This window comes from Phaseolus vulgaris, chromosome 4, assembly GCF_000499845.2.
Source record: "Phaseolus vulgaris cultivar G19833 chromosome 4, P. vulgaris v2.0, whole genome shotgun sequence".
Classification (NCBI taxonomy): domain Eukaryota; kingdom Viridiplantae; phylum Streptophyta; class Magnoliopsida; order Fabales; family Fabaceae; genus Phaseolus; species Phaseolus vulgaris.
The window spans coordinates 45,862,071-45,921,665 of record NC_023756.2 but is presented as its reverse complement, the minus strand read 5'-3'; the positions used below and the strand labels follow the sequence as shown (position 1 = coordinate 45,921,665).

At 27.1% G+C, this 59,595-nt stretch overlaps 6 protein-coding genes and 1 long non-coding RNA gene across 8 annotated transcripts; all 7 read left to right on the top strand.

Moving 5' to 3' along the window:
* The first annotated feature begins 924 nt into the window (after positions 1-924).
* LOC137837996 (PR5-like receptor kinase) lies at positions 925-7,533 on the top strand. 2 transcript variants are annotated; one of them, XM_068647193.1, is made up of 6 exons: positions 925-1,117; positions 1,735-1,836; positions 3,863-4,024; positions 4,969-5,106; positions 5,335-5,370; positions 6,369-7,533. In XM_068647193.1, exons 1-6 carry the CDS (start codon positions 1,018-1,020, stop codon positions 6,392-6,394), a joined length of 564 nt encoding a protein of 187 aa, XP_068503294.1. In that variant the 5' UTR covers positions 925-1,017; the 3' UTR covers positions 6,395-7,533. The 2 variants fall into 2 exon arrangements, with proteins under 2 accessions (XP_068503294.1, XP_068503293.1); XM_068647192.1 differs by having other exon boundaries at positions 928-1,117; positions 6,305-7,533.
* LOC137838904 (LEAF RUST 10 DISEASE-RESISTANCE LOCUS RECEPTOR-LIKE PROTEIN KINASE-like 2.5) lies at positions 6,982-7,407 on the top strand. Its single transcript, XM_068648113.1, has one exon. The coding sequence runs from the start codon at positions 6,982-6,984 to the stop codon at positions 7,405-7,407; it is 426 nt and encodes a 141-aa protein (XP_068504214.1).
* Positions 7,534-9,157: 1,624 nt separating the features above from the next.
* On the top strand, positions 9,158-15,897 carry LOC137837995 (LEAF RUST 10 DISEASE-RESISTANCE LOCUS RECEPTOR-LIKE PROTEIN KINASE-like 2.5). Its single transcript, XM_068647191.1, has 11 exons — positions 9,158-9,403; positions 9,816-9,914; positions 10,181-10,387; positions 11,033-11,080; positions 13,387-13,440; positions 13,594-13,647; positions 13,799-13,852; positions 13,998-14,051; positions 14,197-14,250; positions 14,395-14,448; positions 14,718-15,897. Exons 1-11 carry the CDS (start codon positions 9,274-9,276, stop codon positions 15,809-15,811), a joined length of 1,902 nt encoding a protein of 633 aa, XP_068503292.1. The 5' UTR covers positions 9,158-9,273; the 3' UTR covers positions 15,812-15,897.
* Positions 15,898-22,513: 6,616 nt separating this feature from the next.
* LOC137837994 (uncharacterized) lies at positions 22,514-23,969 on the top strand. Its single transcript, XR_011085541.1, has 2 exons — positions 22,514-22,645; positions 23,852-23,969. It is a non-coding gene; the product is annotated as an uncharacterized lncRNA (long non-coding RNA).
* A 3,326-nt stretch (positions 23,970-27,295) lies between these two features.
* On the top strand, positions 27,296-28,459 carry LOC137837993 (LEAF RUST 10 DISEASE-RESISTANCE LOCUS RECEPTOR-LIKE PROTEIN KINASE-like 2.5). Its single transcript, XM_068647190.1, has one exon. It carries the CDS (start codon positions 27,548-27,550, stop codon positions 28,457-28,459), a length of 912 nt encoding a protein of 303 aa, XP_068503291.1. The 5' UTR covers positions 27,296-27,547.
* A 13,995-nt stretch (positions 28,460-42,454) lies between these two features.
* Positions 42,455-46,634, top strand: LOC137837992 (LEAF RUST 10 DISEASE-RESISTANCE LOCUS RECEPTOR-LIKE PROTEIN KINASE-like 2.5). The gene is made up of 2 exons (XM_068647189.1): positions 42,455-42,492; positions 45,544-46,634. The coding sequence occupies exon 2, from the start codon at positions 45,723-45,725 to the stop codon at positions 46,632-46,634; it is 912 nt and encodes a 303-aa protein (XP_068503290.1). The 5' UTR covers positions 42,455-42,492; positions 45,544-45,722.
* A 4,855-nt stretch (positions 46,635-51,489) lies between these two features.
* On the top strand, positions 51,490-58,492 carry LOC137837991 (LEAF RUST 10 DISEASE-RESISTANCE LOCUS RECEPTOR-LIKE PROTEIN KINASE-like 2.5). Its single transcript, XM_068647188.1, has 6 exons — positions 51,490-51,784; positions 51,895-51,942; positions 52,619-52,732; positions 53,969-54,241; positions 56,096-56,137; positions 57,340-58,492. Exons 1-6 carry the CDS (start codon positions 51,682-51,684, stop codon positions 58,428-58,430), a joined length of 1,671 nt encoding a protein of 556 aa, XP_068503289.1. The 5' UTR covers positions 51,490-51,681; the 3' UTR covers positions 58,431-58,492.
* The last annotated feature ends 1,103 nt before the right edge of the window (positions 58,493-59,595 follow it).

The following is a 59,595-nucleotide window of genomic DNA, read 5'->3' as shown; positions in this document are numbered from 1 at the left end:
TAAAGTAAAAGATTTGCTAAGAAGCTTTGATATTTAATTAAAATATGTCGTTTCAAATAAGAGAAAATTATACATCATACAAGAGTGGTAAAGAGAAAAAGAAAACACACTTTCATCGACATAGCATTAGAAGATAATTAGTATATTAAAGAAGTTGTTTTACAATATGCAAGAAAGACATTATTGGAGTAATTATAAATTAAAATTTGATAATAGAAAAGTAAGAAGAGTATGATATCAGATTTTTTTTTATAAACTTATTATATTATCATATTTTAAACTGATATTGTGATTTATTTATGGCTAAATTTGTACCTTTTTTAAAAATTAGGTTAAATATGTTTTTATAATTTTTTTTTAAAATATATTATTTTTTCCTTGAAACACTATCTAGATTGTTTTTTCCTTTATAAAATTATCTAAATCACAGGACAAAAAATAAAATAAAATTAATGTAATTAAAAGTGAGGAAATTTCTTCCTTTACTATTTATTTTACAAGTCTTCCATGAATATTTTACAAGTCTTCCTTCACTATAATTGCATTGCTTTAGTGGTCAAAAAAAGAACGTGTGGGGACTATCATTGTCTCCCATAAACCTCTAACAACCACGTCAAAAAAGCATATATCACTTTCCACACTGCTTCACAATACTCATATTAACTATTTTATTAACTAAAATATTAATTACACGCACATAAATTTTTTTATATACAATGTAATTTATAATCAAAAAACACATTGTTCTCTACACAATGTTATAGGTTTAATGTTCTAAATGGCATAATAAAATATGTCATTTCCCTTAATTACAAAGACTCTTGCTAGGGTGATTCCTTTCTTACTGTTTATAAACTGAAAAGAAAGCAAAGATGAGAACAAATAAATAAAGTTAATCTTTTATGACCTGTTATCTTATTTAAATTGTGATTTTATTTCACTTTTCCCACATCCTACTCCTTTAAGTTTAAGAAGTAGCTACCTCAAGTTTTACCATTTCCATGTGCATTGAAACTCATGGTTTTCCACATCCATCTACTCCTCCTCTTCTCTTTAACTGCAACACTTATTCTTCCAGCTCGTAGCAGTAACAGCAACACTTGGTCTGTGTTTCAGGGTACGTTTTCCTTTCTAATTAATTATACACATGCATGCAATCACATGTATCAGATGTTCTACACTTCTTAAAGCTTATTTGGTTGCTAAGAAATAGAAGATGAAGAGAAAATGATGTGTGTGTAGTTTTCATTCTATTGATTTCTGTATCATGATTAGTTGTTATTCATATTCTGGAATGGATCTTATGCATAAGCGAAGAACACAGTGAACATAATCTAAAAGCTATATATATATATATATATATATATATATATATATATATATATATATATATATATATATATAAAATAAAAGATAAATTAATGATCACAAGTATATATATGTCGAGTTTGAATTTTTTATTAAGATTTATAAAATGAATATTATTTATTTTTCTTGAAATAAATATTAAGAACACCAGCCATAATTAATTTTAAATTTGAAAGAATAAAGTAAGAAAAAGATTTTACATAAATAAAAAACAAAATTTTACTCATTTAATAAGGAATAAAATAATTTGTTTTAAATTTTAAATGAAATGAGATATTTTTAAAAACTTGGAATTAAAATTTCACTCATTTTTTACGAATTAAAGTGTCTTTTTAAAAATGATTATTGAAAAGTTTATTGCTGCAGGTGTAAAGCACTTATGGACAAAAAATAAAGCACTGGATAAAGGCAATCATGGGGGCCACCTTAAACTGAATAATCTCTTCATGGGGTGCGAGGATATAAAAAGTATGTAATTTGTTTTTTTATTTTAATTTTAATTATGCACATTTTTATGTTTGTTGTTTTGTATTTGTAAAAATTGGTCCCTGTAAGACTGAAGAGTGCTGATAGTTTTACTACATGAGCTTTTAGCTGTTCAAATTATATAGTTTATTTTATAAAAAATATAAATTATTATCAAAATAAGGTTAACCTAAATAGTAATTAAAGGATAGGGTAAAAAAAGGTTTGTTAAATGATGAGATATAATTCTAAACATAGTTTTGGATGAATACTAAATTATTTTTGTCATGACTGTAAAACATATAGAATCAAGTTTCTTCTAACATTTTATAATAATAAGAGACCTTTGGTACATAATTTTTTTAAAAATATAAAAAATATTACATAAAAAAACTAGACACAAATTTTTATTAAATAACATGTTCATTGTTGAGCTATAATTTAGTTTATTCAATTCCAATTTTTCTTGTAAACGTATAGTATATCATACGCAATAGAATGAATATTGTTTATTAGATAATTGTAAATTTATGTATAGTGTATTTTCATAAATTTACTCTCTTTTTTATGTCTCAACAATTTTTGTTAAAAAATATATTTATTAATTATAATTATGTCGATATTATTCTTGTAATAAATATTATGTCAGTATGATAAACATATCATGTCATATTATTGTTGAATTTTTAAAGTGAATATTTTGAAAATTTTAATAGTGGTATTTAAGTTAATAATTCATTTTGATGACCAATTTAGATATAAGTACAATTTATATGAATGACTCTTGTATTGAAAGTCTTTTTGAGAAGATTTTAAGTAAGTGTCGAGAAGTTATACTAATATAGAAGAGATCAACAATTGAAAATTCAAATGCTAAATTAAATCTTATTTTAAGTAGAAATGAGAAAGTTGTATAACACTATAAGAAAATCATGAAATAGAAAGTAATTTTAGAGACAAAAAATAATTAGTTGCTATAATAACTAAATTAGGGATTATTTTAGAAATTAAAATTCTTTTGTTTCTAAATTAGTTTTTATTGCTGTTAAATACTTTCTAAATTGGTATCTAATTAGCTACCAAAGTTAAAAACTAAATAATTGGTAGTTAAAACCTTGGTAACTAATTAGATACCAATTTAAAAAATATTTAACAATATAAAAACTAATTTAGAAACCAAAGAATTTTTTAGTCGTATTTAATTTAGTCACTGTAACAACTAATTATTTTTTATGTCTAAAATTGGTTTCTATTTCATGATTTTCTTGTAGTGAACCTAGAATATTCATAAACTTATTGTATTAAAATCTTAGGTAATTTGGTTGTGATGCTAATCTATTATGTAAGTTTAGATCATGTCTAATTTATTGGATTATTTGGGTCAATCTCTTAATGACCTAACATAGCATCATTCTCTTACTCTATCATTCATCATCGAAAATATTAATTTCTCATATTAAACTTATTCTTTATGTTGGAGGATAAATTGAAAATATCATATTTATTTTAACTTTTAAAAATATATAGTAAGAAGTACATGCAAAATAAAACTACATTCCACTACAAAATATTAAATTATATTAAAAGAATATTTCTTTTACCAGTTGCTATTGGTATGAATCATTATTATTATTATTGCTGATACTATAAGAAAACAAGCTATTAGCTTCCAAATATTTGCGTGGACCAGCAACAAACGCTAATATCGTCGGCTAAAATGGCGCAAAACTCACGCAAAATAGCAGACGCAAAACGAACGCACTTGTGGATTTAATTTTTTTTTTTTAAAAAAATCAGTTTGCATCGGCCGCGATCCACGCATATGCGTCGGCCGCGGCCATGCATGTTTCACGTTCTCCACATTAATAATAATAATAAGTATAATACAAATCATATTATGACAAAAGAATTTATTTAGTGTAGTGGTTAAAGCTTCTTTATCACCAGGAGGACCTGTTGCATAAGCGTATGCTTTTGTCCACTCTAGATCCTTGTTTTCTTGTAGTGTGACAATTTTTCTCATAAACAGAGTGCAGTAGTATGACACAGTCACCGGGAAGTGATGAATTTGCTAAGGACACACCTGAGAATGATGTTCATCGTGTGTTATCTGCCAACTTTAGGAATGAAACAAGTGGCATAGGTTTTCAATATCCTCCTCCTGACTCACCTTACGAATCAATCAGAAATGGTATGGCTTCTTCCTTCTTTTCATTCTAATAAATTTTAACTTTTAATTTTCTCTTTCTCTCTATTTTTTTTATCAACAAGATAAGAATAAATAATAAAAATATTTAAAAAATATTCTAATTCTTATACAAAATCTTTCAAAACATTCAACTCCTAACATTACAAACAACACCCAACAAAGCTGCATATTACAGCTGCTACACTTAAATTCTCTCTATATATATATTTATTTATTTATGTGTGTTCATTTTATTAGCATATATACTAAACTAGAATAAAATATAATGAAATAAAAAATTAATATATTTATTAGTTTTCGTTTATTTGATACTTACTTTTTATGTATATTAAATACTTTACCTTTTTTTTTTTACTTTTATGGAAGATAGTTTAGTGGATAGAACTAGAACGGCATATACCAATGTAATCTGGTCATTACAAGAAAATTATTAAATAAAAACTAATTTTAAAAAAAATAAATTATTTTAGAGACTTAAAAAAATATTGGTATCTAAATTATTTTTTATAATTGATAAATGATTTCTAAATTGGTTTAAGGTTTAGGTTAGATACCAAGATTTTAGATACTAATTTTATTATCTAAATAATTGATAGCTAAAACTAAGGTAACTAATTAGATACCAATTTAAAAACTATTTATCAATAATAGAAACTAATTTAAAAATTAATAATTTTTCTAGTTTCTAAAATAATATCTAATTTAGTTAATATAAAAATTAATAATTTTTTTTTTAAATTGGTTTCTAATTAATGATTGTGTATTAGGTTTCTATTTTTTTTTTTTATGTTTACAAAATTTCCCCCTCCACTTCTAAAAAAACACTTTATAATAAAATTCAATCAAGTGTTTATTTTTTTTTCTTCTAATACGTCACCATTTAATATGTTTATATATATCTTCATTGATTATCATCATACTATCAGAAACAAACTCCTCACTAGGAGCAAATTCATCGGCAAGTCCAGCACCAGCACCAGCACCAGCACCAGCACCAGTTCCATTGCCTGCTCCTTCATTATCGATATCGCCATTATCAATACCAACAGAAAGAACCACATTAGGTGACTTTTATTATGATTCATGTGTCTTTTATTCTTTCCTCTTATATCTCATACTGATTAATATGTTGCCTATACTTAAATGCTGTAATATTTATCAATCTATTTTATATCATCAATCTTGCTATGATCAATTTTTAATAATTAGGATTAAACTTTAATTAACTCAATCTCACAAAATAAATATGGTGAAGTTATATTTACACTTATGTTATAATTTGATTATTGCAGGAAAACACCTATTTTGGAAAAGCAAAGTCATTATAGGTAATATATCAATTGTCCTTTATATGTACTGTTTCACTATTGTAAGCTATATATACTACAAATCTATATAATCCATTTCAATGAATGGATAATTACATACATAATCTAAGGTTGCGTGTTCTAGTTTTTCATGAATAGATATTTCTATATAACTTCAAAATTCTTTCAAATAGGGAAAGTTATCCTTTGCAATAATATAAACACTTTAGTGTATGAAGAAAGAACAAATAATGCAAAATTCATGCAAGATTTATTAGCCTTTCTCAACCATTTAATATTGAAAAAGAGTTAAGATAAACTACATAGGTCAAGTAGCAACAATAACCAACACAAGTAGAACCTACGAAAACACAACAGTGCAAATTTAGTTGTAGCAGAGAAATTGAGCCACTCTACCTATATTAACTACCTAGTTATTTTCAAACATATAACAGAGCATAAAATCCAATCACAATAGGAAAAGTTAATAGGAGAAGCTTTGTTTTTCATCCAAGTTCAGGTTTTAAGTTAGGCTATGTGTAATATTTCATCCATAAACTTTCTCTTGTTTAAAAAATTCTTTGTGTCTACCTTCCCAAATACTATCCACGTACAATTTCAAAATAGATTTTATTTTTTATTAATACCAAATAGATGAAATTGCTCAAAATAGAACACCAAATAAACTGCTATTTATATAAGTTTAGAGACCAACATCATGCATGTATGTTAAAATTGAATAAATTGAATGAAGATGCACAAATGATTTTATGTGCAAAAGTTAATTGTTTTTTAGTATTAGTGGCATTAAAAATGAGTTTTATCTTACAGAAGCCTCATTTATTTAGGGTTAGATTCATGGAGGAATATGAAACTAATAAAATTAATTTTCCAAAATAAAATTATATCTCTTATTTATTAACTCATAACTCTCCTACTATACTTGTTAGTGCAGGCATTACAAGTGTTGGTGTGGTAATGGGAGTATTCACTATATGTATTATAATTTATTGTTTTAGATACAAGTTATTCACTCCATCGATGAAATTTGGTTTGACCACAAAGAATGACCAAGATATTGAAGCATTTTTAAAAATTCATGGAGCTGAGTCACAAAAAAGATACAAATTTGCAGAAGTCAAGAAAATGACCAATTTCCTCAAAGTTAAACTTGGTCAAGGTGGTTTTGGTGAAGTGTACAAAGGACAATTACCCTCAGGCATCCCTGTGGCTGTAAAATTATTGAATGCATCCAAAAGAAATGGAGAAGAATTTATCAATGAGGTTGCTAGCATTAGTAGAACCTCTCATGTTAATATTGTGTCACTTCTTGGATTTTGCTTTGAAGGTCGCAAGAAAGCTCTTATCTATGAGTTTATGGCTAATGGTTCTCTTGAAAAGTATATATATAAAAGAGAGGCAGAAAACATTATATCATTGAGTTGGGAGAATTTATACCAAATCTCAATAGGAACAGCTCGAGGGTTGGAGTACTTACATAAGGGATGCAACACTTGAATTTTACATTTTGATATAAAACCACATAATATTCTGTTGGATGAGAACTTTTATCCCAAGATATCAGATTTTGGGTTAGCAAAGCTCTGTCCTAGAAAAGAGAGCATTATTTCCATGGCGGATACTAGAGGGACAATGGGGTATGTAGCTCCAGAAATGTGCAATAGACAATTTGGTGGCGTTTCACATAAGTCTGATGTCTACAGTTATGGGATGATGTTGCTAGAAATGGTAGGAGGAAGGAAGAACATTAATGCTGAAGCTAGTCATACAAGTGAGATATACTTCCCACATTTGATACACAAGAGGCTTGCGTTGAACAAGGATTTAAGACCTGATGAAGAGATGACCACGGAAGAAAATGAGATTGCAAAGCGAATGACTATAGTAGGTTTATGGTGCATTCAAACGTTTCCAAATGATAGACCTACAATGAGTAAAGTAGTGGACATGCTAGAAGGCAACATCAATTTCTTTAAAATGCCACCAAAACCTATGTTTTCTTCACCTACAAGATCGACAACAGAATCTTCCTCTTAAATTTAATTACTACATCTGGATTCTAGGCAAATGTTTGAAGTTACTTTGTAAAACCAACCTCTCAACATATTTATTTGGTACTTTTGAATATGTAAAGCTAATGGATCTTTTATGTGCATCATCAAACTAATGTTACATTTAATGCAAATAAACAAATATCACTACTAGAAAATCATTAAATTGAAACCAATTTTTGAGACAAAAAATAATTAGTTGCTATATTCATTAAATTAGATATTATTTTAGAGACTAAAACAATTATTGATATCTAAATTAGTTTCTATTATTGATAAATAATTTCTAAATTGATATCTAATTAGATACCAAGTTGGTAGAATGTAGAACACAAAGAAAAAAAGCTTATTTGCATCCATGAGTTTCGAACATCATGTATTTGATTTTATCATTCTTTATTTTTTTTACTGTTAACAACTTTAGTTTTTTTTTTACCTTTATACAATACTTTTCAAAGAATTCATCAATGTAAACCGTGTATTCACTATCTAGTTTAAACAAAAGCTTACTCACAAATAGATCTTAGAAGACCATAGAGGGACGTACATCAAGTCATGTATAATATGACCTTTTAAAACCATGCATAACCAATGGATGGTCTAACTTTCAATATTTTTATGGTCTCAAATGAAACCACCACATTTTTCCCCATACTTGGGGAACTCTTCTTTTTCTATAACTGTATTTGAAGGATAGTTAAGACCACGTGTTATGTCAGAGTTTGTAGTTTGTAGATCGTCATACCATTAGGGTTTAGGGTTTTCGATGGTCCGTACTATTATTTTGAAATAACTTTAATTGTTGGGAATCGAGTCATCTGGTAATATTTACTTTACTTCTTTAATTATGATTTTTTATTTAAATTTTATAGACGAACTAAATTATGTTTACACTACCTTACAATATTGTCCCCTTCATTTGTGTCTTACATACCCACCTGAAATTTTAAATTTATTAATCATCATGGTCATCTCAAATTTGTAAAATGCAAAAATAGTGAAAGAAAATGCACAAAATAAATCAACAAAACTTGGAGCGAGATAAAAGAATATATGTATGTTAAATGACTCCAAAAAAATACAACAAAATTGTTTTTTGAAACAAAAGTTAACATACCAAATAATAAAATTCGAGTTATTTATCTTTTAGGAATAATCCTTTTTTTACATAACTGATCATTATTACTTACTTTTCTTAAAATTTGTTGAGACTTCAACAATTTATTTATTTACATTTACCATTTATGTTTATACATTGTTTATATTAATTTTAATATGGTTTTTTTATTTATTTTTACATGTTTGATGTTTATTTCCTATATATTAATACTTGTTTTGTAATTTTTTTATTTATATTTACATTTATTTATATTTATGTTTATATATATTTAATTATATAAATTATATTTTTACTTTTTTAATTTATATTGTACATGCTAATTAAATTTATAAACATATTTTTACCACTGTTAATTAGTTTAAGTATTTATGCTTCTTTATAAAAATAATAATTAATATATTTTGATCAAATATCTTAAATTTATTATTTAAAACAAATTCAGGGAAACTTCTTTGCTGATAAAAATAAAATAAAATTATTGAGAGAAAATTCAGGGTACCTTCTTTGCTGATAAAAATAAAATAAAATTATTGAGAGAAAATTCAGGGTAGCTTCTAATTTGATCATTTGGAAATGATTGTTGACTTGACTTGGTTGGGGAAAATATCTAGAGTTTGATCCCTTCTTGACTTCTTAAATTTCTGGTATCTTTCAACTTCATCATTAAAGACTTTATTGGATCTACCATTAAATCTCCCATTAAAACGTAAGAGAGACACTTAGCTGTTTCCGATGTATGCAGATGAATTGAAACTAAAGATGTTCCGCACTCTCACTCTCTTCTTTCTGTTCTCTGTAACTCCAACACTTGTTCTTCCAACTAAGTGTGATGTGAACTTCAACACTTCGTCTATGCTTCTGGGTAAGTATAGATCTATGCAATCACATATATCAGAAGAAATATATGTTTTTCTGTTTCCTTCATTCAACTACCCTATATTATAACCATATTACTCATGCTAATGCTTGCAGCTCAAAACCATAGTTGATGCAAACAACTGAAAAAAAGTGTTGATTCATTGTTTGATAAAATTTTCTATACATAAGATTGAGGAGTGGGATATTTCAAATATTTCTTAAAATAGTTATATGCTTTGTTCTTTAAATAATAAAATGTAAAATGAAATTGAAATTGAAACGTATAGAAAATATTTAATATAAAAAATAATATGGGACTCGGTAAAAAAAGTTATAAGTCTTTTAAATTTTACTCTTAATAGTGAATGTTTAAATTTAATTATGAAAATGAGTGTCGATGAAAAAATTGTAAACAGATTGCAGCAGAAGCAGCGTGGATAGTGATCATTCTGCTTACGTGGCACGGAAACTTGATGACGTGTCAGAAAATAAAACTGTTAGCAATATTACCCGAGGTAAGTATTCGTCCTTTCATATTCATTGTGTTATATATTTTGTCAAAAGTGCATTATATGAATATTAATATTTAACAATATCTTTATGTATGAATCTTTGTTAACGTTTGTATGGAAGTATTAACACTTTAAAAATAAAAAAAATTCTCAAAATTATCTTTAAACATTTAAACTACGAACTCAATTATTATATATATATATATCTTCAGTAGAAGTAAATCACATGAGCGTGTATTAATAATTTTGAACGAAAAACTGCTTAATAGCTTGCAGTGATGGTGGAAGTTGTATTATCGACGCAACATCACAGTCATCAGCGTCGCCGGTGTCGCCACCAAATTTAAAGGCACCGCCGCCATCATCACGGCCACGTGCACGACGATTCCGATCAATTTCATTATCACCGGCAACAGCACCAGCACCGGCACCTGAATCAATGTTTCGATATCCTGATGGACATTTTGATCGTTCAGGTATATTTTATCATTCATTCTTTCAATTTAGACAATTAGAGCTCTCAAAGTATTTCTTAAGGTTAGAGGTTTTTTTTTTTTTTTTTTTATCTTTGGATATGTTCTTTTGATTAATAAATTTTCAAGAGAATAGAAATCATAGAATTTCAGACTAGTAGTTTAATTATTTAAAATTATAAAATTTTAAATTTTATTCAAAAAAATTAAGAACTTAAAATTCTTCGTATTTTCAAATTTATATCATTTGTTTTTTAATTTACGTCATCTAACTTAATTTATTGTTGGTGTTACACATTTCTTAGTCTACCTTAAATGTGTTTCTTAATCTTGAGAAATTTGAATAGAAGAATAAAATCAATCAAATTCAACTAAAAAATATTATCAATATTACGAAACAATTGGAGATGAGATGAGTTTATATTCAATTTAATTAATTTTTTTGAAAATTCTGAAATTCCTTACAAGATTAATGATTAGTTGTGATCATGAATATAATATTTATCTTTCTTTTATCGTGAAGTGATTGTTGTAAAATATGATCTTTTCTTCTCATATAATCTTCTAAAACGACTAATGTTACAACATTTTAAGAACTCTTTTTGTTACCAATACATATTGTTGGATGTGCGGGTACTCCAAGTGCAGGTAACGCAGATAACAATTTGGAGACATGGAAAATTATAATTATTATAGGTAATAGATCTATTATCTTTTTAAATCTCCTTCATCATTATTTTATAAGTTACATTATCTTTAATCTATTTGGCTATGAAATGCAAATTAAACTAGTATTTTTTTTGTTAATAGCTACTTTTTTATTATATATCTAGATAACAAAGAAACTCTAAGAATTTTATACCTTATCTTCTGCTTTTGTTGATGAATCCTAATATAATATGAGAGAAAATTATCTCTTTTCATTGATCTATTGTATTAGTTTACATATAAGAGTTGGCTTTGCTATTTACTCTTAAAGAAAAAATAATACCAAGAGTATTGCTGATAAAAAAAAAAAAAAAAAAAAAAAAAAAAAAAAAAAAAAACTCCTAAACCAACCCAAAGTTAATATCAAACAGATTTTATCTAGACTTTATCTCCTAAAAGGTATTTTATGATAAAAAATTATCTTCTTAATAATCTTATCCTGAACAAGTTAGTGTACAAACATTATGTTCAACTTAACCATTAAAAAAATGTAATTTATTAAGAGCTTTAGTAAAAATATCAATCAAAGTTGAGGCATAAGCTAGTTGGATGTTTTCGTTAGAAAACTAATCAGAAACAAAATAATAATTAATCTTAATATGTTTGATTTATATATGGAAGACTAGAATTTTAGCAACATGGAAATTGCTTGACTATATAAAAAACATACATCACTACAAGAAAATAATTATTCAAAAAATTCCCTTAGTTTGTTAAGCTCTAAGACACACATCACACGCATTATTCAAAAATTTACAATTTTTATTTCCACTAATACTCGAAGCTTATTGTGTGATTTTCCTTTAATGATGCCATAAGAGTTTATACCAAAGATTTGATGGTTCATGTCATCAACTCTAAAGACCCATTGTCCTTGATTTGCACGGAAAAAAAAATAGAGTCATTCTCCCTCTCCAATCAACATCCTTGAAGTGTGATCCTGCATAACACACAATTTATTAGTGAATTGCAATGTACAATTGGATTCATTCATCTGTTATGAAACTTATATTAAGTTGTAATTCAACTTGTGAACATAGAAAATATTTATAATTTTTAGATCCTCATCCAACATCACATCCTCTTCGTCGAGGAGCCTTACTATGTGATTTTCCTTGAATGATGCCACAAGAGTTTATGCCAAAGATTTGATGGTTCACGTAATCAACTCTAAAGACCCATGGTCCTTGAATTCCACGAAAAAAATAGAGTTCAGTCTCCCTCTCCAATCAACATCCTTGAAGTGTGGTCCTGCATAACATACAATTTATTAATGAACTGCAATGTATTGGATACATTAATCCGTTATGAGACATATATTAAGTTGTTATTCAACTTGTGAACATAAAGAATATTTGTAAGTTTTAGATCCTCGTCCAACACCACATCCTCTTTGTCTAGGAGCCTTAGGGGATAATGTTAAATATCACGTAACTCAGATATACTCTTCAAATTTCTTATTAGATGATTAGATGTTCTAGTGTCAATTTTCCAATGAATAATGCTACATTCACTTGTCATTTTCTCATTTTAGTTTGTCTTTTAAGTATTCAACATTTTCACCAATACTTTGTCATTGTTCAATAGTCATTACAGCAAGAGTACTCTTGTCTGCATCAGAGAAAGGTGTGTTTGTACTCTTTACTACGTCGATTTGTGCAACATTAACAAAAACATACTATTCCTCCAACTTTGATTGGATAATTGTTCCATCTGCAAACCTCATTTTCTTCTAGCACATAATGAAGTCCTAATTGCATGTGTTCATTCTCCATAATTATCTCCCAAAGATGCACTTGGGCAATTACATTTTCTCGATTATCACTCAAGTTGAGATCATATGATGTGAGAACACTATTTCCTTGATCAATGGAATGTGTCATATCCCATGTCACTTTTAAATTGTTTTTCTTTTGAATTTTCATGCTCTAGTACCATAATAAATATGATATCAAATTGTGTCCCTTCCTTGATCTTTTGTGTTATTTTATATACAAGAGATGCTTTCAATATTTATTCATAAAAAAGTACAAAAAATTTCCTAAATCAACCCAAATTAATAGTAATTAGATCTTACCCAAATTTCGATTCTTAAAAGGTAGTCAAAGATAGATATATTTTGTTATATATGGAGAAATTTCAGATAAAGTTTAGATTGACAATCTATATCAATTAACCAATAATTATATGAAACCTAAAAGGAGTACCTACATTTACGCCCTCACACACCCAAAAACACACACATGTTATAAAAAGATATATATGATTTCTTAATATCCTATATTTCTTGACAGGTGTTGTAAGTGCGGTAATTGGAGGATTATTCATCATACTTTGTTGTTTTAGACGTAAGTCTTCAAGCAAACTAGTCAAATTTTGTTTTACCACAAACAATCATTCAAATATTGACACACATACACACTGAACTCACATAGAGAGAAAATATCGACATGTTATAAAATTATATCTATAATTTCTTAATATCTTATATTTTTTGGCAGGCGCTGCAAATGCGGTAATTAAAGGACTTTATTTCATACTTCGTTGTTCTATAAGTAAGTCTTCAGGTAGATTGGTTAATTTTTTTTTTACCACAATCATTTAAATATCGGCACACATGCACAACACACAAAGAGAGAAAAAAAAAAACAGCATGTTATAAAAGGATATCTATGATTTTTTTTAATATTCTATATTTCTTGGCAGGTGCTGCAAGTGCGGTAATTAAAGGATTTTATTTCATACTTCCTTATTTTACACGTAAGTCTTCAAGTAGACGGGTTAAATTTTGTTTTACCACAATGGTTTAAATATCAACGCACACGCACAATACACAAAGAGAAAAAAAGTAGCATGTTATAAAAGGATATCTATGATTTTTTTAATATTCTATATTTCTTGACAGGTGCTGCAAGTGCGATAATTAAAGGATTTTATTTCATACTTTCTTATTTTATACGTAAGTCTTCAAGTAGACTGGTTTTGTTTTACCACAATGATTTAAATATCGACACACGCGCACAACACATAAAGAGAGACAAAAAGCAGCATGTTATAAAAGGATAACTCTTATTTTTGTTTTAATATTCTATATTTCTTTACAGGTGCTGCAAGTGTGGTAATTAAAGGATTTTATTTCATACTTCCTCGTTTTATAGGTAAGTCTTCAAGTAGAATGGACAAATTTTTTTTTAACAAAATGATTTAAATATCAACACACACACAAACACACAAAGATAGAAAAGATCAACATGTTATAAAAATATATCTATGATTTCTTAATATCCTATATTTCTTTACAGGTGCTGCAAATGCGGTAATTAAAGAATTTTGTTTAAAACTTTGGTGTTTTACTCGTAAGTCATCAAGCAGACTAGACAAATTTTGTTTTAACACAATGATTTAAGTATCGACACATACAAACACAACACACAAAGATAGAAAAGATCTACATGTTATAAAAGGATATTTATGATTTCTTAATATCCTATATCTGGACAAATTTTGTTTTAACACAATGATTTATATATCGACACACACAAACACAACACACAAAGAGAGAAAAGATCTACATGTTATAAAGGGACATCTATGATTTCTTAATATCCTATATATTTCTTGACAGGTGTTGCAAGTGTGGTAATTAAAGAATTTGGTTTCACACTTTGGTGTTTTATACGTAAGTCATCAAGCAGACTGGTCAAATTTTGTTTTACCACAAACAATGATTCAAATATTGAAGCATTCTTAAGAAATCATGTTGTTATAACACAAAAAAGATACAAATTTTTAGAAGTGAAGAAAATGACTAATTCATTCAAAGTCAAACTTGGTCAAGGTGGTTTTGGTGCAGTATACGAAGGAAAATTACTAACAGGTAGCCTTGTGGCAGTAAAATTACTAAATGAATCCAAAGGAAATGGTGAAGATTTTATCAATGAGGTTGTCAGCATCAGTAGAACATCTCATGTTAATATTGTCACACTTCTTGGATTTTGTTTGGAAGGCCGCAAAAAAGCTCTCATCTATGAGTTTATGGCCAATGGTTCTTTGGATAAGTTTATCTACAAAAGAGGGTCGTCATCAAAAATTACATCTTTGAGCTGGGAGAATTTATATCAAATTTCAATAGGAATAGCTCGAGGGTTGGAGTACTTACACAGGGGTTGCAATACTAAAATTTTACATTTTGACATAAAGCCGCATAATATTCTTTTGGATGAGAATTTGTGTCCTAAAATATCAGATTTTGGACTAGCAAAACTTTGTCTCAGGAATGAAAGCATTATTTCTATGTCAGATGCTAGAGGAACAATGGGATATGTTGCTCCTGAAATGTGGAGTAGAAATTTTGGTGGAGTTTCACAAAAGTCTGATGTCTATAGTTATGGAATGATGCTATTAGAGATGGTAGGAGGAAGGCATAACATTAATGCTGAAGCTAGTCATACAAGTGAGATATACTTTCCACATTTGGCATACAGGAGACTTGAGTCGAATAATGATGTTAGACCGGATGAAATGATGAATACGGAAGAAAATGAGATTGCAAAAAGAATGACTGTAGTGGGGTTATGGTGCATTCAAACACTTCCCAATGATAGACCTACAATGAGTAGAGTGGTCGATATGTTGGAAGGTAACATGAATTCCTTGGAAATGCCTCCAAAACCTTTGTTTTCTTCTCCTACTAGATCAGAAACAGAATCTTCCTTGTAAATTATATTTATTTTGTTAAAAAATTTCTACAATACAAGAAAATCATTAAATAGAAACCAAATTTAGAGACCAAAAATATTTAATCACTGTATTGACTAAATTACATATTATTACTTACAAAATTATTGGTATCTAAAGTAGTTTATATTATTAATAAAATTTATAAATTAGTTTCTAAATTAGTATTTAATTAGTTACCAAGATTTTAGCTACTTTGTGTGCTATGTCTACGGGTCTCTCAAATGCAAGAAAATTAAATCAAGGAGGAACCTAGCATAGGAGTCTTATACGTTTTAACTTCGGAGAATGCATAAGGAGAGCTCCCTTCTTCTACATTAGTGATTGAAAGGGTTTGGAATAAACACAAAGGCCATTTTATGCGCACACTGTCAAACAATAAACTTTTCCTTTTGAATTTTCAAATGTTTGTGACTAAGATTGGAGTTTTAAATAAAAATATTTAAAAGAAATATAAAATAACATGAAATATTTAATTTAAAAAAAAATTGGACTCGATAAAACAATTACTCTTATAAAAATAGTTAAATTCCTTTTTATTTATAATTTTTTAATTAATTTAAAAAATTAATTTCATTGCTCTACCTTTAAAAGGGTTGAATTTAATCTATTTTTGTTTTAAGTTTAATATTATCGTTTCTGCTAAATCAACTTCATGGAATATTTCTCTGTCATGGTTTAAAACTATTATTACGTAATTATAACTACAAACCCTTCACTGTAATAATTTAATATTTTTTATTAACTTTTAAAGTTTAAAAAATACACATAGTGTAATTTATTATTTTTCACTATAAATATTTAATTTTTTTGAATCTAGAGTTCATATACTTTTTTATTAATTCTATACATATTAATACTAATTAAAGATATTAATTTTTACAATTTGATTTTTGTTTAGAATTCAAACATTATACTTTTAAAATTAATTAAAAATATTATCACTACAAGAAAATCATGAAATAGAAACCAATTTTTAGATACCAAAATAATTAGTTGCAATAGTAACTAAATTAGAAACCATTTTAGAAACTAAACAAAATTTTGGTTTCTAAATTAGTTTCTATTATTGTTAAATAGTTTCTAAATTGGAATCTAATTAACAACCAATGTTTTTTCTACCAAATTTAGAAATTAAATTATTAGTAGTTAATATTTTAATTTTTTTGCTAATCTAGTTCATTTTAAAAAAAATAAAATTTGAGTAAAAATTATTTTACCTTAGGATTAAACTCATATACAATGTTTAAATTGTTTAACCTTTAAGTGTTTTTATACCCACTGCCAAATAATTTACACAAAATTATAACAATTTTATAATTTTACATTATAGTTTTTTTAAATCAAAATTATACGCATGGTGATACCAATTATTTAGTTTCTAAATTTGGTAAAAAAGTCTTGGTTGCTAATTAGATACCAATTTAGAAACTATTTAATAAATAATAGAAACTAATTTAAAAACCAATTTTTTTTTTAGTTTTTAAAATAGTCTCTAATTTAATTATTATTGCAACTAATGATTTAATTATTTATCTTTCAAAATAATTATATTCATTGCATTTAAGTTAATTTTGTCATCAATAAGTGTTAGTATTCAATTAAACAACATAGACAAAGAACTCTGAAATATATATTTTTTATTTGAAGTATTTTATCATCAATAAAATATGTTCTAAAATTATTATTTACAGTATTTATTCATTTATAAAATTAGTTATATTTTAATTTTTAAGTTAAATATGAAAGATTTTCTGATGGAAAAAATCATAATATAATAATATTTACTTTTATTTATAATTTGTTTATAGATATAATCGAGTTAAAGTTTCATATTAAAAAAACATAATTATAAGGCTGCTGATATGTGATATATTCACACTGTAAACAGTAAAAATATACCTTTCATATTTCAATAAATTAATATTTTATTTATTTTATTTTATTTTTAATTTAAAATATTATTATATTAATATAAGTATTTATCAAATGTATATTTTTTTTACTGTTGATGGTGCTAAAAAAACTTTTTCCTAATTATAAATGTAATACAATTCAAAGTATTGTTACTACTTTAAATTAGGTTTATATTTTATATTTAATTTTATGTACATAATAGTTTTCTTAAAAATTAACTTATAAATTATGTATTAAGCACTTATTATACAAATTTAATTTTTTTTAATAAAACAAGATTGAATAATACATAAGATAATTGTGATAATTTTTTAGTTTTTTATAAATTTTATTCCATACCTTAAACTGACTATATCTTATAAATCTATTTAATAAAAATAATTTTTATTAATAATATGGTTCTTTATACGTTCCTTCACTTAAGGTGATATATGAATATCACGTTAATACAAAATATTACAACAAGATAAAATTTAACAAATATTTCTTAAAATATATTAAAATTAGTGTGATCGACTTCTATATACTTTACATAAAAACTCATTTTAATGAAACAAATGTTATAGTTTTGAGATAAAAATTCTAATAATAACTACCCTTATTACATTTATAAATTTTTTATTTGGAATTTCAAATTATTTATATTTTAAAATTATTTATTATGTAATGATTTGTTTATATAATATTTATTCATTTATTTAATGTATTTTAAAATCTACACATTACATTATATCAAATAATTCTAAAATGATTATTCAAATTAGTATGTCCAATTTTATAATATCTTTATTGTAATTATTTATGATATTATTATTTTAATTCAAATATAATATATAAAATCAGTTTCATATATATATATATATATATATATATATATATATATATATACACTGTAAAATTTACTTTTATAATAAATATTAAATTTGTTTTCAAAGATCCGCGTGTTAGACTGTTTGAAAGAATAACCTAATAGGTAATCTAAATAGAAACCCAAAGACTTCCTAAATATTTTATTTTTTATTATGTTTAAATTTTTTTTGTTTTTATCAAACTAAATTTATATAAGAAATATATTACATTTTAAAAATAAATATGGGAGTTTTGTTTACATATACCAACGGATCGAAATGCTTTGTAACTTTTACTTGTCTTCTTTTCACATGGAGACAAATTTCTGGTATCTTTCAACTTCATTACACACTAAAACGTAATCTACTCATTATAAAAATAATAATTAATAATTAATACATTTTGATCAAATATCTTAAATTTATTATTTAAAATAGTTAAACTTAATAAATGAGTAATAGCGTGTAAAATAAAAACTAGTTTTGTTTACATTTGAGAGAAAATTCAGGGTAGCTTCTAATTTGATCATTTCAAAATGATTGTTGACTTGAATTGGTTGTGGAAAATATCTAGACTCTTACCCCTTCTTCTCTTCTTTACACATGGAGAGAAATTTCTGGTATCTTTCAACTTCATTACACATTAAAACCTAGATATTACTGGATCTACTAGAATTCTATGACCATTAAATCTCCCATTAAAACGTAAGAGAGACACTTAGCTGTTTCCTATGTATGCACATGAATTGAAACTAAAGATGTTCCGCACTCTCACTCTCTTCTTTCTGTTCTCTGTAACTCCAACACTTGTTCTTCCAACTAAGTCTGATGTCAACTTCAACACTTCGTCTATGCTTCTGGGTACGTATACATCTATGCAACCACATATATCACAACAAATATATGTTTTTCTGTTTCCTTCATTCAACTACCCTATATTATAACCATATTACTCATGCTAATGCTTGCAGCTCAAACCCACTCAAAAACCCTAAACAAAGTCGGTGATGATGTCTTCATGGCGTGTGATGATAGAAAAAGTAAGCACCTTTATATTTTACACAATTTTAACTATGCATATCTTTAGTGTTTATTCTCTTTTAAATCCACAAATTATACACACTTTTTACCTCTATGAAATGGTCAAAGAAAAAGGGTCATGTTTGTGTTAGAAATAGTATAGTTGACGCAAACAACTGAAAAGAGTGCTGATTCATTCACAAAATTTTCTATACATAAAATTGAGGAGTGGGATACTTCTCTAACAAATTACTTTTTTTAAGGTTGCAGACCACTTTTTGAGTTTTTCTAAGTTTAATTATATGTACTATTCAATTCAAATTCACTAAATTTAAATAGAAGTAAATTATATTAATCCCTTTAAGGTATTTAAATAGGTAAACAGGGTGCATAAATACTTAAAAATAACGAGTATTGTGGCTGTAAAATGATGATCTTTTAATCATTTTTTATGTACATGAAGTGTTAATAATAAAAATAAAGACTACTTTAAATTTCAATAATTTTATAGTTTATAAAATAATCTTTAATTATATAGTAACTATTCTTAAAATTAGTTTTTATTTAATAATTTCTTATAGTATTAAATAAAAGTATATTATATTTCACCTTTTTAGAAATATTTAAATGGGTAAACAGTGTATGCAACCAAAGCATGAGTAATTTTTATTTTATCATTTGCTTTAATAACTAATGGCAAAGTAGAAATTAAATTTATTATTTTTATAATAATCGTTTAAAAATTTATTAATATTAATTTTTATTGGTTATTAATATAATTTTTTCACCATAATAATATATAAAAAAAATAACTCTTTATTTCTTTTTAATGTAAACAAACTTTTTAAGGATAATTTTTTTTTTCTATTTAATACCGTCAAAAACTAGTTTTGAATGCAAAACTTGGGATCTTTAGTATTTGAATAGCTATAAAGATAACAGTAGCTGGCAATTTTATTTTATCTAAAAAGGTAAAAATTATTAATATCATCTTCAAAGTTAGATTTCAGGCTGAAAAAAGTTATATCTTATTATAGTTAATCCCCTTTATTGAAAAATCTGTTTGTAAAGAAACTAACATCTACAGAGAAAAGAACGTAAATTTTAGAATAATAAAAAAGTTGTATATTTTGTTCTTTAAATAATAAAATTTAAAATGAAATATAAAAGTATACAACATATTTCATATAAAAAAAATTATGAGACTCAGTAAGAAAAAATTATAATTATTTTTAAAAAAAAATGACTCTTAAAAGTGAATGTTTAAATTTAAGTACAAATATGGGTGTTGATAAAACAATGTAAACAGATTGCAGCAGCAACAACAGCGTGGATAATCATTCTGCTTACGTGGCGCGAAGACTTGAGACAACTAATACTAATTCCAGCGGTAAGTAGTCCTATAATTTAGTTTATTTTGTGAGTTTTAATGTTGTCCTAGCATAATTTTAATATATTAAAAAATTAATATGTTTAAAATATTAAAACTGGTATAAAAATAATATAAAAAATTCAATAGAAATTCTAATTCATATTTATTGTATTATATTAATGTTTTCGTTTAAAATATATTATATTAACTAACGAAAGTACATACATTATTCTGCCGGTGTGTTTGCATTTTTAACTATTTTTAAATTTTGTTGTACTTCTTTATTAAAATTATTTTATTAAATTAATATATATGTTAAATGTATAAATATTATTATAAATTTTACTGTATATTTCTATATATTATTTTGTGATAATACATTCTTTTAAAGAAGAAATTAAAAAAAAATAGTATTTATTCTCTATTTTAAAAGATATTTAAAAAATCTGAAAACACATTGTGTTTCCACTAGTAAATTTTTTATAATATAAGTAAATATTTTATTGTAAGTAAGTATTTAAATTTTAAAAAATAGTTATTTTAAAGAATAAAATTGAATTGTGTATAAATTTTTTTTCCCATCTCCTTATATACATTAATATTTCAACCATATTGATAAATAGTTCAGTAAAAAAAATTTATTAAATCAAAACTAATTTTATATATCAAAATAATTAATTACTATTCGATTAAATTAAAGATTATTTTATAAATTAAAAATATTATTGATATTTAAAATAGTTTTTATTATTAACCAAAATTTATAAAATAATTTTTAAATTGGTATTTAACATTGTAACTAATGTTCTACTACCTTATATTTTAAATTCGTCTATATTAATATTTAAAAATTAATTTAAAATCTAAATTATATTAATAGTCAAAACTTAGACAATTAATTAGATACAAATTCAAAAATTATTTTAAATATAAATATTTTTTTTTCTAAATTAGTATCTAATTTAATTAATATAGTAACTAATTATTTTTTATCTCTAAATTTAGTTATTTAATATTTTTTTTAATGTTTGTTACTCAAAGTTATCTTTGAACATTTAAACTCTCTCAATTGCTAATTTATAAACTATAAATGAGAATAACAAAATCCTTCATTTGATATTTTTATATTATAATAGCAATTAGAGATTAACTAATTTAATTTGCATAATTTTTTCTTGCTAGTAAATATGTGAAATTTTGCTTTTCTGCTGTTTTAGTTTTTGATAAAATATTTATTTAAGATTACATTTGACACATTATTTTAATCAGTTCTTAATTTTTTTTACTAGCCAAATAGTATTTAACTTATTGGTTAAATAAACAAATTCCTTTTACTTGTTAGAATCACTTAAAATGATGTTTTTAAAATAAAATAAATTGGGTAACTTATTCGAGAAAATCAATGAGTCATGTGAGTTGTTAAATTATTATCTCAAATGTTTTTTGTTGTGGTAGAAAATCACATGAGCTTGTATTAATAATTTTGAACCAAAAACTGCTAAATAGATTGCAGTACCAATCCTTATATACGAGTTTGTTACAACATCGCACCAGAGGCACCACCATCGCCACCTGAACGATCAATTTCATTATCACCAGCACCAGCAACAGCGCCAGAATCAATGTTTTCACTTCCACCCGACTATTCTCAAGATTCAGGTATATTATTCCTTCTTCCAAATTAAATAATTAAAGCTTTCACGACAAAATTAAATTAATAATATCAACTATTTTATATAAAAATATTTTTTTAATATCTAAAATAGTATCTAATTTAGTTATTACAGTTATTAATTATTTTTTATTTTTAAATTCAATTATTATTTAATGATTTTTTATAATATATTAAAATAATTTTAAAAAAAATGTTTTTTTTTTATTTTTTAATGAAATTATAAATTTTTCGTAAATTTAAGTATTTTTATTAGTAATTTTTAGTTAATATAATATGTGATTTTTATTATTGGACGAAAATAAAAGGAAAGAAAAAAAAAGAAAAAAAGAAGAAGAGAAAGATAAAAATTTAATAGATTTAGAAAATTTAATAAAAAATGAATTAAAAATATTTTACTTTATCATATGTTTTAAATTTAATTAATTTTTTTTAAAAGAATTTAAAATATTGTATATGAAAATTTGATCTTTATTAATAAATTTAAAAATTATAAAATTATTGGAAATTAGTTCAATTAATAAAAAATAAATTATTTTAAATTTCGTTTAAATATTTAAAATTATTCTCTTATTCATGTCATTTATTTTCATATTCTTTCTTCTAATCTCAATATTTTTACTATAGACATCGGTAAATGTTTATTTAGACTAAAAGTGAATCTATGTTTATTTTTCGAATTACAATATCTGGATTATTTTAATGTTGATGTTAGGTCATATTTATTTTCTAACTAACTTTAGTTAAATTTTCTTTAATTTACTTTAAATGCATTTTTCAACTAAACTCAAACAAATATCTTTTTTTAATTTATGTTAACTAACATTATTTATTTTCATCTGATGTCAAATGTCAGTCAGTCTCATTTACATCATTACATCTAGTTTTTGAACAACATAGGTAAAGATTATTTTTCGATTAATGTTGGTTAAGTTTTTTTTATTTATTTTATTGTTAAGTATAAGTACAACTATTTTTTTATTAATTATTTTTTTAATAATATTTTTTTATATAACGATATAGGATTGTTGAAATTAGATATCAACCTAATTGAGATATTAAGTTGTATAATAATAAAGTCTAACCTAAAAGTATTTATAAAAAAATTTATTAAATAAAATTAATTTTTAAAATTAAAATAATTAATTATTATATTCATTCTCACTGCTTTTTTTGTTTTTATTGTTGCGCAGATAACCATCAGCACACACGGACAATTATAATTATTATAGGTAATAGATGCATTATCCTTTTATATCTCCTCCTAATTTATTATTTTATGAATTACATTCATGATAAATCTTTAATCCATCCGCGAAAAAAATGCAAATTAAAAAAGTATTTTTTTAATTATTAACTCTACTTTTATTACATATTTAGATGATGATGAATCTATAATAATTTTAGACCTTATTTTTTTGTTCTGGTTGGTAATCTAATAAAATATTAAAACAAATTATGTCTTCTCAGAGATTTATTGAGTGGTGCTTCCACATTTATTCCAAGAAAAAGGACTATCAAATTTCTAAATCAACTCAAGTAGAATTTCTCATCTTTAGACTCTAAAAAGTATTTTAATGATGTAAAATGTATCTTCTTTCATCTAGAACAATTTTAGTTAAAGTTTAAGTTGAAAATATAGATTAATTATATAATAATTATCTTATCACTTCTCAAAAAGTTGGTATATATAGGAATTATGGATGTCAAGTTTGATCATTAAGAAAAAGAAATTAATCTACCAAGAGTTTTAGTAAAAGTATTAGTCAATGTAATGTAAGAGTTAAGACACAAGTTGGTTTGATGTTTCCATTAGAAATCTCATCTCAAACAAAGTGAGAAATCTGAATATCATTTATGGAAGACTAGGTTTTTAGCAATATGAAGGGTTGCTTGACAATAACAAATGACATGCATAAGTTAAGGGCATGAGACATGAAGCAAGATAAAAAATATTTCAGCCATTTCAACTCACAAGGTATGGTTTCTAATGAATAGGTATTGAGTGAAATATCATATGATATTTCTTTGTTTTCCAAGAGATCAATGACTGACGTAACAACACAAATCACCTCATAAGAGATTGTCGTGTTATGGGATAACTAACCCACTCAAAGTTGCACCAACCATATATTTTTAAGTCACTATCTCCACACAAAAGAATTTCTTGTCCAAGATTTCCTTTCAAATATCAAACAACTAGCAATGCAGCACCTCAATGCTCTTGTCTTGGTTGTTGCATAAATTGAGAAAGAGTATGCACACAATATGAAAGTTCAGTTATTGTAAAGCAAAGATAAATAATTCATCCTGCCAATAATCTAAAAACAAATATACAGGTAGATCTTAAATTGATAGATGATTTTATGGTTGTTCAAACAAATGATAAGGTCATTAAAATACACAAGAACTACAAGATGCAAATCTGATTTCTACAACATAAATCATTAAGGGATTGAATAAAGTAATAACTTTTGAGGACAACTTGGTAAACCAACATCTAGGAGCTTATTTCAATATGTAAAGAGATTTTCTAAGTTTGCACACCATTCCAAGTTTTTGAACAACAAAATCAAGTGATAATTTTATGCACACTTCCTCCTAGAAAATGAAAAGTACAAACCACATTCAAAATATGATGATGTTTTCTTTAATCCTTCAATTTTGTTTTGATTTTCTAATGCAAGATGTTTAAAAAATTAATTCCATGATCAAGAAGATAACTCTTCATGCAACTTAATTATGTCCCATTATCACTCATAAATATTTTTATTGTTTGTTGTATTATTTTTTTACACATGCAAAGAAATTTAGTGGTCTTTGTGAGACTTTATCAACAAGTAAATAAATTTAAATAACTCGTGAAAAATCATCAATTAGGAAAAAAAAAACTCCAAATGAAGAAGGAGTTTAATATGGTCCCACAAATTACAATGAACCAATTTAAATGCCATGTTTTTTTTTTTGTGATCACTTAAAGGAAAATTTTCCCTAGCTTGCTTGCTCTAAGACATGCATCACAAGCCTTATTCAAAGATTAAAATTTGTTACTTCCGCTAATACCAAGAATTAACTATGTGATTTTAAATAAAGAATGCCCTGGCATCTATGTTAGAGGTTTGCATGGTTCACTTCATCAACTCTAAAGACCTATGATCCTTGAATTCTATGAAAAAAAATAGAGCCCCTTTCCTCCATTCACTCGCTCCAATCAACATGCTTGAAGTGCAGTCTTACAGAAACACAATTTATTTGTGAAGTGCATAGTACAATTGGATTCATCCATCATTTATGAGATAAATATTCAATTACAATTCAACTTAAGAACATATAGAACATTTATAAGTTTTTTACCGCTATCCAACACCACATCTTCTTCTTTGGTTGCAAAAGTGCTTTATTCATCTGGAAGTCCTAAGAGATAAAGCATGTAGCTCACACATACTCTTAAAAATTTCTTATCATACGATTAGATGTTCCATTGTCAATTATCCACGAAATAGTGCTATATACATTTGTCATCTTCTCACTCAAGTTTGTCTTATGAGTATTTAACATTCACACTATAATACTAGTCATTATTCAATTGTCAATTTAATAAGACATTGTGGTTTGCATCAGAGAAGGGTGTGTTTGTGCGCCCTTCTATGCCAATATATGCAACATTATCACAACATACCATTCCTCCATCTCAGACAATCCTTCCTCTGATTGGATAACTCTTCCATCTACAAATTCTCATTTTCTTCTAGCACATAAAAGTCCTCATTGCACATGCCCTTTCTTCATAATTCTTTCCTAAGGTTGCTCCCAGAGAATTACATTTCCTTTATTATCACTCAAGTTGAGATCATATGTGAGAGAAATCTCTTTCGTTTATCAACGAAATGCTTCATATCCATGTCACTTTTAAATTATCTCCCTTTTAATTTGCATGTTTTAATACCATAATAAATATGAGAAAATTATGTTTCTTAATAAATTTATTGTTTTATTTTATATTCAAGAGTTGTTGCCTTTGATATATAGTAAAAAAATACTATCAAAATTTAAAATCAAATACAAATCAATATGAAACTCATCTTATCCAGATTTTGAATCTTAAAAGATGGTTAATGATAAAAAAAATCTACTATGATATATACAAATTGTTTTAGCTAAAGTTTAGAATGGAAATCTAGATCAAACCCAAAAGAAACATCTATATGTGTACATTTGTAATTAGCCTCAGTATTATTTGAAATAGAAAATTGACTTCCTAAATAAGCCAACAAAGAATTAATAAGTGTATTTTTATTGTTAACTTATCAATGTTAAATTGTAATGAAGTCTTACTAACCATTCTAAAATTTATGTTAGTGTAAGAACAATCTCACAAAAGAACCTGTTGTGCTCGTGATGCATGGACACATAACAAACTCACCCTACTTTAACTTTAGTTTTTAAGAAAATGACAATAAGGTTGGAAAATGAGGTAGTGGTTATATAGGTTCAGACAACAATACCATGCATCTTATAAACTATCCTAAAATTCAAGTTATTGTGTGTAAGACATAATGATTGAGTCAAACATTTTCACCATTTAACTTATGTCGTTGAGATTTATAAGGCATTTTATCACGAATAAGCATAACGTAAACTTTGATAGAAAAGATCAACATGCTATAAAAGAATATTTATGATTTTCTAATATTCTATATTTCTTAACAGGTGTTGTAAGTGTGGTAATTGGAGGGTTTTTCTTCATAATTTATTGTTTTAGACGTAAGTCTTCAAGTAGACTGGTCAAATCTTGTTTTACCACAAACAATGATTCAAATATTGAAGCATTTTTAAGAAATCATGGAGCTATAACACAGAAAAGATACAAATTTTCAGAAGTGAAAAAAATGACTAATTCATTCAAAGTCAAACTTGGTCAAGGTGGTTTTGGTGCAGTATATGAAGGAAAACTACCAACAGGTAGCCCTGTGGCTGTAAAATTACTGAATGAATCCAAAGGAAATGGTGAAGATTTTATCAATGAGGTTCTCAGCATAAGTAGAACATTTCATGTTAATATTGTCACACTTCTTGGATTTTGTTTGGAAGGTCGCAAAAAGGCTCTCATCTACGAGTTTATGGCTAATGGTTCTTTGGATAAGTTTATCTACAAAAAAGGACTAGTATCAATTGTATCTTTGAGTTGGGATAATTTATATCAAATTTCAATAGGAATAGCTCGAGGGTTGGAATACTTGCATAGGGGCTGCAATACTAAAATTTTACATTTTGACATCAAGCCGCATAATATTCTTTTAGATGAGAATTTTTGTCCTAAAATATCAGATTTTGGACTAGCAAAGTTGTGTGTCATGAATGAAAGTATTATTTCCATGTCAGATGCTAGAGGAACAATGGGATATCTTGCTCCAGAAATGTGGAGTAGAAATTTTGGAAGAGTTTCTCAAAAGTCTGATGTGTATAGTTATGGAATGATGCTACTAGAAATGGTAGGAGGAAGAAAGAACATAAATGTTGAAGTTAGTCGTACAAGTGAGATATACTTTCCACATTTGGCATACAAAAGACTAGAGTTGGATAATGATGTCAGATCGAATGAAGTGATAAATACAGAAGAAAATGCTATTTCAAAGAGGATGACTATAGTAGGATTATGGTGCATCCAAACACTTCCTAATGATAGACCTACAATGACTAGAGTGATCGACATGTTGGAAGGTAACATGAATTTCTTAGAAACGCCTCCAAAACCTTTGTTTTCTTCTCCTACTAGATCAGAAACACAATCTTCCTCCTAAATTAATATCATTGTATTTTGATATAATCTTTCTATTTATATTGTAAAGATGATGATTCAATATATTTGTTTAGTGTTTTTTATTTTGAAAAGCAAATGGATCCATATGTGTGTTAAACTACCACTACACTAATTGCTAAAGCTTGACCTGTGTTAAACTACCACTACACTACACTAATTTTGACTTCTAAATTAGTTTATATTATTGTTATATGGTTTCTAATTTGGTATCTAATTAACAACCAAAGTTTTTGCTACTAATTATTTAGATTCTAAATTTCGTAACAAAATCTTAGTTGTTAATTAGACATTAATTTAGAAACCATTTAAAAATAGTATAAACTAATTTATAAACCAAAATTGTTTTAGTCTCCAAAATGATCTCTAATTTAGTCACTATAGCAACTAATTATTTTTTGTCTCTAAAAATTAGTTTCTATTTAATGATTTTCTTGCAGTGTAATGAATTGTATTTGTCCTCTATATTATTTAGTTATTTCTCTTCAAGTAGTTTTCTTCTTGAATTTTCATTTGCCATTGAAATTGGAGTCTGAAATAATAATATTTAAAAAATTATAAATAATATGAAATATTTAATTTAGAAAAAAAAATGGACTCGATAAAAAAAATTAATAACTCTTATAAAAATAGTTATATTAATTTTTTTAATTTTTAATTTATTTGAAAAATTAATTTCATTGCTCTACTTTTAAAAGGGTTGAATTTAATATTTTTTTTAAAGTTTAATATTATTATTTATGCTAAATTAAGTTTTACTACAAGAAAATTATTATATAATAACTAAATTTAAAAATAAAAATAATTAATCATGTCTAAATTAGACTAATTTAGACACTTAAAAATTATTGGTATTTATTGTAATAAATTACTCATTATATATGAATTCATGGAATATCTCTCTCACGGTTTAAAACTGATACTATTCTTTTTATAAAAAATTATTAAAACGGTTACTACTTAATTATAACTACAGTCATTGTAATAATTTAATATTTTTTATTTATTAACTTTTAATGTTTCTAAAATAATCGTAGTATAATTTATTATTTTTACTATAAATATTTAAATTTTTTGAAACTAGAATTTGTATAATTTTTTTTATTAATTATACATATTAATACTAATTATTAAAAGGTCAAAACAAATCATCATATTAAGCTACTATATTAATAAATATACTATTTATTATCTTCATTTGAATATAATTTATTTTGTCAATATTAATTTTGTAACACCCAGAAAATAACATCTAAATATTTCAATACAAGTTCTACGTATTTCTATACAAATTTGGAGTTTTTCAAAACATTCCTAATACATGATTAGGATTTATAGAAATACAAATATTTACATATTCATAGCTCAAAATAAAGCTCCGAAACCTCTAAGGCTTTTCGGCACCTGTATGGTCATCTGCTCGTGTACATAGTACAGTCATCGCAGTTTTTAAACACAACACAAAAAGCAAGGGTAAGCTAGTGAAAATAAAATTTTATAATATACGAAATTAAATTAAAAGAGAAAATAAAATTACATGGCCAATTTCTCAATTATTCAATCTTCTTCAAATTCCAACATAAATCAATCACATAGATCTCACATGGATCTACACATCCAGAATATCCAACAAACAACGTCTTCCGGAAGACCCGTATTAAGTAAGTCCTACCAGAGACTAACACCTGATCCAAAGATTACCAGCGAATCCAACAGAAAGGATCAGGGTAAGTTCAATACAACCCAAGCCGTGCATCTCATATGTCACGGTGTGCATGAACTCCCCCATCAGCTTCTCACCACCTGATATCTTAGTCTATGTGACTTAGATCATCAGTGAAGCTCGGAGATCTCTGTTACCACATAGGCATCAATACTTAATACATAGCAAACATCAGTCCATACATTATCCCAAATGTATGAATTCAATTCCATACCATCCCGTCATACAATATCATTCCAAACACGATCCACAATATTCAAAAGTCTATTTGACATGAAAAAAAATAACACTTTAATACTAAATCATCAAAATATAATATTTTTACAAATTTAAATAATATACAAACAAACAACCCAATATATAAACACACAACATTCCTGCAAGAGAAAATTGAATATTGGGACCACGTCCCTTCCGCATTCAGATCTTCTATCCTAGGGTGCTATTAAAAATTAAATTTAGCTTCCCTTACCTCAATTGCTTGCTTTCAAGCAACTTTTAGAATTTTATTCCCCACCGTTTGGATAAGCTTCAAGATTTACGGGCCTAATGCAAATTATCCAAACAGAACAAAAATTCAGTATATAATAGAATAAGTTGAGAGGATTAAATTTCTCAACTGACCCCACCAAGATTGATGACTAAATCCTAAAGAAAAACAGAGAACAAAGGATATTTAGAGTAAAAATGAACTTACTCTGTTTGAAAATCTGATCAGGTAGAAATGTTCCTTAACTCCTCTGCTACAGCGTGGTATGATCAGATTCTAAAATAGATGAAGATTGGGAGAGAAATTAAGAGAGAGGGAGAGAAGAGAATTGGAGAGAGAGAGAGAAAAAAAAAGGAAAGAAAAATGAAAGGCACTGTTCGGGGGGGGGGGGGGGTCGTGGCTCTGCTTCTTATCTTTTTACGTTGTTACATTATCTCCAACTACAAAAATTTTCGTCCTCGAAAATGAACTTACCAAGAAAGAGATTAGGGTATGATGCTTGTATATTCTCTTCAGTTTCCCAAGTGGAGTCTCCAGATATGAGATCCCAGAAAACTTTCACCATTGAAATACTTCTTCCACGAAGTTGCTTCACTTGTGAATCTAGAATTTTGATTGGCTTCACTTCAAATGAAAAATTTTCTTTCACCTGGATTGAATTAGACTGTAGAATGTGATTGGGATCAAATACGTACTTTCTTAGCTGAGATACATGAAAAATATTTTGAATGTTAACTAAAGAAGGAGGTAAAGCAATTTCATAAGCCACGGGGCCTATTCTCCGGAGAATTTGATAAGGTCCTATGAACTTAGGAGTCAATTTCTTGGATTTGAGTGCTCTTCCTACACCAATGAACGGTGTAACTCTCAAAAAGACATGCTCACCCGCAGGAAATTCTAAAGGTCTTCTTCTTTGATCTGCATAAGATTTTTGCCTACTGAGAGATGTTTTCAATCTTTCCTGAATCATTTTGACTTTCTCGTTGGTTTGTTGTATTAATTCTGGTCCAATTAACACACTCTCACCATCCTGAAACCAGCACAGAGGTGTCCTACACTTTCTTCAGTACAATGCCTCGAAAGGAGCCATTCCTATGCTAGCTTGGTAATTGTTATTGTAAGTGAACTCTACCAAAGGTAGAATTTCATCCCAACTGCCCAAATGATCTAACACACAAGTCCTAAGCAAATCCTCTAAGAACTGGATAGTTCTCTCTGATTGTCCATCAGTCTGAGGATGATATGCTAAACTAAGTCTGAGTTTAGTCCCCAAAGCTTCTTGAAGCGTTTGCTAGAATCTGGAGGTGAATCTGGGATCTCTATCTGAAACTATGCTGGAGGGTACACCATGCAATCTGACTATTTCATCTATGTAAATCTGGGCCAACTTCCGCATAGAGATTCTTAAGTCTATAGGTAGGAAGTGTGCCGTCTTTGTCAACCTGTCCACTATGACCCAAACAGAGTCATGCTTCCTCAAAGTACGTGGTAACTGGGTAACAAAATCCATTGAGATACTGTCCCACTTCCACACTGGAATGTCTAACTGAGTTAACATGCCTCCAGGTCGTTGATGTTCAATCTTTGATTTCTGACAAGTCAAGCAAGCAGCTACAAACTTAGCTACATCATTCTTCAGGCCATGCCACCAATAAGACTTCTTGAGATCTTGATACATCTTGGTCATTCCTGGATGTAAACTGAGTTTGCTTTTATGACCTTCAGATAACACTGTTTGCTTTAGTTCATTATCCTCTGGTATGCATATTCTATTTTTGAATCTCAAAATACCATCCACTCCTAAAGAGAAGTCTTTAGCTTTGTCAGTATTTAATAAGCCCATGAAGTTCTTCAATTTTGAATCTTCCAACTGCTTCTCCTTCACCTTCTCCAGAAATTCATTAGTTATAACAAGGGTATTACAACTAATGCAATTTGAAGACATGGAAACCTCCAAATTCATACCCCTGAAATCTTCAATCAATGCTAACTCTCTAATCATAAGCGAAGACATTTGTATCTTTTTACGACTCAACGCATCTGCAACAACATTTGCCTTCCCAGGATGATATATTAGCTGGAAATCATAGTCTTTTAAAAATTCAATTCATCTCCTCTGCCTCATATTTAACTCCTTTTGATCAAACAAATACTTCAAACTTTTATGATCACTGAACACATTAAAACTAACTCCGTAAAGAAAATGTCTCCATATTTTTAAAGCAAACACAATTGCTGCCAATTCTAGATCATGAGTTGGATAATTTCTTTCATGCACCTTTAAGTGACGAGAAGCGTAGGCAACAACTTTCTTATTTTGCATCAGAACACAACCCAATCCCTGATAGGAAGCATAACATAAAACTTCAAAAGACTGATTGGTATCAGGGATTGTCAATACAGGAGCATTTGTCAACCTTCTTTTCAACTCTTCAAAGCTTTTCTCACATTGTTCAGTCCATGCAAAAGGATGATCCTTTCTAGTCAATTGGGTCAAAGGGGCCACTATTTTAGAAAAACCTTTTATAAATATCCTGTAATATCCTGCTAACCCGACAAAGCTTTTAATTTCAGTAACTATTTTAGGACGTTCCCACTGAAGTACAACCTCCACTTTAGAAGGATCTACTGATATTCCCTGTGCAGAGATGACATGTCCTAAAAATTGTATTTTTGACATCCAGAAGTCACATTTTGAAAGTTTAGTATATAACTGTTTTTCTCTCAAAATGTTCAGGACGATTCTAAGATGTTCTGCATGTTCTTCCCTTGTACGAGAATAGATCAAGATATCATCTATGAACACTACCACAAACTTATCAAGAAAAGGTCTGAATATCCGATTCATATAATCCATGAAAATAGCTGGAGCATTAGTCACCCCAAATGGCATAACCAGAAATTCATAGTGACCATACCTTGATCTAAAAACAGTCTTTTGAACATCTTCCGCCTTCACTAAAATTTGGTGATAACCTGAGCGCAGATCTATCTTAGAAAAGACAACTGCCCCATGCAACTGATCCATCAAGTCATCAATTCTAGGAAGAGGATATTTATTCTTTATTGTTAACTTGTTTAATTGTTTGTAATCTATGCATAGACGTGACGAACCATCTTTCTTCTTCACTAATAGCACTGATGGAGAAACACTAGGTCGAATGAATTGCTTCTCCAATAAGTCTTCTAGTTGTTTCTTCAATTCACCTAACTCCGCTGGTGCCATCCGATATGGAGAAATTGACACGGGGCCTGCTCCGGGAATCAAGTCTATTGCAAACTCTATCTCTCTTTTAGGTGGAAGTCTAGGAATATCATCAGGAAATACATCCATAAACTCCTGAACTACAAACATATCTTTTTGTACTTTATCAGTAACTATAGAACAAGCCAAAAGCATAAAACATTTTGCACCTTCTCGTATCTCTCTCTCAAACTGATGAGCTGAGATAACCTGCATTCCTTCTAATTTAGGAAAAATTAACTTCTTCCGACCACAATCTATAAGGATATGATTAGCAGACAACCAATCCATTCCCAATATAACCTCCAAATCTTTTAGAGGTATACAAATCATGTTGATCTTGTATCTATGCCCATTTATAATTACTGGACACTCAGCACTCATGGAAGAAGTTACTATAATACCTTCTGTTGGTGTAGATACCACCAACTCAAAATCTAATTCTCGGACTGGCAACTTAAGTTTCTTAGCACAATCAAAAGATATAAAAGAATGGGTTGCCCCAGAATCAAACAATACAGATACCAGTGTTCCAAGGATAGAACAAATACCTCTAACAAGGCTATCAGACTGTGAAGCTTCAGCTCCACTAATAGCAAAAACTCTGCCAACAGCTTTGGGTTTTTGATTACTATTTTGTTGTACTTGCTGCACTCCGCCAGAATTTGGAGCTCCCAATTGGACACGACAGTCTTTTGTTGCATGACCATACCTGTGACATCTATCACATGTCACATTTGATACTGGATGAGGGCAAAATCTAACAACATGTGGCCCACCGCATCGAAAACATATGAAACTAGGTGGTGATTGAGAACTGGGTCTTCCACTGCTATAAGATTGAGGTTTGAAATAAGGTTTCTTTCTATCTTCATATTTAGGCATGCTTTTAGAAGGTCCTCCCACTAGAGGCTTAGCAAGTCTGCTACTACTTTTCAAACTCTCCACTACTTTTGCTTTCTCCACTAGGGCAGGGAAATCTTTAATGGACATAGGAATCACCACTTCTTTAAGTTCTTGCTTCAATCCAAACTCAAATTTTCTACATCTCCAAGCCTCAGTCATGGTCTGGGTGTAGAATCTAGCTAGGTGTTTGAACCTAGTAGCATATTTTGTGACTGAAAGATTTCCTTGTTCCAGCTGCATGAATTCAATTTCTTTCGCATACCTGACACGATCAGGAAAATACTCCTCTAGGAATCTTACTTTGAAGTTCTCCCAAGTACCATCTTCACCTTTGTCTTCCATCATTTGCTTCATGCCTATCCACCAAAACTCAGCTTCTTCAATAAGCATATAGATGGCATAAGATAACTTTCTCTCTTCAGGGCATTGAGTAGCTTCAAAGATTCTTTTTATGTCTCTCACCCACGGGTCTGCTCCATCTGGATTTACCTTCCCATTAAACTTGGGTGGATTGTGTCTCAGAAAATCCTCCAGACTAAAGGTATGGGGTTGTTGATGAAGCTGAGACGCTTCAGCTACTAATCTAGTTGTTTCTAATTGATGAAGGGCAGCCTGATGCTGTTGTGCCATAATAGCACACTGTTGTTGCAAGGCTGTTGCCATCATCTCTATTGCCCGAGCTAAGTTGGGTATCTACTGGTGGAGGAGGAGTAGGTGGTCTACGTGCCATCTACTAAGCACGTAAAGAATTGGGTTAGAAATTACTAAAAATTTCCAACTACATCTTTAAGACAAATTAACTTAAAAGAAATCATCACACAAAATAGATACAAAACCAATCAAGACTTATCTCTAAAATGTACTCTAGCTACTTAGAATTAAGATAGAAAATAATCTTGATCTAGTCATGAGTGTGCACCATCACCACTCTATCAAGATTCTTTTCATTCTTAATGCTTTCATCTTTATTCATAACAATTAACTTGACTCGAACACAAACAAGATTTCAAGAAAAACAACTTTGTCAAACATCTTATTAGAAACTTTTAACTAAGTCTTGAGGCTAGACGTAAACAAAAATCTACACGCAGGAGAAACAAAATAAACCCACTACCCTCAGGTTATTCTAAGGATGAACCGCTTTGATACCATTAAATGTAACACCCCAGAAAATAACATCTAAATATTTCAATACAAGTTCTACGTATTTCTATACAAACTTGGAGTTTTTCAAAACATTCCTAATACATGATTAGGATTTATAGAAATACAAATATTTACATATTCATAGCTCAAAATAAAGCTCCGAAACCTCTAAGGCTTTCCGGCACCTGTATGGTCATCTGCTCGTGTACATAGTACAGTGATCGCAGTTTTTAAACACAACACAAAAAGCAAGGGTAAGCTAGTGAAAATAAAATTTTATTATATACGAAATTAAATTAAAAGAGAAAATAAAATTACATGGCCAATTTCTCAATTATTCAATCTTCTTCAAATTCCAACATAAATCAATCACATAGATCTCACATGGATCTACACATCCAGAATATCCAACAAACAACGTCTTCCGGAAGACCCGTATTAAGTAAGTCCTACCAGAGACTAACACCTGATCCAAAGATTACCAGCGAATCCAACAGAAAGGATCAGGGTAAGTTCAATACAACCCAAGCCGTGCATCTCATATGTCACGGTGTGCATGAACTCCCCCATCAGCTTCTCACCACCTGATATCTTAGTCTATGTGACTTAGATCATTAGTGAAGCTCGGAGATCTCTGTTACCACATAGGCATCAATACTTAATACATAGCAAACATCAGTCCATACATTATCCCAAATGTATGAATTCAATTCCATACCATCCCGTCATACAATATCATTCCAAACACGATCCACAATATTCAAAAGTCTATTTGACATGAAAAAAAATAACACTTTAATACTAAATCATCAAAATATAATATTTTTACAAATTTAAATAATATACAAACAAACAACCCAATATATAAACACACAACATTCCTGCAAGAGAAAATTGAATATTGGGACCACGTCCCTTCCGCATTCAGATCTTCTATCCTAGGGTGCTATTAAAAATTAAATTTAGCTTCCCTTACCTCAATTGCTTGCTTTCAAGTAACTTTTAGAATTTTATTCCCCACCGTTTGGATAAGCTTCAAGATTTACGGGCCTAATGCAAATTATCCAAACAGAACAAAAATTCAGTATATAATAGAATAAGTTGAGAGGATTAAACTTCTCAACTGACCCCACCAAGATTGATGACTAAATCCTAAAGAAAAACAGAGAACAAAGGATATTTAGAGTAAAAATGAACTTACTCTGTTTGAAAATCTGATCAGGTAGAAATGTTCCTTAACTCCTCTGCTACAGCGTGGTATGATCAGATTCTAAAATAGATGAAGATTGAGAGAAAAATTAAGAGAGAAGGAGAGAAGAGAATTGGAGAGAGAGAGAAAAAAAAAAGGAAAGAAAAATGAAAGGCGGGGGGGGGGGGTTCGTGGCTCTGGTTCTTATCTTTTTACGTTGTTATTTTGTATAATATACCAATATTATATAAAAGATATTAATTTTTACAAATTGATTTTTTTAAAACATTATATTTTTAAAATTAATTAAAAATATTATAGTAGCAGATTTTAAACAATCACCATGCGTAGTTTTGACTTCTAAAAAATAAACTATAACGTAAAAATATAAAATTGTTATAATTTGGTGTAAATTATTTGGCAGTGGGTAAAAGCACTTCAAGGTTAAACAATTTAAACATTGTCTATGAGTTTAATCCTTAGGTAAAATAATTTTTACTCAATTTTTATTTTCTTTTAAAATGTACTAGATTAGCATAAAATTAAAATATTAAGACACTGATTGATTATGCTCATGAAAAAAAAAACAGTTCCAAAGTATTGATCGTTAGCTTAACAAGGTTCTTTTAATAGTAAGTTTAGAGGAGATACAAAATTAAAACTTTTGAGTTTAAATTAATAAAAGAATTCAAAATAATTTAACTTGTAATTTTTGGGATACATATTAAAATTTAATTAGATGAAAAAAACTGGTAAACAGATTGTAGCAGCAGCACCCAAATTACAACTTTTGATTTTGATTAACATCACAATTAAGGTACTACATTTTAGAGCTTCTTTATAAAGAAGGAGTTCACATCAAGTTTTGACAAAGATTAAGAAAATCAAGGATCTCACCAAGATATGTTTTTGTATTATATTGCAAAAGATTGAACTCATCCAAATTTTAACATCTTTATAAAGATTAAAAACATATATTTCACCTTAAGATCAGTGTAATGCTATAAATAATTTTTCTCACATTTCATAACATGTATAATTGTGTTTTTTTTTTTCTTTCTAAATTTATGTATGAAATAAAACATGTGAATAAATATATATATATATATAATATTTTTATTTAATTAATAGAATGAAAAATTTATTTAAAATCAAATTGACATCTATTTTCTATTTTTTTATTGTAGTATTTTTAGTTTCAATTAACTAACCTATATAAGTTTTTTTCAATATTATTTTAAAATGAATGAATAAAGTTTACGAAATTAGAAAATAAAATTTAAATTTAATTTATCCAACAAAATATACTATTCACAGCACACTAATATCAAAATTATTTGTATAAAATAAAAAAATTTAAATTTACTTGACAAACTAAATATTTTACTAATATTTTTTTGAAAAATTTAAAATACTTTTTATGTGATTAACATATTTTAATTACTTATAAAAAGTATTTAAATCATCAACTTTAAACTTTTAAATTTAGTGTCTAAATATACCATTAGAAAAATAATTATATGTCTTAATATTTATTAAAAATGATTTAAGATTTTATTTTGCAACATAAATTTTGGAAAACATTTGTATGATTTGAAAATAAAATTATCTGTATTTTCTTCTATTCCGTTATCTTATTTGTCTCTTTTCAAAAATATCCTTCCTGGTGGCAAAAGAGATATTGAGATTGTCTAGCTTCTTGGAGTAAGGTTTGTTTATTACATTTATTAAATTTGTTTATATTTATGCATATACATATATACTTATATAAATTATATTTTTACTTTTTTTAATCTATATTGTAATGCTAATTAAATTTATAAACATATTTTTACCACTGTTAATTATTTTAACTATGTATGCTTCTTTATAAAATTAATAATTGATAATTAATATATTTTGATCAAATATCTTAAATTTATTATTTAAAAGTTAAACTTAATAAATGAGTAGTAGCGTGCATTGCGTGTGAAAAAAAATAGTTTTGTTTGCATTTGAGAGAAAATTCAGGGTAGGTTCTAATTTGATAATTTCAAAATGATTGTTGACTTGGCTTGGTTGTGGAAAATATCTAGACTTTTACTCCTTCTCTTCTTTACACATGGTGAGAAATTTCTACTAGAATTCTATGAACATTAAATCTCCCATTAAAACGTAAGAGAGACACTTAGCTGTTTCCTATGTATGCACATGAATTGAAACTAAACATGTTCCGCACTCTCACTCTCTTCTTTCTGTTCTCTGTAACTGCAACGCTTCTTCTTCCAACTAAGTCTGATGTCAACTTCAACACTTCGTCTATGCTTCTGGGTACGTATACATCTATGCAACCACATATATCACAACAAATATATGTTTTTCTTTTCCTTCATTCAACTACCCTATATTATAACCATATTCTTCATGCTAATGGTTGCAGCTCAAAACCACTCAAAAACCCTAAACAAAGTCGGTGATGATGTCTTCATGGCGTGTGATGATAGAAAAAGTAAGCACCTTTATATTTTCCACAATTTTAATTATGCATATCTTCACTGTTTATTCTCTTGCATATCCACAAATTATACACACTTTACCTCTATGACATGGTCAAAGAAAAAGGGTCATGTTTGTGTTAGAGAAAAGTATATATAGTTGATGCAAACAACTCAAAAGAGTGTTGATTCATTCACAAAATTTTCTATACATAAGATTGAGGAGTGGGATATTTCTCTAAAAAATTACATTTTTTTAGAGGTTGCAGAGTTTTTCTTAGTTTAATTATATGTCCTATTCAATTCAAATTCACTAAATTTAAATACAAGTAAATTATATTTCACCTTTTTAGAGATATTTAAATGGGTAAACAGTATATGCAACCAAAACGTAAGTAATTTTTATTTTATCATTTTTTTAATAACTAATGGGAATGTAGAAATTAAATTTATTATTTTTATAATAATCGTTTAAAAATTTATTAATATTACTTTTTAATTGGTTATTAATATAATTTTTTCACCATAATAATATATAAAAATTAACTCTTTATTTCTCTTTAATGTAAAGAAACTTTTTAAGGATAATTTTTTTGTTCTATTTAATACCGTCAAAAACTAGTTTTGAATGCAAAACTTGGGATCTTTAGTATTTGAATAGCTTTAAAGATGACAGTGGCCGGCAATTTTATTTTATCTAAAAAGGTAAAAATTATTAATATCATCTCCAAAGTTAGATTTCAGGCTGAAAAAAGTTGTATCTTATTATACTTAATCCCCTTTATTGAAAAATCTGTTTGTAAATAAACTAACATCTACAGAGAAAAGAACGAAAATTTTAGAATAATAAAAACCGATGGAATTTAAATATTTCTTGAAATAGTTGTATATTTTGTTCTTTAAATAATAAAATTTAAAATGAAATATAAAACTATACAACATATTTCATATAAAAAAAATTATGAGACTCAATAAGAAAAAAATATAATTATTTTTTTAAAAAAATGACTCTTAAAAGTGAATGTTTAAATTTAAGTACAAATATGGGTGTTGATAAAACAATGTAAACAGATTGCAGAAGCAACAACAGCGTGGATAATCAGTCTGCTCACGTGGCGCGAAGACTTGATTCCCTAACTAATTTCACTTCGAATCCTAATATGACCTTGGATGACAGTAAGTACTCTTAATTCAGATTATTTTGTGAGTTTTTAATGTTGTCCCAGCATAATTTTAATATATTAAAAACTTAATATATTTTAAAATATTAAAATCAGTATAAAAAATAATATAAAAAATTTAATAGAGAATTTAATTCATATTTATTGTATTATATCATTCACTACAAGAAAATCATGAAATAGAAACCAATTTTTAGAAACCAAAATAATTAGTTACAATAGGATCTAAAATAGAGAACATTTTAGAAAAAAAAATTTGATTTCCAAATTAGTTTCTATTAAGTTAAATAGTTTTTAAATTGGTATCTAATTAGCAATTAAGGTTTTAGATACCAATTATTTAGTTTCTAAATTTAGTCTCTAAACCCTTATTGCTAATTAGATACTAATTTAGAAACTATTTAACAATAATATAAAATAATAAAAATTAATTTAAAAACCAAATTTCTTTTTAGTTTCTAAAATGGTTTCTAATTTAGTTACTATTGTAATTAATTATTTTGATTTTTAAAAATTGGTTTCTATTTTATGATTATCTTGTAGTGATTGTTTTGTTTAATATAAAAACTTCTCAATTACTAATTTATAAACTATTAAAGAATAACAAAACTCTACCTGCTTTTGATATTATTATATTATATTATAATGGCAATTAGAATTTAACTAATTTAATTTGCATAATTTTTTCTTGCCAGTAAATTTGTGAATTTTTTCTTTTCTGTTGTTTTAGTTTTTGATAAAATATTTATTTGAGATTACATTTGACACATTATTTTAATGAGTTCGTAACTTTTTTACTTGCCAAATAGTATTTAAATCATTATTAGTTAAATAAACAAATTCCTTTTACTTGTTAGAATCACTTAAAATTTCTAACTAAACAGAAATAAAATACATTGGGTAACTTTATTGGAGGAAATCACTGACTCATCCAAGTTTTTAAATTATTATCCCTAATGTTTTGCATATATTTTGCGTATACATTGTGAAAGTATTTATATATATATGGGTTAGAATACTCTTAAATATTTATTCTTAAAGTATTTCTGTTTTAATTAATTTTATTTTTTATACAAAAAATTAAATATTTTTTGTGTGTGTATTTTGTAAATATATTTATATGTATATATTACTTGTGGAAGAAAATCACATGAGCGTGTATTAATAATTTTGAACCAAAAACTGCTTAATAGAATGCAATACTACTATCAGAGGTTATCGAAGTTGTTTCACCTACCCAAAACCACAAGCACCACCGACTGTGTCGATATCATCGCCATCGCCACCACCACATGTGCCAACGACGCTATCATCACCGCCACCTGCACGTAGATCACGATCAACAGCGCCTGAATCATCTCAAGATTCAGGTATATTATTCTTTCTTTCCCTTTAGATAATTAAAGCTCTCACAACGGTAACACTTCTTTCTAAGTAAATATTATTATTAAAATGAATTCGAAAAGAAAGGTATTTTTTTAAATAAAGTTTAACTTCACAAAGATAGTTATTTTTATTAAGTATTTAAAAAAACTATATTTATCAATTGAGATTTTTTTTGTTTAATTTCTTTAAGAACTCTTTTTTATTTTCACTATACTCTTTTTTTATTGTTGCGCAGGTAACCACCAGCACACATGGACAATTATTATAATTATTATAGGTAATAGAGCCATTATCCTTTTATATCTCCTATTTTATTATTTTATGAATTACATTCATGATAAATTTTTAATCCATCTCTAGAAAAAAAAATGCAAATTAAACGCTTTTTTTTTATTATTAACTCCACTTTTATTACACATTTAGATGGCGAGAAATCTACAATAATTTTAGACTTTATCTTTTGTTCTTGTTGATAATCTATAAAATATGAGAGCAAATTATGTCTTTTCATTGATTTGTTAAGTGGTGTTTTCACATTTACTAAAAAAAAATACTAAGAAACTAATAAATCAACTCAAATAATTTATCCTCTTATTTAGGCTCTAAAAGGTATTTTAATGATGTAAAAAATATCTATCTTCTCTCATATACCGAGCAATTTTAGCTAAGTTGAAAATCTAGATCAATTATATAATAATTATCTTATCATCCTTAAAAAAGTTGGTATGCACAAATTATGGATTCAATTAAGAAAAAAAAATGTAAACTACCAAGAGTTTTAGTAAATGTATTAGTTAGTTATGTAATGTAAGAGTTGAGACATAAGTTGGTTTAATATTTCCATTAGAAAATCTCATCCCAAACAAAGTGAGAAATCTGAATATCTTTCATGGAAGACTAGGTTTAAAGGTTGCTTGATAATAATAAAAGACATGCATAAGTTAAGGGTGTGAGACATAAGCAAGATAAAAAACATTTCAGCCATTTCAACTCACAAGTAATGGTTTCTAATAAATAGGCATTCAATTTCTGCAAAAGAGCGATATATCATATGATATTTCTTTGTTTTCCAAGAGACCAATGACGATCCAAACGACACAAACCACCTCATAAGTAACTGTCGTGTTTGGGACAACTAATCTATTCAAAATTGCACCAACCATATATTCTTAGGTCACTATCTCCACATAAAAGAATTTATTGCCTAAGGTTTCCTTTCAAATATCAAACAACTAGCAATGCAGCATCTCAATGCTTTTGTCTTGGTTGCTACATAAATTGAAATATTAAAGCTCTTGTATTGTAACGCAAAGATAAACAATTCATCCCGCCAATCATATAAAACAAGTATGCAGGTAGATCTTAAATTGATAGATGATTTTATGGTTGTTCCAACAAATGATAAGGTCATTAACATAGTAAACCCTAAACTTGGTAAACCAACATCTCGAACCTCATTTCAATATGTAAAGAGATTTTCTAAATTTGCACATCATTCCAGGTCTTTGAACAACAAAATCAAGTGATAATTCTATGAACACTTCCTCCTAGAACACAATGTGCAAGAAATCACTATGCACATCCATTTGTTGTAGTTAACACATTAGATGGTGTACAATTGATCAAATAACCTATAGTTAAAACATATTCTTCCACAAATTTAATAGGAATCAAAATGCAAAGTACAAACCACATTCAAAATATGATGATTTTTTTGTGTGTGTTCTAATGCAAGATGTTTGAAAAATTAATTCCATGATCAAGAAAATAACTCTTTATGCAAATGAATTGTGTCCCCGGTTTAAATGCCATGCTTGTTTTGTAATCACTTAAAGGAAAATTATCCCTATTTTGCTTGCTCTATGCATCACAAGCCTTATTCAAAGATTCACAATTTTTACTTCCATTAATACCAGGAACTAACTATATGATTTTCAATAAAGGATGTCCCAAACACCTATGTTAGAGGTTTGCATGGTTCACTTCATGAACTCTAAAGACCCATGATCCTTGAATTCCATGAAAAAAAATAGACCCCCTTCTTTCGTTAACATCCCTAAGTGTAGTCTTGCATAACACAAAATCTAAAATCTATTTGTGAATTTCATAGTACAATTGCATTTATCCATCAATTGTGAGATAGATATTAAATTACAATTAAACTTCAGAACATATAGAACATTTGTAAGTTTTTAACCGTCATCCAACACCACATGCTCTTCTTTGGTCGCAAAAGTGGTCTATTCATTTGAGAGCCCTAATAGATAGTGTTGAATATCATGTATCTCACACATATTCTTCAAATTTCTTATCATATGATTAGATATTTCAGTGTCAATTATCCATGGGACAACGCTATATGCACTTGTCATCTTCTCACTCAAGTTTGTCTTATGAGTATTCAACATTTGCATCAATACTTATCATTGTTCAGTGGTCAGTTTAACAAGACCACTCTTGTTTGCATCAGAGAAGGGTAGGTTGGTGCCCCCTACTACGTCAGTATGTGCAACATTAGCACAACACACCATTCTTCCATCTCTAACAATCCTTTCTCTGATTGGTTAACCATTCCATCTACAAATCCCCATTTTCTTATATGACGTAATGAAGTCCTAATTGCACATGTCATTCTTCATATTCTCCTCTAAGGTTGCACCCAAGAAATTATATTTCCTTGATTATTACTCAAGTTGAGATTATATGTGAGAGAACTCTCATTCCTTTATGAACAAAATGCTTCATATCCCTGTCACTCTTAAATTATCTCCGTTTAAATTTTCATGCTTTAATATCATAATAAATATGAGAGAAAATTATGTTTCTTAACTATTATTTTGTTTTATTTTATATACAAGAGTTGCCTTTGATATTTACTAAAAAATACTATCAAAATCCAAATCAAATCAAAATCAATATCAAACCAATCTTACCCAAATTTTGAATATTAAAATATGGTGTGTGTCTGTGTGTGTGCATGTGTGTGTATGTGTGTGCATTTGTAGTTAACCTCATTAATCTTTAAAATAGAAATTGACCTTCTAAATCAGCCAATAGAAAATTAACAAGTGTATTGTTATTCTTAACTTATCAATGTTAAATTGTAATCAACCAATAGGTTCAGACAACAATATCATGCATCTCATAAACTATCTTAAAATTTAAGTTATTGTGTGTAAGATATAATAATTGAGTCTAAAAGTTTCACCATTCAACTTATATGGTGGAGATTTATAAGGCATTTTATCATGAGTAAACTTTCATAAAAAATATCAACATGCTATAAAAGGATATTTATGGTTTTTTAATATTTTATATTTCTTAACAGGTGTTGTAAGTGTGGTAATTGGAGGGTTTCTCTTCATACTATATTGTTTTAGACATAAGTCTTCAATTAGACTGGTCAAATCTTGTTTTACCACAAATAATGATTCAAATATTGAAGCATTCTTAAGAAATCATGGAGCTATAACACAGAAAAGATACAAATTTTCAGAAGTGAAAAAAATGACTAATTCATTCAAAGTCAAACTTGGTCAAGGTGGTTTTGGTGCAGTATATGAAGGAAAATTGCTCACAGGTAGTCGTGTGGCTGTAAAACTACTAAATGCATCCAAAAGAAATGGTGAAGAATTTATCAATGAGGTTGCCAGCATCAGTAAAACATCTCATGTTAATATTGTTACACTTCTTGGATTTTGTTTGGAAGGTCGCAAAAAAGCTCTCATCTATGAGTTTATGGCTAATGGTTCTTTGGATAAGTTTATCTATAAAACAGGACCAACAACAATTGTATCTTTGAGCTGGGAGAATTTATATCAAATTTCAATAGGAATAGCTCGAGGGTTGGTATACTTGCATAGGGGTTGCAATACTAAAATTTTACATTTTGACATCAAGCCGCATAATATTCTTTTAGATGAGAATTTTTGTCCTAAAATATCAGATTTTGGACTAGCAAAGTTGTGTCCTAGGGATGAAAGCATTATTTCCATGTCAGATGCTAGAGGAACAATGGGATATCTTGCTCCAGAAATGTGGAATAAAAATTTTGGAGGAGTTTCACAAAAGTCTGATGTGTATAGTTATGGAATGATGCTACTAGAGATGGTAGGAGGAAGGAAGAACATTAATGTTGAAGCTAGTCGTACAAGTGAGATATACTTTCCACATTTGGCATACAAGAGACTTGAGTCGGATAATGATGTCAGACCGGATGAAGCGATAAATACAGAAGAAAATGAGATTTCAAAGAGGATGACTATAGTGGGGTTTTGGTGCATTCAATCACTTCCCGATGATAGACCTTCAATGAGTAGAGTGGTCGATATGTTGGAAGGTAACATGAATTCTTTGAAAATGCCTCCAAAACCTTTGTTTTCTTCTCCTACTAGATTAGAAACACAATCTTCCTCCTAAATTGTATCATTGTATTTTGATGAAATCTTTTTAGTTATATTGTAGAAAGAATCATTCAATATATTTGTTTAGTGTTTTTTCATTTTGAAAAGCAAATGGATCTCATATGTGTATTAAACTACCACTACACTAATTTCTATAGCTTGACCGCATGATAACTTCTTTTAACAAGTTAAATTGAAGTGGTTAAGTAATAAGAAGGCTCAACACGAATACCTTGAAAAAAATATATCTGAAAAGTGAAAATCATATAGGCTAATGAAACTAAAGATGACTCCAAAGCTTGGAATAAGATTTATGGGGTGAGTAGGAGAACAAGATTAGACAACTAGTGAAAATTATTTCTTCAACTTCTTCTCCTGTCCTTTAATGAATTATTTGACCTCTATATCATTTAGTTATTTCTCTGCAGTAGTTTTCTTCCTAAATTTCCAAATGTTTGTGATTAAGATTGGAGTTTTAAATAATAATATTGAAAAAAATTATAAAATAATATGAAATATTTAATTTAGAAAAAAGTTGGACTCGATAAAAAAAAATTAGTAACTCTTACAAAAATAGTTAAATTACTTTTTAATTTTTTTAAATTTATTTGAAAAATTAATTTCATTGCTCTAATTTTAAAAAGGTTGAATTTAATCTATTATTTTTTTAAAAGTTTAATATATATTATCATTTATGCTAAATCAAGTTCATTGAATTTTTATCTGTCACGGTTTAAAACTGTTACTACGTAATTATAACTACAGACCCGTCACTGTACTAATTTAATATTTTTTATTTATTAACTTTTAAAGTTTCAAAATTACACATAGTATAATTTATTATTTTTCACTATAAATATTTAAATTGTTTGGAACTAGAATTTGTATAATTTTTATATTAATTCTATACATATGAATACTAATTATGAAAAGGTCAAAACAAATCATCATATTAAGCTATACTATGTTAATAAATATACTAATTATTATCTTCACTTGAATATAAATTATTTTGTCAATATTAATTTAGTATAATATACCAATATTATATATAAGATATTGATTCTTACAATTTGATTTTTGTTTAGAATTAAAACATTATATTTTTAAAATTAATTAAAAATATTATAGAGACGGATTTTAAACAATCACTATGCGTAGTTTTGACTTTAAAAAAATAAACTATAACGTAAAAATATAAATTTTGTGTAAATTATTTGGCAGTGGGTATAAAAAGACTTCAAGGTTAAACAATTTAAACATTTTATGAGTTTAATCCTTAGGTAAAATAATAATTACTCAATTTTTATTTTCTTTTAAAATGACTAGATTAGCATAAAAGTAAAATATTAAGACACTGATTGATTATGTTCATGAAAAGAAAACAGTTCCAAAGTATTGATCATTAGCTTAACAATGTTCTTTTAATAGTAAGTTTGGAGAAAGGATACAAAATTAAAACCTTTTGAGTTTAAATTAATAAAGTAAAATGTTTAAATTAATAAAGGAATTCAAAATAATTTAAGTTGTAATTTTTGGGATGCATATTAAAATTTAATTAGATGAAAAAAACTGGTAAACAGATTGCAGCAGCAGCACCCTAATTACAACTTTTGATTTTGATTAACATCCTAATTAAGGTGCTACATATTAGAGCTTATTTATGAAGGAGTTCACATCCTTTTCAAATTAAAAATGAGTTCCCAACATTTTCTAAATTCTGTTTTTGATCAAGGCACTATAAACATATTAATATAGAGCAAATACCAGAGTTCTAACATATTAGAAAAAGCATCACAATAAATATATACTAATAGTTGCAAGTGGGGTGCCCTAATGGGAGTATTCACTCCATTGATGAAATTTGTTTGACCATAAAGAATGACCAAGATATTGAAGCATTCTTAAAAGAAAAATTCATCCATATGCTATTATCCAAATAGAAGACCAGGTCATGGATTTTTTATCATCAAATAAGAGATATTTTTCTTGTCAAGAACAATGCAAGTAGTATGATGAATAAAAAGAGATGAAAAATAATAGTTCTATTGACTGGAGAATATAAACAAAAAACGCACCATTCATCCATATGCTATTATCCCAAATCTTTTCCAGAATATGGACGGAGCTAGACAGGGCGATTGAGATCGGATGTCTTTGCTTTGGTTCGAATAAGATCAAATTAATACATCAGAATTCTGCACCAAAGTACACTCATAAATTGAAATAATTTTATTTTTTTTTAAATAAAAGCTTTCATGTTATGCATCATTATGCAACTTAAGATTTCAGCTAGGCTGACACCTCAAGTAACAACAATCATTTGTCATCATATGAAATAAATATTATTAAAAAAATACAAAAATACGGGAAATTAGACCAAAACTCATATGTTAACAAAAACAATACATAGGTAGACTATACCTATTCATAAAGAATTCTAAGAACAAACAAGATGGAAGTCTATTATACCAATTAAAAGATTCTTTATGAATAAATTCTAAATTAGTCAACTTATCAGCACACGCATTCCCTTCACGAAAGTTATGAGTAACCCTAAACTTAATTTTCTCACATTAATTAAGACAAGTATTTCATCGATTACAAAGAATCCAAGGAACATTTGTCCTAACAGTAAACGCAGCACAAACCAAAGCAGAATCACATTCCAGCCAGACATTAGTAAGCCCCCCATCTTTTGAGCTTCCTTCACAACATGTATAACCCCATAAAACCCAGCAACCAAAGCAGTTTGAACTTCAAGAAACGCAGAAAAAGCTCCAATAAATTCTCCCATACTGCCACGAAAAATACCTCCACAAGTAGCAAGGCCAAGTTATCCCCTAGCAGCCCCATCAATGTTAATTTTAACCCAATCTGGTGAAGGAAACTCCCATCTAACAGGAAGAGGACGTAGAACTTTACCAGTAAGAGTGTTAATACCAAAAAACTTGAGCACATTGAAATCGAACATATCATTATTTATTGAAGCTTTAGACGAATTACCCACTAAACAAGTTAAATCTTTAATAACCAAAATAGTTCTAGAAACCTCAATCTTATCTTGAAAACGAGCATAATTCCTCATACGCCATATCATCCAAATAGAAAAAGTTATCACAACTAGCTTAATCAATTTAACCAATGGACTACCATCACTCTTAATAAAAGAAAGAAGATAATCCTTATTAGAGAAATGATAAGCGGGAAAAATGTGTCAACCCCAACTCCAAATACGCAAAGCATTAGCACATTAAAAAAAATGTTGAATAGATTCATCATCGTGCTTTTCACAAAACGTACACATAGAACAAATATGCAGACCTTTATTTTGAATATGCTGATCAGTAGGAAGCCGCCCATTTAAAACTTTCCAAAGGACATGAGTTTTGGAAGGCAGAATATATGAAGACCAAATAAATTTACCCCAACCATAGGAAACTCTTGGATCCAAGAAAAAAGTCCTAGCCGATTTAAGAGTGAGATGACCACACTCATCTAGAATCCAATTAGGAATATCCTGTTCCGCCCCAACCATGATATGACTAAAAAAATGAGGCATCTGCCGTAAAGACAATGGAATATTCCAATCACCACCTGTCCAAAACTGAGAGACTATATCCGGAATACTAGCAGCATCAGATAATCCTGCAATATTTACTAAAGAAGTAGTAGCACACCATTTATCATTCCAGAAATTAATAAAAGAACTTGTAACAACAACACAAGAAGTATAATCAAGTATAGTAGAATAATTTTCATCAAGGAACAAATACAGAAAACTAATTCAATCAAAATCTACAATCAAACACTTCAATTCAATATTAAAAGTGCAGTTGCTTCATCCCACACAACACCACATCCATCTATCACAGAACAATCCCAGAATCAAATCTTGATCAATTGAATTGATCGTAACTACTGTGTGACTTAAGATGACAAATGATTGTTGTTACTTGAGGTGTCAGTATAACTGAGATGTCAAGTAGCATAATGATATCTAACATGAAAAAATTTTATATATAAAAAAAAACTATTGTGTGACTTAAACCCGAATAGTACAAGGTTTAATTGACCAAGTATTTCTTTAAATATATCAACAAAATTTTAGGTAAAGTCACATATTAAAATTAGTATTATTTCTACCTACTCTATATAAAAACACCTTTATTAATGAAACAAATGATGTAGTTTTAAGATAAACAATTTCCTCATCAGTACCACTTATTACATTTATAACTTGTTTATTTAAAATTATTTATTATGTAATGGTTTATTTACATATGAAATTTATTTATTTAATAAGTTTCAAAATCTACACATTATCTTATATCAAATAATTCTAAAAAAACAATGATAATTCAAATTAATATATACAATTTTTTTTATTATAATTATTTTACGATATTACTATTCTAATTCAAATATAATATATAAAATTAGTTTCTTTTATATATATTATAAAATTTACTTTTATAATAAATATTAAATTTAAAGATCCGTGTGTTATACTCTTTGAAATAATAGCCAAACACGTAATCTAAATAGAAATCCAAAGACTTCCTAAATATTCTGCGTCTTTTGTATTTGTTCTGATTTTTGTTTATTTCTTGTTGGACAGTTTTGAGAGATCAATCACAAGTGGTCCTAAAGGTTGTTTTTACAGGAGAATGTTTCTCCAATGATAATAAGATGTGAATTAAAATTATTTGCTATTATTTTTAAATTGTTTTATCAAACTAAATTTATATAAGAAATATATTATATTTTAAAATTAAATATGGGAATTTTGTCTACATATATGAGAGAAAATTCACGGTACCTTCTAATTTGACCATAGAATGGTTAAGACGTACACAGTGGATCGAAATGGTAGAGTGTGGTCCCTTCTTGCTTCTTTCCAGCTGGTGAGAAATGGAGAGAAATGTCTGATACCTAACTTCATTACACACTAAAACGTAGACATTATTGGATCTATTCCAATTCTGTGACCATGGAATCCCATTAAAACGTAAGACAGACACTTAGCTGTTTTCTATGTATGCAGTGAACTGAAACTAAACATGTTCCGCACTCTCAATCTCTTCTATCTGTTCTCTGTAACTGCAACGCTTCTTCTTCCAACTAACTCTCATGTCAACTTCAACACTTCGTCTATGCTTCTGGGTACGTATAGATCTTTGCAACCACGTATATCACAACAAATATATGTTTTTCTGTTTCCTTCATTCAACTACCCTAAATTATAACCACATTATTCATGCTAATGCTTGCAGCTCAAAACCACTCAAAAACCCTAAACATGACGTGTGAAGATAGAAAGAGTAAGCACCTTTATATTTACACAATTTTAATCATGCATATCTTCAGTGTTTATTATTTTTATAATAATTGTTCAAAATTTATTAATATTACTTTTTAATTGGTTATTAGTATAATTTTTTTTATCATAATAAGATATAAAAAATTAACTCTTTATTTCTTTTAAATGTAAAGAAACTTTTTAAGGATAATTTTTTTGTTCTATTTAATACCGTCCAAAACTAGTTTTGAATGCAAAACTTTGGATCTTTAGTATTTGAATAGCTTTAAAGATGACAGTGGCTGGGAATTTTATTTTATCTAAACAGGTAAAAATTAATAATATCATCTTCAATGTTAGATTTCGGTTGAAGAATAAAAAGTAGTACCTTATTATAGTTAATCACCTTATTGAAAAATCTGTTTGTAAGGAAACTAACATGTACAGGGAAAAGAACGAAAATTTTAGAATAATAAAAACGATGGAATTTAAATATTTCTTAAAATAGTTGTATATTTTGTTCTTTAAATAATAAAATTTAAAATGAAATAGAAAAGTATAAAAAAATACAAAATATTTCATATAAAAAAATTATGAGACTCAATAAGAAAAAATTATAATTCTTTTAAACTTTACTCTTAAAAGTGAATGTTTAAATTTAACTATAAAATTGGGTGTTGAAAAAAAAATGTAAACAGATTGCAACAGCAGCAGTAGCAGTAACGTGGATAATGATTCTACTTACCTGGCGCGAAGACTTGATACAACAATTTTTTTCAACTCATCAGGCTTCGTTCCTAATCAGGGCATCAGTACGTACTCTTAATTCAGATTATTTTGTGAGTTTTTAATGTTGTCCCAGCATAATTTTAATATATTAAAAACTAATACATTTTAAAATATTAAAATCAGTATAAAAATAATATAAAAAATTTAATTCATATTTATTGTATTATATTAATGTTCTGTTTAAAATATTAACTAACGAAAGTAGATACATTAATCTATCTGTGTGTTTGTATTTTTTAAAAATTTAATATTTGTTGTGTTTCTTTATTAAAAATATTTTATTATAATTTTATTAAATTAATATATAAGGTAAATTTATAAATATTATTATAAATTTATATATATGTGTGTGTTGTGGAAAAAAATACTAATGCATCATTTTATAACAATAAAATCTTTTTTAAGAAAGAGACTAAACAAAAAATTAGTATTTATATGATCTATTTAAAAAATGGGAAAAATATAAATATTAGAAAACTTGTGTTTCAGCTAGTTGTACATAATTTTTTTTATTGTGAGTGGTGATTTGAATTTAAGAAAATAGCAATTTGAAAGATAAGTAAAATCAAATGTATGCAAAGAAGAGATGTATCATCTCCTTATATTAATATTTAACAATATGTCTCTAATATGTCTCTGTACATGCTTTGTTAACTCAAAATTATCTTTAAACGGTTGAAGATTTTACATCAACTAAAAATTAAAACATTTTATTGTATATAAGTGGGTATAAATTTTATTTCATAAATCGATTTTATAAGATTAAATTAAATTTAAAAGTCCACTCGTAATATAAACTTCTCGATTACTAATTTATAAACTATTAATGAGAATAACAAAACTCTACATTATTATATTATATTATAATAGCAATTAGAATTTAACTAATTTAATTTGCATAATTTTTTCTTGCTAGTAAATTTGTGAATTTTTTCTTTTCTATTGTTTTAGTTTTTGATAAAATGTTTATTTAAGATTGATTACATTTGACACATTATTTTAATCAGTTCGTAACTTTTTTACTTGCCAAATAGTATTTAACTTTTTATTAGTTAAATAAACAAATTCCTTTTACTTGATAGAAGAAGATGTTTTTAAAATAAGTTTGAACTAAAGAGAAATAAAGTAAATTAGGTAATTTATACGAGGAAATCAATGACTCATCTGAGTTGTTAAATTATTATCTCCAATATTTTTTGTTGTGGAAGAAAATCACATGAGCTTGTATTAATAATTTTGAACCAAAAACGGCTAAATAGATTGCAGTCCTGTCAGTCAAAACGATTGTGACGAAAACATATCACCGCCACCACCGCCGCCTGTATCAACGACGCTATCATCACCGCCACCTATGTTAACGACGTCACCATCACCTGTGTCAACGACGCTATCATCGCCGCCATCTGTATTAACGATGCCACCACCACCTATGTCAGCGACACTATCATCACCGTCACCATCACCGTCACCGCCACCTGTGTCAAAGACAGTATCATCACCAACAACAGCGACTGAATCATCTCAAGATTCAGGTATATTATTCTTTCTTCCAATTTAGATAAATTAAAGCTCTCACAACGGTAACACTGCCTTCTAAGTAAATATTATTAAAATCAACTCGGAAAGAAAGGTATTTTTTTAATTAAATTTTAACTTCATAAATTTAGTTATTTTTATTTAAATCTTTATTAAGTATTTAAAAAATTTATATTTATCAATTGAGATTTTGTTGTTTAATTTTTTATTAAGAATAAACAATGTAATTTCGTAGTTGATATAATAAATGAAAACGAAAATAAAAAGAAAGGAACATGAAATTTAATAGACCAAGAATATTTAATAAAAACTGATATAATATCTAAATTTATCATATATTTCAAACTTAATTAAGTTTTTTTAAAGCATTTGAAATAATGTATAAGAAAATATGTTTTTTTATTAAGAAGTTTAAAAAATTATAAAATTTTAGCGAAATTAGTTGAAGTAATTAAAAGTAAATAATTTTTAATTTTATTCTTCTCTTAATTCATGTCATTTATTTTCATATTCTTTCTTCTAATATAAATATTTTTATTATAGACATCGGTATATGTTTTTTTAGACTAAAAGTGAATCATGTTCATTTTTCGAATTACAATATCTGGATTATTTTAATGGTGATGTTAGGACATATTTATTTTCTAACCAACTTTAGTTAATTTTTTCTTAATTTACCTTAAATGTGTTTTTCAACTATACTGAAACATTTTTTTTAGTTTATGTTAACAAACATTATTTTCAGTTGACGTCAGATGTCAGTCTTTTTTACATCATTACATTCTTCTGTATAAATATTAGTATAACTATTTTCTCATTAAATCTTAATTAGAATATATTTATTTACGATAATATTATAGAAAAATTATTAAATAAAAATTAATTTTATAAATTAAATTAATTATTTATTATATTGATTATATAAAAAATTATTTTATAAATTAAAAAAATATTAGTATTACTATAAAAAATATTATTAAATAAAAACTAATTTTAAAGATAAAAATAATTCATAAATATATTGATTAAATTAAATATTATTTTTAAAGACTAAAATAATTATTAATAAAAAAAATTATTATTTATAAAAATTTATAAACTAACTAAAATATTAATAATTAATTTAAATTTTTTTATTAATAATAATTATTATTATTTTTGACATCATTAGATTTTTATTTTGTAAAATATTATTTAATTTAATTGTAGTGATTAATTATTTATTATCTTTAAAATTAATTTATATTTAATAATATTTTATAGTATAGTAAAAATTATTTTTTAATTATATTTTATTTATAATATTAAGATTATTATTGCATATTGTTATTTTCGATTTCATATAACCAGAGCTTTCTAAAATAATGTCTGAGAGATTATTTTTGGCAAATGTGAACTAAAATTATTTAGTTGATGTCTGTATGTACTGACGTTGTTTTTTGCCAGCAATCATTATTTCTTTTATTAATAACAATATTTTTTGTGTTAAAATTAATTAAGATTGTGGTCAATATTAAATAGTAATTTCGATTAAAGTTAATTAAGAATTTTTCTAATGAATTTTAATTGAAAAATAATATCAATCAAGTTTAACTAAAAAAAATATCACTAATATTATGAAATAATTTAATATGAGATTAATTCAAATTTAATTTATTTAAATATTTTAGAAATTATAAATTTCTTGCCAGATTTATGATAAGTTGTAATGTAATATTTATCTTCCTCTGATGTTATTGCTGTAAAATATGATCTTTTCCTCTAGTCTAATCTTTGAAGAATACTCATGCTACAACACTTTAAGAACTCTTTTTTATTTTTACTATGCTCTTTTTGTATTGTTGGTGCAGGTAACCACCAGCACACAGGGACAATTATTATAATTATTATAGGTAATAGATCCATTATCCTTTTATATCTCCTATTTTATTATTTTATGAATTACCTTCATGATAAATCTTTAATTCATCTGATAAAGAAATGCAAATTAAACTAGTTTTTCTATTATTAACTCTACTTTTATTACATATTTAGATGACGAGAAATCTACAATAATTTTAGACCTTATCTTTTGTTCTTGTTGATATAATCTAATAAAATGTGGTGTTCTTGTTGATAATCTAATAAAATGTGGTGTCTTCCACATTTACTAAAAAAAAATACAACAAGACTTCTAAATTAACTCGTATTTAGACTCTAAAAGGTATTTTAATCATGTAAAAAATATCATTTCTCATATACAATTTTAGCTAAAATTTAACTTGAAAATCTAGATTAATTATATAATAATTATCTTATCATCCTCAAAAAGTTGGTATGTACAAATTATGGATGTCAAATTAAGAAAAAAAAAATGTAATCTACCAAGAGTTTTAGTATAAGTATTAGTCAATTATGTAATGTAAGAGTTGAAACATATGTTGGTGTGATATTTTCATTAGAAAATCTCATCTCAAACAAATTGAGAAATCTGAATACCATTCATGAAAGACTAGGTTCTTAGCAATATAGAGGGTTGCTAGGTTCTTAGCAATATAGAGGGTTGCTTGACAATAATAAAAACATACATAAGTTAATTAATGATTTTGAATAGCAAACTGATATTATCCAGATTTTGAATCTAAAAAAAATATACTTTGATTTACACAACAATTTTAGCTAAAGTTTAGAATGAAAATCTAGATCAATTACATAACAATTATCATATCAAACCTAAAAATAATATATATATATATATATATATATATATATATATATATATATATACTCACAAAAGAACCTGTTGTGCTTGTGATGCACGAACACATAATGTAATGAACAAACTCACCATACCTTAATTTTAGTTTATAAGAAAAAGACAATAAGGTTGGAAAATGAGGTAGTGGTTATATAGGTTCAGACAACAATACCATGCATCTTATAAACTAAATTATCTTAAAATTCAAGTTATTATGTGTAAGATATAATGATTGAGTCTAATAGTTTTACCATTTAACTTATGTGGTGGAGATTTATAACGTGAACTTTCACAGAAAAGATCAGCATGCTATAAAAGGATAATTATGGTTTTTTAATATTTTATATTTTTTAACAGGTGTTGTAAGTGTGGTAATTGGAGGGTTTCTCTTCATACTTTACTGTTTTAGACGTAAGTCTTCAAGTAGATTGGTCAAATCTTGTTTTACCACAAACAATGATTTAGATATTGAAGCATTTGTAAACAATATTGGACCTATAACACAAAAAAGATACAAATTTTCAGAAGTGAAAAAAATGACTAATTCATTCAAAGTCAAACTTGGTCAAGGTGGTTTTGGTGCAGTATATGAAGGAAAACTACAAACAGGTAGCCTTGTGGCTGTAAAATTACTGAATGAATCCAAAGGAAATGGTGAAGATTTTATCAATGAGGTTGTCAGCATCAGTAGAACATCTCATGTTAATATTGTCACACTTCTTGGATTTTGTTTGGAAGGTCGCAAAAAAGCTCTCATCTATGAGTTTATGGCGAATGGTTCTTTGGATAGGTTTATCTACAAAAGAGGACCAACAACAATTACATCTTTGAGCAGGGAGAATTTATATCAAATTTCAATAGGAATAGCTCGAGGGTTGGAGTACTTGCACAGGGGCTGCAATACTAAAATTTTGCATTTCGACATCAAGCCACATAATATTCTTTTAGATGAGAATTTTTGTCCCAAAATATCAGATTTTGGACTAGCAAAGTTGTGTCCAAGGAATGAAAGCATTATTTCCATGTCAGATGCTAGGGGAACAATAGGATATCTTGCTCCAGAAATGTGGAGTAGAAATTTTGGTGGAGTTTCGCAAAAGTCTGATGTGTATAGTTATGGAATGATGCTACTAGAGATGGTAGGAGGAAGGGAGAACATTAATGTTGAAGCTAGTCGTACAAGTGAGATATACTTTTCACATTCGGCATACAAGAGACTTGAGTCGAATAATGATGTCAAATCAGATGAAGTGATAAATATAGAAGAAAATGAGATTTCAAAGAGGATGACTATAGTGGGGTTATGGTGCATTCAAACACTTTCCAATGATAGACCTACAATGACTAGAGTGATCGACATGTTGGAAGGTAACATGAATTTCTTAGAAATGCCTCCAAAACCTTTGTTTTTTTCTCGTACTAGATCAGAAACGAAATCTTCATCCTAAATTATTATCATTGTATTTTGATAAAATCTTTTTAGTTATATTGTAACGAGAATCATTCAACATATTTGTTTAGTGTTTTTTATTTTAAAAAGAAAATCGATCTAATATGTGTAACACTACACTGATTGCTAAAGCTTTAGCAATTGTTCATGATAACTTTCTTTTAACAAGTTAAATTGAAGTGGATAACTAATAAGAAGCTCAACACAACAACAATTTGGAAAAAATATATCTCAACGCAATAATAACTTAGAAAAAATATATTTGAGGTGAGTAGAGACAAGATTAGATAACTAGTGAGAATTATTTCTTCAACTTCTTTTCTTTTCCTTTAATGAATTGTATTTGTCCTCTATATTATTTAGTTATTCCTCTTCATGATCAGTAGTTTTCTTCTTGAATTTTCGAATGTTTGTTATTAACATTGCATTTTTAAACAATAATATTTAAAAAATTATAAATTAATATGAAATATTTAATTTAGAAAAAAGTTGGACTCGATAAAAAAATTTAGTAACTCTTACAAAAATAGTTAAATTACTTTTTTATATTTTTTTAATTTATTTGAAAAATAAATTTCATTGGTCTACTTTTAAAAGGGTTGAATTTAATCAATTATGTTTTCAAAAAATTAATATTATCATTTATGCTAAATCAAGTGCATGGAATTTTTTTCTTACACGATTTAAAACTGTTACTACGTAATTATAACTACAAACCCTGTAATAATTTAATATTTTTTATTTATTAATTAAAAAATTGTAGTGACAAATTTTAAACAATCAGCATGTGTATCATTACAAGAAAATCATGAAATAAAAACCAATTTTTAGATACTAAAATAATTAGTTACAATAGTAACTAAATTAGAGACCATTTTAGAAACTAAAAACAAATTTGCTTTCTAAATTAGTTTTTATTATTGTTAAATAGTTTCTAAAATTGATATCTAATTAGCAACAAAAGTTTTAATTATCAATTATTTAGTTTCTAAATTTGGTAGTAAAAACATTGGTTGCTAATTAGATAACAATTTAGAAACTATTTAACAATAACAGAAACTAATTTAGAAACTAAATTTTGTTTTAGTTTCTAAAATGGTTTCTAATTTAGTTACTATTAGGGGTGGCAAAACGGGGCGGGCCGCGCGGGCCGGCCCGCAGCC

Excerpts from the sequence above, each read along its gene's own strand:
- LOC137837996 (XM_068647192.1), top strand. The coding sequence starts at position 1,018 with ATGGTTTTCCACATCCATCTACTCCTCCTCTTCTCTTTAACTGCAACA. Across the intron at positions 1,118-1,734 it reads CACTTGGTCTGTGTTTCAGG|GTGTAAAGCACTTATGGACA; the intron begins GTACGTTTTCCT and ends TTATTGCTGCAG. Across the intron at positions 1,837-3,862 it reads GGGGTGCGAGGATATAAAAA|AGTGCAGTAGTATGACACAG; the intron begins GTATGTAATTTG and ends TCTCATAAACAG.
- LOC137838904 (XM_068648113.1), top strand. The coding sequence starts at position 6,982 with ATGGCGGATACTAGAGGGACAATGGGGTATGTAGCTCCAGAAATGTGC.
- LOC137837995 (XM_068647191.1), top strand. The coding sequence starts at position 9,274 with ATGTATGCAGATGAATTGAAACTAAAGATGTTCCGCACTCTCACTCTC. Across the intron at positions 14,052-14,196 it reads CATACTTTCTTATTTTATAC|GTGCTGCAAGTGTGGTAATT; the intron begins GTAAGTCTTCAA and ends ATTTCTTTACAG. Across the intron at positions 14,449-14,717 it reads AAAACTTTGGTGTTTTACTC|GTGTTGCAAGTGTGGTAATT; the intron begins GTAAGTCATCAA and ends ATTTCTTGACAG.
- LOC137837993 (XM_068647190.1), top strand. The coding sequence starts at position 27,548 with ATGACTAATTCATTCAAAGTCAAACTTGGTCAAGGTGGTTTTGGTGCA.
- LOC137837992 (XM_068647189.1), top strand. The coding sequence starts at position 45,723 with ATGACTAATTCATTCAAAGTCAAACTTGGTCAAGGTGGTTTTGGTGCA.
- LOC137837991 (XM_068647188.1), top strand. The coding sequence starts at position 51,682 with ATGTTCCGCACTCTCAATCTCTTCTATCTGTTCTCTGTAACTGCAACG. Across the intron at positions 51,943-52,618 it reads GACGTGTGAAGATAGAAAGA|ATTGCAACAGCAGCAGTAGC; the intron begins GTAAGCACCTTT and ends AAATGTAAACAG. Across the intron at positions 54,242-56,095 it reads TGAATCATCTCAAGATTCAG|GTAACCACCAGCACACAGGG; the intron begins GTATATTATTCT and ends TTGTTGGTGCAG.